At 43.2% G+C, this 66,252-nt stretch overlaps 1 protein-coding gene across 3 annotated transcripts; it reads right to left on the bottom strand.

Annotated features, from left to right (window-relative positions):
* Nucleotides 1–20,603: 20,603 nt before the first annotated feature.
* PDGFRA (platelet derived growth factor receptor alpha) lies at nucleotides 20,604–55,748 on the bottom strand. 3 transcript variants are annotated; one of them, XM_085577869.1, is made up of 23 exons: nucleotides 55,610–55,748; nucleotides 47,718–47,778; nucleotides 46,079–46,393; nucleotides 42,862–43,125; nucleotides 42,059–42,189; nucleotides 40,557–40,728; nucleotides 40,265–40,454; nucleotides 39,643–39,758; nucleotides 39,079–39,205; nucleotides 38,401–38,594; nucleotides 37,862–37,956; nucleotides 37,620–37,752; nucleotides 33,430–33,534; nucleotides 32,650–32,760; nucleotides 31,679–31,832; nucleotides 30,529–30,695; nucleotides 29,248–29,363; nucleotides 28,552–28,674; nucleotides 27,858–27,969; nucleotides 26,197–26,296; nucleotides 25,970–26,075; nucleotides 25,024–25,259; nucleotides 20,604–23,981 (listed from the first exon to the last, which is right to left on the bottom strand). In XM_085577869.1, exons 1-23 carry the CDS (start codon nucleotides 55,622–55,624, stop codon nucleotides 23,834–23,836), a joined length of 3,291 nt encoding a protein of 1,096 aa, XP_085433995.1. In that variant the 5' UTR covers nucleotides 55,625–55,748; the 3' UTR covers nucleotides 20,604–23,833. The 3 variants fall into 3 exon arrangements, with proteins under 3 accessions (XP_085433995.1, XP_021384783.1, XP_085433996.1); XM_021529108.4 differs by lacking the exon at nucleotides 55,610–55,748 and adding an exon at nucleotides 55,119–55,284; XM_085577870.1 differs by lacking the exon at nucleotides 55,610–55,748 and adding an exon at nucleotides 54,696–54,716.
* Nucleotides 55,749–66,252: the final 10,504 nt, after the last annotated feature.

Genomic DNA, 66,252 nt, shown 5'->3' with positions numbered 1-66,252 from the left:
TTTACAACATTCAAATTGCCATCACTACCTGTGGCAGTATTTTTTTTATCTGATCTTTCCCTCAGTGACCTTAGCATGAGTTTTAACCACATCACAGGAGAAGTGTCAGGCTTTATGTGATGGGGTTTTTTTGCAGTAGATACCAGTTTAAAACTCCAGCTCACATTTGGATGCTTCTATTTACAGTGTTTACTCCTCTTGGTGATAATTTGACCCAAGTCCACTACAAGCAAGAAACATTGGCACTGATGGGGTTTTTCTCACTTGTAATTCTTTGAAAGAAATGAGCCATGCTGTTTGGGCTGCCCTGATGTTAGCATCTGATTTGCTTTTGGGATTTTAAGCACTGAGGTATAATTTTCACAGCCAGTATTTATGACCTGGTGTGATTGATATAAATAACTATCAATCATCTGGTGGTACCCGCATATCAAGCACTGAAGGACCTAAATGGAATTAACCCCCTAACACTCAATTGTGGACCTAACATTTTTGCCTGCAACTTGTTTACCTGCAAATACTGTGCAGGAGATATATTCTAGGACTTGAAGATCTGGCCTTCAGGTTTTTGTCTTTTTCTTGTTGTTGTTATTTCTTTTCCTTCTCTCAGCTTTTATTTCTGCCTTTCTCTGTTCATGTTCAGGAGTGTTTTCATAAGAGCAAAACTAACTTTTCAATCTTTGCTCAAATTAGCAATTTCTATGCAGTGTCCCATTTATTTGAGTAAGTATTACTCACTGGTGGAAGACTTTGCTGGTTTGGATTCCTTTCCACAGAAGAGAAGGTACCAGACAGCAGTAATCTATTTTCCAGCACATGGAAAACACCAAACACTGTGAGGAAGAATGTGTTTACTTTGGAATATGAAAAACAACTAATTGAAATGAATAGGCATGAGGCATCCGTGAGACAACAGCAGGTGAATGTTGTTTTCTTCTCGCCTTTTTCAAAACAAAAGGATGATGTCCAGGAGAAACAAAATCATGATGCCAAATGTTGTCTGAGGAAGCTGTACTTGCCTGATGCTCTGGTCAGCACAAAGGATGACCTGCTACAGCAATGGCCTGTGTTTTCCCACTGATGTTTTATTATAAGCAGTTATATAAAAGAAAAAAATACCTGCAGCAATTTTTTTTATAAAATAAGGGTTTCCCTCACATTATTAAACATACTATATTTTTTCTAAGAAAGACACAGTAGCATGCTTTTTATTTTTGACATGTATAAAATGTAAATATTTTAACCAAATTGACACAGCTGCATGGCAGAGATATGCTTGGTATGGTTACCTTGCTTGTCAGTGGATTCACAGCTTCTTTTTAATTTGTTTTCTGCTGTGGCACCACGCACATCCTCTCTCATTTCCCTGGCAAGCAAAACAGAGCTCTTAGGGCTCTTAGGGAAGGTCCCAGTTCCATGGAACCTGGGTTGACTTTCCTGTCCACTGAAAGTTGTTCTGATAACATTGCTGTGGAGAGTTTCTGCCAGACAATGTCACCCTATCACTGCATTTGAAAGTAATTGGAGCTGCCAAGGGAAGCCTCTGCAACATGCAAGCTAAAGAACACTTTATTTAATGTATTTTATTTAATTACTCTTCATGGTCAAAACTGAGTTACAGATGCTGAAAAGTCTGTTTTCCTCCTGCAGTCCATCCATAAACAAAACTAACCATTCACTGGTGAGGAATTATCCGGTGCAAATAAATTTAGTGTGTGCAACAAATTCCAGCTTAAATAAATTAAGAGCTTGCAAACTGATTCCCAGCTATTCTTGAAGGCATTCTGGCACATAAGGATGTGCTGGGCACAGCATCTTGGCTGGCAGGCAGCTAAGCCACAGACCCCTTCCAACACCCACCAACTCTACCAGCACCTCAGCTCCTGGTGCCTGGAGTGTGAAAGTTGCAAATGGCAAACTGTAATCATAACCATGAACCTTCAGCACCTGCAAGTGCAAAGGACTCAGGGGCTATACCCGTGCCCCACACCCAAGGTCAAACTGAAAACTGGCCTAATTTTCACCTCTGCCCATGGAAAATAGTCACAAATTGGCTCATCTTCTACTTGACTAGCTGATCTGCTTTTCATGTGCATGTGTGGGAGGACAGGGAGGAAAGGAATGGCATCCAGATCACTGAGGAGGTGAAATTATTGAAAGCAAATTTGTCCCTGCAAGGCTCTGCACTTGCAGACCACAGCCATGTACTGCAGGCCACTGACCACCCCAGCACTAATCTGTCTTCTAGGTAATTAGAAACACTCACTATCACCTTTTGATTAAGTTCTCAGTCCTCAGTGTAACACTAAAAGCTGTAGTGTTCTATTATTTCAAGAAGAAAGTTTTTTCATCAATGAATAAGGAATCTCTGATTCATTCATATTTGCTTCTTAACCAGTAACTCATTCAAAGGTTAACTGGCTGCTCACTTTCCTTGGACTTCATGTTGTCAGTGATAATTCTGTATTGTATAGGATAATGGCTTCAGATTGACTGTGTTAGAGGCAGAAGTATTGCTGGGAGCACTGGTGCAGAATGAATATGTTTGTATTTTGTGTATGCTTGGAGAAATAGCTGAAAAATAAGTGATGAATAACAAACCACCTACTCAAGTCAGCCTCTCTAGATGTATCCAACTAAGTTTAAAAAGTGCAGTGTGGAAAAAAAAAGTTAAACACTAAATACACTTTCCAAGTGAGTTTCTCTGGTATATCTGGCTTTCTTTTTTTTTTTTTTTTTCTTTTTGCATACACTAAATCATTTGGGGTTTGTTAGGCAGTATTATTTTTACTAAAATGATACTTTGCATTCCACAGCTTCCCATTTCCTGTAAAGGAAAACAGTCTTAAAATACATGGCTAAGCCACAGGAAGACAGGAACAAGCTAATGCATAGATTGGCTTCACCTGTATAAGCCAGAATTAAGAAAAAAAAAAAAAAAAAACCACACAGCAAACAAATTAAAAGTTACAAAGGTGAATTAAATCAGATAGCCTACCTTCTTAAACTTTGCAATTGTATTCAATTTCAAGTATTGAGAAGCACAGGACAATACACTGTATAGGCTTTTGAACTCATGCCTTACTAGAGGCAGCCTTTTATTCCTTCCACAGGCTTCCTGTCTCTGAAATAAGTTCTCCCAGAAAAGCGGTGTCCCTCACAAGGGTGCAAGCCTGAGGGAAGCTGCTAATTGCAGGTTACCAGGCAGCTGCTCTAGGAAAGCAGCCTGCAGGGATATGGAACTGACCTGGTCTGGACAGCTGTGAGTAAACACTACAAGTGCCCTTGCTTCACCCCAGTGCTCACAACAAGGTTTTACCTCTTCCCCTGCTGACACATATTTGTCAGCTCCTCCATGCCTCACAGACTTTGTGTGGGCACAAGCAGATAAGAAGGCAGAGAAAAACTTTTTGCCAGAGTCTGCAGTTACAGGACAAGGGACAATAGTTTTAAACTAAAAGAAGGTAAGTTTTGATTTGCTATAAGGAAGAAAATTTGACAATGAGGGTGGTGAGACACTGGAGTAAATTGCCTGGAGAAATTCTGGATGCCCTATCCCTATAAGTGTTCAAGGCCAGACTGAATGGGGCTTGAGCAACCTAGTCTTGTGAAAGTGTTCCTGTCTACAGCAGGAATTTGGACTAGATGATTTAAGGTCCCTTCCAAACCAAACTATTCCATGATTCTATGTAGGATGAAGGACAAAGGCTACCCTGATCATGAAACCAGTGCAGATGGCTCTCAGTATTTTGGCTGTGCTTGGAGGCTCCTACTTCCCAGTTGGTTAGATACTCAGTGTAAAAATGTTAACAATCCTGCCTAAAATAAAAATACTGTTACTGCAGTAAAAAAAAAAACTATGGGCAAAGCCATACCAACCCATGGAGGAGCTAGGCTAGTGAAGTGGCAAAGCCTTCAAGCTCCCTCCTCACTGGGAGTCAAACTGTGGCTCCCAACACACTTGGCAGAATCGGGGGATGTGCAGCACGTGCTGGAGGCAGCTCCGAGCCTTTCCCTGCTGCGCTGGGAGCAGCGTTGTGCTTGGTGAGTCACACTTGTCACCAGCTGCTGCAGACATCCAGTTACACATCAGCAGCGTCTGAAAGATTGCTTCTGACTTCTGCTGGTGCTTGGGCTTATTAGTGTTGAATTGAAAGTCCTTCCATGTCGGGAAGGCTGCGCTCCAGGATGGCTTTGATGAATGGAGAGGACAGATCTCTGAAGGCTGCTCTTAGGATATCAGGTTTATTAGGGATGGAGAAAGGTCTTGCTTGGAGCTGCCAGATGCAGCATGTGACGAGGCCTGAGGGGATGGTGGAGGGGAGAGACAAGGGGTAGAGAGGATGCTCTAGGAGAGGGTGGAAGTTCCAAGAGAGCGGGGATTCCAAGAGAGGGGAATTCCAAGAGGGCGTCTGGCCCCTTGGAGACCCCTTATCATGGGGCTTCAAGGTGGGCTGGAACAAGACTTGGGCCAATGGGGTCACAGACACTTGACCCTCAGGGGAGGGTTACAGGTGTGGGGTGAACCATACATTTTGGGGGTGAGATAGAACAGTCCATTTGACTTTTGGACCTATCTGTAGGTAAGGGCATTGTCCAGCCAGCAGGGGGGATTGTTTTCATCCTGGCTGTACTATTGTAAATCTTTTACCAGGCAATTATATTTATCCATCCTTTCCAACACTTCCAAGGCTGGAACTAGAGTATGTCAGACACCTCCTCCCCTACTATGATAACTGACCTTGTCAATGGTAACTGAGCTCCACACTAGTCACCAGGAGAATGGTATTTTCAGTGTTAGACTGTAGGCAAGGAGAAGTCCTAGTAGAGAAACTGAGAAGCTAGAAGAAGAAAAAACAACTTTAGAACAGGCAAATCCCAGAGCATAGGAGTCTGGTTTTGTCTCATGCCTTTGACTTTGCCTTCAATGATTATGGAATCAGCCTCTTGATTTTTCTGACATTTAGTTGTTATTTTCCTTTTTTGAGTCTTCTTACACATGGTTTCCAATTCTGAACTTGTCAAGCAAAGCCTCTCAGAAATATTTTTTTCATGTCAGTTGCCATTTCTTCTTTGTTGACCATTCTTTTCCAGGTTTCCTTACTCACAGCTTTTGCCCATGCCCCAGGATGACAAAAATCTGCAGTGTTCTCATTTCCCTTCCCTCAGATACTCATTTATGAGGGATCTGTCTAGTTGGTAACATTTTTTCTCATAACAGCAACATAAAAATGTAGCATTATGTTTTCAGAAAGCTGTGAATGCCACAAAAAGGCTTCTATATTAATTGAACATGCAGACTAGTAGATTCCATGAGGTCTCCAAGCCTTTTATTGTGAGTACAGCTACCTCTGTAACTGCTGTGCTGAGACTGCAGCTTGCATGAGGGGTGGGAATGACTGGAATCCCTAGAAACATGTAAGACCCAGAAAGAAAGTAGCACTACAACTCTGTTTAATCCAGCATCCTCCAAAGTCAATGAGGCATATGAAAAATCAGCTGGCTTTGGGTCAGGCCCCTGGTACCTTCCTACTGGTTTCTAAGAAACAGCCAGGGCCAAGTGGTTACATGAAACTCATCGTCCTTGGTGGGGATCTCCACACAAGAAACAGAGCTGCACACGGATGTGTGTGGGGGGGGGGGGGGGGGGGGGGAAAGTACCGTTCTGCCATGGGAAATCAGCTTAAATTCTTGGGTTTTTCTAACAGAATTAAAACCAGAAGGTTTTTCAAACTTCAAATATTTATATGAACAGGAGTACTGTATTATATCAATCAAATATTTGTGGACTGAAGACACATTGAAACCTATGTACCTGCTCTCTCAGAGAGCTCTGTGAGCTGCTTGGAGCTAGTTTATGCTAAAAAAAGAAAAAAAATCCCTAGTCTAAATGACAATACCAGAGCTTCTTAGTTCTCTGTTTACACTGTGTGAACTTAAGTTACCAGCACGACAGAAGAGGATGTATATTTTAGATAACACAATCTGGTTTCTATCTTTTGTATTTTTAGGTTTTAATCCTATCAGTTTCTTAGTCAAGCAACTGAGTATCAGATTTAACTATTGTTGTATGGAGGGGAAAATCCCAGCTTATCTTAAAAAAACAATAGTTTTGAGTATATATATTTTTTAAAAAAGTTAAACCTAATAATTCCCCTTGGAAACTGAGTCAAATTGCTCAGACTCCTCTTTTAGTTCATGAACTTAGCAGTGATAAAACAAAAGGAAATGGATTTGCAGGATTTCTGATTCTGGTGCAGGCCTTTCATGAACAGAAATAGACTCTGAGAACTGCCTTCTGCAGGCATTATTTCTGAACAATTTACATAACATTTCAAGTAAAACATCCATTTTGCCTCTGCCTGCCTTGTAAACACCAATCTGAGAGTCAAGCCAGATACTCTGCTCTTTCCATGCAGTCACAGAGCCCAGCCCCACACCCAGAGCAGTTCCAGGAGCTAATGGACCTCCTGGGAACATCTGTGCTGCATGAACAGGCCACCTTTGTTTTCTACTCAGTTACTCAGCCTCAACTCACTCTCCTGCTCCCTGAAAGGACATTTCAAACTAATAAGTGTCTTTTTGCTCTAGTGAGAAACACTGGGGCCTTGGAAGATTTATTAGCATCAAACAAGGTAGCTGGACAATGGTGCTGGAGTTGAGGGGGAATATTTTGCAAAGACCTAACTGCTGTCCCAGAAGAATGAACTGGTCTTCATGATAACCTGTGCCTGAGGTTCAGGAAATGGCTGTGTCCAAGTGGTTTGTCCAAACCCTCCCTCCCTGTTATGTCCATATCTGTTGTGATAACCATATCTGCCTGCACAGGATGAGCAAGGATGCTTTGGTCAAAGAAGGTTAGTGTCAAACTATATGTGTAGGTCAGGGTATTATGCAAGGTGATTTCTACTAAAGCAAGCAAAGTCAGGACACAACAGGAGCCAAAGCCCTGGTTAAAATAAAGTTTTGCCTGAGTAAGGTTTGTAGCTCAGGACTTTAATACAAACCAAGTCAAGAAAAATATGTTTGACTCAGCACCAGGCTAGCTATTTTAAAAGCTTTGAACAACACCTCTGATCTGAGTGACCTTGAAGAAATTTTGAATTCCTACTGTGGCTTTGCAAGGTGGTTTCCTAGGAAATTTATAGCAGTGGTAGCAAAAGCAGCAAAAGCGATTCAGATAAGCAAATGAGTAGATACAGACTTGACTTTTTCAGGGGGAGTAAAATGTAAAGCCAGAGAAAGAACAGGAGAATTCTGTGTTACCTAAATTATAGTACTTATTAATAGATAAGGTATCATTAATACATTATTAATTCCTGAGGGACAATAGTGTGTAACTATTGTTATATATCATAACTATAATGTATAACAACCACAGCAGCTTTTACTGATGGTCTTCAGCTTGCCACGAGGCCAGACTAGGTATCCAGCTGCTGTGTATTCCCTCCCTCTGCAAGCACATTCTCATAGGCTTTCTGCACCTCCCACAGGAAGGCTGCTGCCCTCCCTCCTGGCCATTGCAGCCACCCACTCTCCTCCCCAGCCACACCACCCTGCCACCTCAAGGTTTGTGTTTCTCTGATCCTGCTGCTCACCCCTCACCTCACAGCTCTGTTATAAAAGTCCCCAATATATCACCTTGAAGTCACTTGATAACTTTTTCAAAATGGTGTCTTAAACATACCTTTGTATAAAGAAGAGCAAAAAAGTATTCAGGGTTGGTTGATTCCACCTCCAAAGCAATTTTGGAAAAAACTATCTGCAACCCCTGGCAGTGTCCACTTAATGGGTTTCTTTTTGGACTCATTGCCACCAAAGTTACTCTTCCAGTTACTCCTACATGAGTGTGGAGTCAAGTTTTGGTAATGGTTTAGAAACTGCAGGAATATTTCTGAAGGTTTGCTTTGCCCCTCTCTTCATCCCGTTCCTCCTGCGGCACCCCCGGTGCCCTGGGAGCAGCAGCGCCTGTGGCCCCAGTGCCAGCGGTGCCCGATGTCCAACAGGCAGTGCCCATCCCTCAGCCCTGGGCAGGGCTGAGCTCACACTGCTTCTGGGGCTTCTGCACAGTTGGATAACCTCACCACAATCTCGAGCTGACTTTTCTTTGTGGTGGTGGTGGTAGTGCTCAGCAGTCCCCATTGCTCAGCTGTTTTCAGGTCTGTTACTTGATTTGCAGGGTGATTTATGAACGCTGTTCTATTCAGCATGAGAAGCATGACTGATAAAAGGATAGGGTCAAGGATCTTTTAATGAGACAGATAATTACAGCCCTGAAGACTTTTGAAGACTGAGGTATCAAATGTCATCCTAGGAACACATTGACCTACTAATTTCAAGAGATGCTGTCAAAGAAAATTAACTACCTGATGCTTTTCCTTGTTCAGTGCTGTAAATATTTCATATTCATGTTTCATATTTTCCTGTGACCACATATAGTTATATCCCCTTAACTATGAACAGCACTTGTTGCATCCACAGCTACAGGGCCTCAAAGCTTTTTCAAAGAGTGACATTTTGGTTGATCTTCAAAATCCTCTAGATGCAGGTTCTGTCTGTGGCATCCTTTGGTTTAATACATCAAATGTGAGGTAAGAGGCAAAGGCACTGACTGGAAACTGGAAACACAAATATCTGGGTGCCCCAATTCCCTTTTTAAAGAGACTTAAACACCTCTTGGTTTTGGCAGAGGTTTAGGAACCACATCACCTCTCTTTGCAAAGCCTGAATGTGGCAGCATGCCTGCTATGGGATGGTGTACGGGCCTTGGAGAGAGCCACCTTCTGGGGAGGCTCAGCTCAAGCCCTACAGCAGGGGAGCAAAGGGGCTCCTTTTCAGTGACCTTTACATTCTAAGGCTGACTTTTGTGTGCTGTGGGAGCCATGGCCTCTCCCCTGGCTGCAACAGGACCCTGATGACCAGCACATTCCTGACACCATGCTCAGGGCAGTGACCAAAGACAAGCTGAACATCACTGAGTGCAGGATGTGCCCAAAACATGGGAAAGAGAAAGTCAGAAATGCCTGAGACACAAATTGATTGAAATTCAGATACAGAGGGGATCTAGAAGAGGAGGAAAGCAAGTCAGATGAATCATTAAATGAATAGCAGCACACAGCAGTCTTTCTTTCCATACCCCACTTACAAAACAATGTGATTTTCTAATGAGAGATCATGGGACAGACCAGAGGCGAGCCAAAAAGTGACTTACATAATAAGTTTACCTTAAAGGATGAGATGCCAAAACACCCTGTAAGAAGGATACTAGAGAACAGTTTTAATAACATATTCCAAACTTCCTGAGGTTGTTTATACCTTACTTCAGACTGATTAAGTACTTTTTCTTACGTGTGGACTGATGTGAAATACCTTTCAACTACTGCTAAAAGATCTGGGTATAGAACACATACTTTCTCAGCTAAGAAGATTGCTTAAGCACCTCAAGAAAAAAGCCAGTCACTAAATTACAAGATTCAGGGTATATTCCAAAGCATTTCCTTCTATAAAATAACATCTCAAACAGGAGATTAACTGTTACCTTTAGAATAACAGTTTGTTCTTCTTAGAGTATTTGTTCTTCTGCAACTTTTTCTTTCTCAGACATTAGAAGTGCTCTGGAGATCAATGAATACCTGTGAAACATCCCATGAAAATAATTAAGTCTGACCAGAAAGATGGACAGATTCAATTATGCACCCAGAGGTATGCTCAAGCAAACCCCACTGACAATGGGACAAAGTTCAGGAGTTACAACAAATAATCAGACCCAAAGTCATTAAAATTAAAATTAAAACTAGTTACTAATGAATGACTCGTTTGGTAAGCTATATGAAAAAGGATGGTGTTTTCAGTACAGATCCTAGAAGACAGATGTCCACATTTCAGAAATTACTTCCAAACTGGTGCTACTTGGCACTCTCAGGAGAGAGAAAAAAAAGATATAAAAGAACACACTTCGTCTAAAGACATATTTGTGTCTGAACTATATTTACCTACTATGGTCTGTGAAACTTTGAAGGGAAGAATCAGTTCTGCAGTTGTGTTGTTGATTGGGGCAGTTTTTAGACCTCAGAAATACTTGAATGCATTTCACCTGAACTGATAAAAGCCAAAAGGGAATGCAGCTAGTCTTAGTTTTAATTCTTCTACAGAGTGTTGCAGCCCTTTATCCCAGCATCTCTCCACTTGTTCCCAGCTCTTCTGATTAACTGAATTTCCCCAAAGTTGCCAGGTGAGGATGCTAGTACAAAGGATTGAAAATGTCCCCTGTAGACTCATGCTTCTTGAGCACTTTTCATGGTCCTTTGCACAGCTCACAGACTGGAGAAGTTTCCACACCCAAAGGGGAACTCTGCAGAACCTCAGGCTTGGCACATATTTAGAGTGAGGGAAAACCCAATTCTGCCCTGCTTTCCTCTGTACAAGGAGATTCATAACTGCATCCCTTCCCCAGGAGACTGTCTCATACTTGCAAACTGTTACACAGTGCTGAAAGTCTTTAGCCGCCTCTCCCCTTGGTGTGGTCTCATTTTGCATGTTACATTGAACACAGATTGCCCCAGAGGGAGCATTACAGTGCAGTGACTGGGGCACCCAAGTGGGAGCTGGGACACAGAGGACCATCAGCACTAATAAATATTTAATCTTTGCATGCAAAGTGTAACAGCTTCATTGAGATAGACTCTGCACCTGCCAGCTCTGCTCAGCCCAGAGCCCACTCAGCCAGGGCTGAAGGAAGACGAGGCTTGAAGCAGATGGCAGAGTTGAACTTGGATCACCCAAACCATAAGCATGTGCTTTAGTCAATCTGTACATTCAGCCCAATTAGTGAATAGTGCCAGATCTGCCAAAGCCACATTTTTCTCACGCTAAATGATTGATCAAAACAAAAGAAAACATCTCACCCAGGCTCACCAGTCAGTCTTGCTGCTGATCACGGCCCCACAGGCAGTGCCAGTGTTTCACAACAGTCACTTTCTTCAGCTGTCAGTGTGCATCCTTTAGACATCAGCAGGAAATAAAGCACAAAACTGGAGACAGGAAATTGTTTAATGATAGAAATTGGCAAAGACAGGTGTAATCCTCAAGCTACATTTAGCTCATTTTAGGAAATACGCAGGTATCATTTTGACAGCATACTTCTAACAAAGAGGTAGAGATTTACACAGTAAGATGTGCTCTTCTTAGAGGACCTAACCCTTATTCTGTTGGTAAATTGACTGCCAGTCATATCTGGAATGTGAGTTTTTGTGAAATCAGTCTAGAAAAGTACATTTTAAATTCAGCTTTCAGTGCTTTTTTATGCTGTAGTTGAATGAGAGCTATGGTGTAATACAGATTGAAGGAAGTCTATCAGTACCTGCCCTTGGTTCCACAGCCTCTGTATAAAACACCACCTTTGCCTCTGATATTGGCCTTTCCTCATCTACTGCTGCTCCTTTGCTGCAAACTTTGAGCCTGATTTAACTTTGGTTCATTTAATCTCTAGCACCTTCCCTAGCTGTGGACTTTTTCTGCTCTTTTCCTGCCTCTTCTCATTAACCCAAGACACTCAGCTTTTCTTCTCAGTTCCCCATTTCGCATTAATTTATTTTCCAAGAAGCAAAAAGGGAAAATAATTATACATCAAAAACCCCAGGAAGTACCAAATTAAAACCAGGGAGCCGATTTGTGTCCTGAGAAGGCTCCAAGGTCACAGTCCTCTACTGCTCCTCGTTGTGACCAAGAAGCTTCCTTGACAGCTTTGACACACACAGAGCAGCTGTAGGGAAAAAAAAAGGACAAACATCACCCCTCTCCAGCTGTGACTTCACATACACAGACAAATCCTGCTAGGAAATGACAAGGAGCAGCTAAGGGAAATGGACTTCAGAGATACAAACCACTCATCGCTGCCTCACTTGGAATGGATGGGATGAAAGAGGAAGTGTCAGATCCAAACCAGAGCGTGCACGTACATCTGTGACTGTGTACACACAGCCATCTCATGCTGCAGAAGATGAAAAGCAGATGAACAACTCAGTTTGATAAGGGAATATAGCTATCTATGTTATTACATGCTAATGGCTGCACATAGGAGAGAGTATAAACCTGACTTTTTTGGAAATAGGAGAGATAAATAGTGTTAATCATGGCTTTCTTACAGTTCTGCCTTATGGCTGTGAATGTCTGAGACTGAAGGCAGTGCTGGGCTATCCTATTCAGTATAGCTCCTGAACTTACTTTCAGTTTTATTCAAATTGCTGCTAGTTATTAAAGCTCAATGGGCAAATTCTAGAACTATTGAGCAACAGATTCTGGAATTCTCATTTTTTAAAAGTTACTTGCAAATTGAGAAAGACAAGAGAAAGAATTTTTTTTCCCTGACAAACCATGTAACCAAGTATAGAACTCAATCAGCTGAATGCTGGTGGTTTTCCAATCAAGTGAAGTTCTGGAGAAGCCCTGTAATCTGTGAGTTCCCGTGGACTTCTGGCAGGAGACTGGTGATGGGCTGTACCAGATTCCTTTGCCGTGTCTTTGTGATGGATAGTAAAGTCCCACCTACTGGAATCACAGATTTTTCACTTTTCATTTGTGCATTGCTAACTCTCATCATTAAAGATAAACAGCATCATGTGAAACAAACACAAACCTGAAATTCCATCAAGTGGAACTGAAAGAACCCAGCATGTTTTGTCTTGATTTTAAATCCTGCCTTGTAGGATAAGCTTATGACTCCTGTTATTTGGTATAGCAATGCTTCAGGTTTTTTCTTGAGCACGATAAGCATTTTACCTCCTAGGCATTGATCATGGTTAATAAGGTCAGCTAGAAAGGAGCAGATTGCCCACTATGTAATCAAGACAGACTTTGAATCAAAATCCTTTTATGCCAGTAGGAATATTTCCAGACTTGTACTAGAAGATTAATACAGATAAAACAGCATATAACTTTTTAAATAACCCTTTGATAATATTTTGGAAGCAGAGATGAACATGTGCCTTCATTTACAAAGGATTGAAGAGTCATGAATTGAGAAACTGGAGAGGATTTTGGGACACTGGTGCATATTGTCCATTTATCATTTTGATAATATGGTTTCTCTGCTTTGTCTTTTCTCCAATTGTCACCTCTTACATCAAAATACCTATTTTTAAAGATACAATCCCACTGAGTTCCTGCACAGTTACTCACATGTATGGCCCTTCAAAACCAGTAGGTTTTAAACCCAAGGCCAATATGTGATTCAAAATATTGCAGTGAGTGTGGATCAAAATACCTCAGTGAGCACTGAGCAGAGCATTTTTGTCCTCCAGAGCAATGCTCAGGCAAATGACTCACAGCGCCTGCAGGGAGGGAAGAAGGAGTCAAACTGATTTTCTAAAGTACTGACCATGGACAGATCATGGGGGTGATGTGGCCTTAAGGGAGAGGAAGAACATGAAAGGACAACAGTGTTGTTCATTTGTGACTTCCATAATTATGTTTACAGAATTAGAAGGGAGAGAGGGAGGGAAACAGGAAAGACAAGTATTTATCAGTTGCCACTTTCTGTTTGTTGCACGTTAAGGAATATTTCTGCCATTTTCTTTGCTAAAAGAGCTGAGTTGCTGAAACTGAAAGTGGGAGGATTATACTGGGACAGGACATGGGCAAGCCCAGCCACTGCCCAGGTAGCCCCTGCTCCTCCAGCTCTCCCAGAACCTTCTCATTACCTAACATCCTTTGCTTTCATTACTCTGTCCAAAACAATAACTGCATTTTCATGCAAAATGTTCTCTGCTGAGAAACTGTGGCCCTTTTGAGCATATATATATAGCTGTACATTCACATAGTTAGCAGAATTTATTATACAGAATTACTTACAAATAAGATCACATGCAAAGGTTGATGAGCTAAAATTGCATTTCAACAAGCCGTTTTTGATACAGTCATGACAATGTAATGAAAAGTTTGAAAGATGTACAATTTCTGTAATAAATGAATATTCACTTTTGTTCTGAAGTATTAGTACTTGTGTCTAGACTTTGAGTGCTTCCAATCACAGAGTTACTAAAGTCAGAAGAATTCAGATGGTTAGCAAAAATGGTATGTTTTCAAGATGTGCCTGCTGTACTAAAAAGATTTCATCTTAGCCTAGGCTGTGGGTAATGTGAGAGAGATAATAATTGATTTTCTTATTTATTTTATTTATTCCTACTTTTAAATGGTTTATATATTTTTAATTTTTTATTATCTTCTTTTTTCCAGATTCATTAAAAAATTAGGAACTTACAAACATTCCCAATATTTAGAATGCTTGTCTATTCAAAGAGAGAGAAGTTATAATTAAATACATATAAATATAGACAATCAAATCTCATGACATCATGTGAGGTTCAACAATATAATGACATAAAAATAATAATCAGTATTTTAGCTGCTGCATGGCTACTGGATGCAAAACTCTAGGTAAAATGGAGAATGGGTGATCTGGGGGGTTGACAGATGATCAGTTGTCAGCTGTTCAAATCTAGCCCAGGCTGCCAACAGCAGTAAGGGAGTAATGGAACTACCACTGCCATTTCCTTCTGGAAGCTGTTTGGCTGGAGTAAAATGAGATAGTGGCCTACTCCCCTTGTTTTAGGTTACCCATGCCTCTTTTCTCTAGACAGTGCCAAAAAAGCTCTCAGACTACTCCCTGGAAGAGAGGTGTCAATGCACAAAACTCAGTGAGGATATCTTGAGTGATGGTAAGCACATTTAGAAGTAACAAACTTCAATCCAGAATCACAACATTGTCTGAGCCCTAAAGGAGCCTCCTTCAATGCAGTAGCTTTTTAAAAGGTTTTGTGAAGGTATCCTGATGATAATCTCAAGGCTAAATCCTTAATTGCCCCTCTTGGTGATCCAGGAGTGTCATACTTCTGATTTACTGATCTTGACCAGAGTCTCGTCCAATGCTCCTGTGGGAGTGAGAACAGAAGTGCTTTGTCCTGGGCAAGGAACCCCTGCTAGCACTCTGGGGTGTGCCATATTATGGTGTTTATTCTGTCTAGTGCTTACATGGTGTGGCTCCCTCTCCTACCATCTACAACTGTGCAGGGGTCCTTCTACCTCCCTTGGCAGCAGCAGATCCTGTTATTGGAGAGGTCTCCTGGAACAGAGCTGCTGTTCCTCCCACCATAAGTGTGTCAGCAGTAGGGACAGCAGTATGTGCATGGCTGAGGGACCTCATCAGGAGCCTGGGGGAAGCATGATAGAAGAATGCTGGAATCAGATATATAGTATTGGAGAGAGGAGAAGACAGGGAGGCAGGTTTGCCATGAGCTCCATCACCACTGCTCAGAAGACACGTAAGAAAATTCTTCCTTTCTACTGACTCAGTACTCTCATGAGCCTCCTGCTCTCTCCATGCTGAGAGAAGAAGATAACCTGAGCAGTATTGTTACAAAATTGAGTGCTGGCACAGCAGAGCTCCCTGGATGAGATGGTCTCAGGATTAATATGTTGGCAGGTTGGCATGTCTTCTATGAGCCCCATCCACACAGATGGAAAAACCCAGGCAACACCGGTGGGATCTCTGACTGGTATGAAGTTTAAGGCTGTGGTGGGGCTCAAAGACCTCTTTCACATTACTCCTGAGCCTGTAGGCAGGGAGCAGTGGAAAAATTGCATCTTTCATGCCTGGGTATCCCTTATCCACAGTCTGAGCAGCAACCCAGCAGATACAGCTCTCATGCCCCTATCCTCTCCCAGCATTTATTTGGAATCTCAGGAGGGAGGAGGTAAAAGTAGATTTCAACCGGGTCAAAAAAAACTAATAGCTTGCTTTCTAGTCCATAGCAAAAATGGAATTTTCAGGAAAAAAATATGAATACCAAAATATTCAAGTCAAAAAATAAAGTTTTTAATTTTTGGCAACTCAGGACAGGTTTGGGCTGCTCAGTTTTTGACAGTAAAGCAACATATATTCACACCATTTTTTTTGTCTTCTTTTACAGTATGCTGACATTTTCAAATGCATTTTCTCTTGAAATGCAGTTTCTCTTGAACATTTTCAACAACGCTTTTTCACGGTATTTAATTCTCAGGGTTTCTCACTGCCAGAGGAACAGCCGAGGATCCAGGGAGGAGCCGTGGAAATGCATTAGCAATGCCAGCTCTCAAGAGCAGCTTGAAGTGGCACTGGACCCTTCAGTTCTGGCCCTTGGCAGCAGCTGGTGTTGTCCAAGTTGGAAGTAGGGCAGAGATGCAGCAGATCTCCCAGCTCTCCTCGGGGGGAAGCTGGAAAGGGTAGGCATAGGAGAAAAGAGCCAAGTCAAATGCACCTTTTATCAAATGGTGCAGTCTTAGCAAGACAGCAGAAAAAACAGACTGTCATGCCCCAGCATTGCCTCACTACTTGTGCCAAGCCTTGCAGTCAAGAGAGAGCATCTCCTGACCAGCCCACAGCTGTATGAGAAGCATGGACAGTCCCCTGTACTTACAACCAAAGGCAGTATCAAAGCCTCCATGTTGCTACATTACACAGTAGTTGGAAATGCTGTGGAGGGTCCTCTATACATTCCTGCTTTTGCTTTTGCATTCATAAAAACCAAGTGCAAGCAGCTCTGACCCAACCCAGGAGGAGCTGGCAATGGCTCCCCTCCTGCTCTTCACAGAGCAAGCTTTCTGAGCCAGCCAACAGGGAGACACAGCTCAGAGATGCAAGGGAAGGTCTTGTGACAGAGTGGGGAAAACACATTTAACTAAATTTACCTGCATATTTTTACTGAATAGAAGTGTTATTCTATTTTATTTTCCTACAGGCATCTTTTCTCCTTCAGGCCAGTCCACCTCCACTAACTTCTAGCCAAAGGGGTTCCCATTTCATACACAGAGCATCAGTGTTGCACACACATAACCAGAACTGCTGCAGGCAGACACCAGAAACTACATTAAAAACAAAAAAAAATATGCTGATGAAATCCCAATTCCCTACTCATCCAGCCCATCAAACTAGAAATTATAGGGTTTCTGAGCTTCTCTGAGCAAACAGTGTGAAAATATAAATCTTGGTTTGGTGCATGCCCAGAGTGTTGAACTATGTACACTTGTCTCATATGTAAGCAGCTGCAAAACCTGATATTTACACAAGGATTCACAGAGATGAGAAAAGCCTGCAGGGTTTTTTGTTTTGGTTTGGTTTTGTTTTGTTTTGGTTTTGTTTTGTTTTGGGTTTTTTTTTTTTTGGGGGGGGGGGTTGGTGTGTTTTTGGTTTTGGGGTTTTTTGTGGGGTTTTTTTTTGTTGTTTGTTTGGGGTTATTTTGGATGGCAGGCTCTTATTCAAATGGGAATTAATTTGGGAAAACCCTCTGGTTTGTATCATACAGCACACCAGGTTAAATGACTAGAGTATACTTTATTTTTTGTATAATTGAAGATTAGCTTTAGAGCATTGACATTGTTCCCACATCAATATAGTAGCATTTTTACCTACCAAAGCACCCATCATTTTGCATATCAAAGAGAATTCTACATTTAAAAGCACTCAATCAACGAGATCACAAATGCATTTGGTATAAATACAATTACACCTATATAAGCCTGATGGTGGGAGTCACTTTTTTGCAGAGCTGGGAATACACACATGCTTGGCTTACCTTAGACAAGGGGGCTGCAATTTCAAAGCTTAGAACTGCCTTTAAATGGTGTTTCTTAGACTTGGGTATCAGCTGGCACATGCTTCTGCTGGCAACACAAGGGCTGTTGTCTCAGCCACCCAGAATATGCAAAAGGAGGCTTTTTTGAGGCCAGCTAGTAGAGCTGGAAAACACAACTGCAGTTTAACTACCCAAGCCCTTCCTCAAGGGCTCAAGTGATTTTCACTTTTTTCAGATTTATCAGGTGGTCTAATAGATTACATCCCCCATCTTACAAAGCTTGCATCACTTTTATAGAGAAATGCTGAGGCAGGAAATGCTCCTGCTGGCAGAGGCCAGGGTGGATACAGCAAAGTTGGATACATCAGATTGCTGCAGGGAACAGCTTGCAAACTCAAGCCAACCTCCAACCCCAATGCTTTCTGGGGGTTACATTTTGGGGGTCTTGGTACATACATTAGGCTGGTCCCAACTATTTTTTTGAGTCTCATGAAAGCACATGAACCTGGCCCTCAGCTCAGCAGTGCCTTTAGCTCCCCCTCTAGCACCAGCACAGCACTAAAGCAACAAAAGAATGAATGCACAGAAAAAGACAATCTCAGGTGATGTTAGGATATCTAAGGTATCCCTTCTTGCTTCATTTTAAATCACATTTTATTTTAAATCCCTCCCTCTCTCTCCACAGAGGTAAGTTTTGTGAGGCAAAAGGCAGAGGGCCCTTCAGCGCTAATTGCCAGTCTCATCCTGTAAAAATCTACAGTTATCACAATAGGTTCAAAGTTTTTAAAAAAAAAACAGCTGGAGCTGATGGACACTGTGTCTTCCTTCTATTGCTTTAAGAGCTCTAGCTGCTCTGCCTCTGCAGTGGCAGTACATCTGTGTTGCTGTGCAAGCAAAAACAGAGAAAGGATGAGGAAAAGAACAATTTCACATATTTTTGTCTGTTGCTTCCATCTTGTGGCCAACTTGGAAAAGAAAAAAAATGGGTCTTTATTTCAGTAAAGTTATTATTAACAAATGAAGGCAACATTGAAATTTTAGAGGTGGTGGTTCTAATCCTTACCTCCAGTTGTTTGGATGGGAATAAATTAGGGTTGGAAGTTAGGTTTTCCCTTTGAAAAGCACTGAACATCACTGCCAGCAGAGGAAGGGGCTGGTGCCTCCTCTGCCACACACTCTGTTTTGGTTTCATATGAGCTGCATTGCCAAGGGGTGCAGGAGAAGGATGGGGTCAGGAGGACAAGCCATGTGCCCCACCCCTCACCTTGCTGTAGGCAGCAGTGATGGGACTCTGGCAGAGTAGGGACTTCTGCTTCATGAGCTAGCCCAGATCCATGCGGTGACTTTCTCCTTTGTTTTTGAGCCTACATCATCTTTGTTTTCCTTTCATTTTTCCTGGGGGTCATGCCAGTACACAGCTCCCATACCACACAGCCTCTGACAGTGGGGATAAGTCGATGGGACACAGCGATCTTGCTGAGGCAGGTGCAAAGGCACCACGCCTCAGGTTTCCACAGCCATGGGGAGCACCTCAAGGTGGCTGGATAGCTTCTTTCTGGCTCGTGAACCTGCTACTTTTTCCACTCATAGCAATACAACTTAGCCAAAAATCTTTTTACCTGCATAACCTAAAGTAATTCTCTTCCTATCGCCCTGGCTAGAAGCCTGCCCTTCTTGGATCCTGCTACCGTGCTGCTCTCCCACAGCTCCTGTTTCCTGGGCAGACTGCCTCTGCCTTGTGCCACTCCATGCCCTCAGCACATTTCCAGCCAAATACTTGCTGAGGCCTTGAGACAGAGAGCGAGAGGATGTATGGAACTCATCAGACCCCCAGTCTGGGGGAGCGAGGAGATAGAATTTTGCCCCAAATGGGTCTACTTCAGAAAGAAGGTGAGAACTTCACTATCCATGCTCCCCAGCATGGACAAATATTCTCACAGGCATACACAGCCATGCCCTGTGCTTGGGAGGATGCTCTGTAGCCAGGCTCTTGCACAGAGAGAGATTTCAGGGCCCCAGCCTTTTCCCCACACAGCAGAAATGTGTCCTCGGTCCTTATGTCTCACACAGCTGCTGAGCTGCCAGAGGAGCAGGTGCACAGCCCAGCAGGATGTAAGGACACAAGCACGTCCAGGACTCTTTCCCGTCCCCCTGTGGTGACAGGAAGTGCTGTGTGTCTGTGCGGGGTTACAGGATAAAGACTCCTTTCAGCCAGGACACACAAAGGAGAGACAACCTACAGTGACTCTTACCTAAGGCGAGGGCCCAGGATGCTGCGCCCCATTTGAATGAGGAGGGGGATGTGGTCGATGGAGAGTTCATCTCCCAGCACGTTCCCAGCAAGAACAGGGACCACGCCAAGGACAGAAGGTTGATAACCTACCCATTCACAGGGTATTCCCACAGCCAGCCTTGCCTGGCTCCCACTGGAAAACCAAGACAGGCTTTCATGCAGGAAGTGCAGCTGCCAAGTTTAACTCTGATTTTAGGCTGAAGTCTTGCAAATCTCCTCAAATTCACATTCAGTTACATACGCTGTGTAAAACTGATTACTGTGGGAGCACAAAACCATCATAAAAATTTGGTGAGACTCACAATGGTGGCAAGTTCAGCACAAATTCAAAAAAACCCTGTAGCCAGGGGCCTTTCCTGGGTGTGTGCAGACCAGCAGGCATCAACCCCCCAGCACACATGGTGCCAAGGTTTCATCTTGTACAGAGAGCCCAGTGCCCACCCACTCACCCACCCACCCAGTGCTGGAGCACCATACCTGCTGTATTTTGGGAGCTAATATGACTCCCCACAGATGCCACTTGGTATCCTGGCCATTTGCTGCCCGCACTCCCTCACTATGCCCACAGGAAGGGCTCGGAGACATGGCTGTCATTACTGATCAATGGCTTCGCAGAGAGCTCAAAGACCTCTTGAGGGAAAAAATCCCTGAGCAAGACAGATTCTTTATAACCATCTTCAATAAGTGAGTATAGACCTCTCACATATCCTTAAATTATATATCATTTATTGAAATATAGAGATCTTAATTTACAAGAATTTTTCAAAGACAAAATATCAACAGGGGCATTTTTGAAATACATTTTGTGCCTACCATCACTCAGGCCAGTTTGCCCTTCTTCAAACATTTCACAACAGCCATCATTTTGGAAACACTTCTTTTTTTATTATTCTAAAATATAACTTTTGGACATTCAAAGTGCAACAGTTAACGTGCCTGTGGAATATATCACAGTAAAAAAAATATAAACAAAGGCAGTGATATAGCTGTCATAAATGTTTTGGCAGTATTCTAGAAGTCTATATAAAAATACTTATATACATATTGATGTATAACATCATCATATCTCACGTCCTTCATCATGTAATAGGACCATTTTGTACAAGTTGCAGACCACGCTGTAAGGAATTGGTTGGCCATTCCAAATCAAAAGCTGCATTTCATAGGATAACACTGATTGTCATTATACAATTACTGTAGCAAAAGGTTTGGGAATATGTCTTCCAGTGGCTTCTCGAAAAGTAAGCCATAAAAAAAAAAAAAATCTGAAATACTGATAATATTGTGAAACTAAACAATTCATCCTTTCACACTTCTCCCTCTCTAGCAAAGCCTTTCCTCTCCTTCTCATTCCAGTTTCCAGGCCAGCTTGTCTGATTCCAAGCCTGTAGTGAGCTGGGTTTGGCTAGACCCCTGCCACATATTCAATTCATCTACACAGTACTCATGACAAGACGGAGAATTAACATTACCATATATCAGAAAGTGAGCCAGCTCTGGTCCACCAGTTGAGTCTAGCCTGAGATGCACTGTGAGATACAGAACGAAGTTGGTGAGAAGAAAGCAAATCTGCATGAAAATGTCCTTAGATTCCAGTAACTGATATAATAAAACATGCTGGGGCTGATTTTCAAACCCTGAAGAAAACTAGGCCATGTGCAAAAATGCAGGTGAAATTGCTTGCCTAATTTGAATGTGTAGTTGTAAAGACTACACATGCAAATTAAAGCACATGTCATCTCAAGCGGCCATTCAGATATCTGGGATATCCATAGATAATTTGTGTTTCCTCAATTCATAGTTCGTAACTGGAGGGAGATTTCACACCATCTCATCTGTCCTGGCTATATCAAGAGTCTGTGTTTCACAGTTGTCCCCATACAGAACTCAGTGACAAGTTTGGCAAAAGCATGGTCCCAGGAAGACACTTGTTTTTGATCTGTCGAATGCAAGAAGTAGAGAATGCACCATCATTCACCTTTCCTTCTGATTGTCAGCTTCCATTGGGGTTGAAAATGTGTGGGCTCACTTCAGGTCCTGTTTTCACATTTGCTGAGATCTTGTGTGTGGCCTCAGCCAGGTGACAGCTTGAAACCCAGACCCAGAATTATTTGCCTGTGCAGTGTTGCACACTGTAACACTGCCAATATTGCATTTGCTTTTATTTGATCTGTAGCTGTCCAGAAGTGAAGTCAAGGGGACTTAGAAGCTTTTTGTAGGGCCATTGAAGGTAAGCTGTAGTTTAACATGGCAGCATGTTCTGTCAGTCACTCTTTCACACTTCCTAGGAAAATACTGCAACACAGGAATGAGTTTGCACCATATTTGCATTGGTTGTATCATAACAGAGGCTGGGCATATCCTACAAGGTGCTCATTGCACTGAATTAAGGCAAAGTTTGAAAGTTGAGTACCAGAAAGGATGGAGCCCTTGGCAGTGATGTAAATTTTTTCACATGTAAGTCTTCCAAAGCATCATATCTCAATAATGCATTGTACAGTGATAGCAGTAATCATAATACTTTGTTCATATAAGTGGTGTCAAAAACCAACAATTGCAGGCTGAGAGCAGGTTCATTTTCATGCACCTTCTTCCAAAAAACACTCCTAGAAGCATTTACTTTTTGTAGTTACAATCTGCAAATATAGCAGAGATGTCTGCTCCTGTTTAAATTTGAAAACCAAGAAAAGAATATTTTTGCATATTTATTTCTGCTTATCTGAACTTGTGCTTCAGGCTAGGAGAAATGTCTTTGTTCCTTGAACAGTTCAAATATCAAATCAATTCTTCACAGTTAACCTCAGGATAAGCTTTCTTTTGAGTACCCATGAAACACTAATAATGGGGTATTGCTGGTGGTTTATCATAATCTTCCATTTTCCAGCATCTTGGAAATCTGGTATAATTTTTTCTTTTAATTTTTAGAACCTCACTTAATCAGAGAAAAATTAGTTGCTTCTAGTATATCTGATTAGAAAAGCTACTCAGCTCATGAAAGAAAAAAATCTTAATTTTTTTTTTCTCAATGTTAAAGTAGTTTTAGCTAACCAGGACAATTACGATTCTGTGTAGATCAAAAAAAAAAACTTTTTCATAAATTTTTTTGTGCTGGAAATTTCTCCCCTGCACTTAAAAAAGTATTTTGATATTGTGCTTTTACTGAAGGACAATGGATTGTAAAATATACATTTAGTGTTACTGAAAACAGTAGTAGTATTATCTTGAAAACAGCTACCTTCTATAGTTAATAGAGACTTACTAGGTTTCTAACACCTATTATAGACTGAATTTTAATTATCATTATTATTATCATTATTATTCCCCTTTACTTGCATTAATGGTAGAAAGTAACATGTGTTATAGTACCGGTCAGTCCCTTGTGTTTTTAGACCTTTTTGGTCCAAGAGTGGTTTTTGCATGTTCTTCAATTCACATGATAGTTCAACAGCAGCTGACATTAAGATTGAGGGAGGAAGTACACAGAATTCATGAATGACCTCTTCTAAAATCCATGGCATATGTTCAATATGCACCTCAAAAGATCCTTGAGTAGACAGTTATTTACATAATTACAATGGTGAAGTATTGCTGCAGTGGAAAATTGATCCATCAAAGTTGTATGAATGCCCTTGAAACACAAAACTGGTCTGTTTGTGGCCTTTCCCTTCATCCTCCTACCAGTTGGAATGGCAAACAACACTGAGATGCTACTGAAGTACTGCAAGAAGCAACACTAAAAAAATCCATCTTCAACATGTCTCTTTCATTTATACTCAGGCTGAGTCCTCTGCCCATTTCTGGGAGTTCTTTTCTACAAATCCACCTCCTCTTCACATCCTTGACATTGCAATAAAGTGGTTTTCTCTGTGGAGCAGAAGTCTGTAGACAACACGAGAAGCTTCCCTGTGTGCAGAGCTGGCAGGTGCACATGGGGTTACAGGAAGCTGTCCTCCACCAGGTCTGAGGAGTCGATCCCAATGTCGTCCATCATGTCAATGTCCTCAATGGTCTCGTCCTCTCTCTTGATGAAGGTAGAGCTACTGGAACCAGTTTCAATGGCACTTTCTTCAGATGTCTGTGAACTGGAAGAGACAAATATCTCAGAGATAAGGTACGTGGGGACTGTGGCTAGGTAAATACTCCAGTCTCTAGCAGAACTGAACACTACCTCCCCTGATGCTTTCTGACCCACAGTGCAATCTTAGGTGACTATGACCACCAGTTTCTTAGGACATGACATATCTTGTATATCAAAAGGAGTATGCTTTTCTTATGTTCCTCCAAGCGCTCTCAGCCAGATAGTTGTTGGAGAAATAGTCTTATGACACTACTGTGACAATATGTCACTTAGGTAAATCTGGGGAGGTCAATAACAATAAGATAGCAGTAACAGACAGTAAGGTAAGAGTAACAGAGAAAGATAATGTCTTAATTTTGATAGTACTTTTAGGAACTTCTTTCTTCCCCTACTTGAATAAAGCACAAAAATATACCAACAGAAAAAAAAAGAAAAAAGGTATTTCTAGGTTTCTGAATCTATACACTATGAATTAAGGACTGAATTAAACCTGCACTATTCACAATTAGGGTCAGACTGCGTTGTGTTGTAGTGGCATTGGTCACGCAAATTGACAAGAAAGAAGTAAAAAGTTCTGGACACCCTACTTTCATAGAAAACAAGAAGATATATGCACATAGAGCATAGAAGATTTTATCAACAACTTCTCCCAGAGTTTAGAATTTGTCTCATATAAACAAATCAATCATTTGAGATCTCATATGAAGCACCAAGCAGCCAAGATGTGTTGCAAAATCTGCCCACAGATCCACCAAACAACCACTGTGACTTGACCAAGCTATTAAAGGAGTCCCAAAAACACATGGAAGTACCCTACTAGCAGTCGCCTTACTCTGGCAATGACAAAACAGGCAAAATTAACTTTTTCCCATTGAAAACACTGTGGCCAGTCATACTACCATATTTATATGCATCTTCCCCAATTATTATTTTCAACAGAGCTAAGGAAACCATTTGCAGAGTACCATGCTGTAAAGCATTTGTACATTGCCAAATATGACCCCAAATGGTGACTATGGGCTAAGGGATCTGTAAACTGCACCTACCTGTGTCTGTTTCTTTTGCCAAGTTCATCTTCTGAAACAGGGTCAATGTCAGGCAGGGGAATGATGTATCCACTGTCAGCACTCAGCCTCTGCTCATCAAATCCACTCTCCCTGTCCTTTAGCTTGTCTTCATTCTTGTAAGTTACACCAATGTAGGCATTGTCACAGTCCCCTCTCATGCGTGTGACAGCTGGGTGGTCACTTTTCAGGAAGTCCAGATGAATCTTCTCATAGCTCTGGAAATATTCATTTCAACCCCCTCATTAGATGCTATTCACTAAGGCTGCCTTTCTTCAGATGGGCAGCTGTGATTCATTAGCATAGCAAATATTCTGCCCTATGAGCCAGCAACGCTGGATAGAAAAGTCCAGAATCTTCAATTGCTTTGTAGGGAGAGGTGACACATAAGTTTTAGATGATGCAGGAGCAAAGATTTGTGGCAGCTCAAAGCAGACAAATAGATGTGAAATAAGGGTAGGGAGAAGGGAGTTAAGGTAGGTGGGAAAAATGAAACACTGAATGACGGGGAAGGCACAACTTGTTCAGAGCTATCAGAAGTGTGAGGGGAAAACTTGCTGGTGTCAGGGTCCAAAGAAGGAGACAGGGAGATTATACACCCAGGCCAAGAACTCCCTTTTATATAATTATTTCACAGCCCACAAAATCCCATGAAAATATATAGAACTAGTTCTCCAGTAGAAAAATTGAGTTGTTAGGATTTAATTAAGCATAAAGGGTTTGGCTTCCCAGTTAATACTGCAGAACTGCTTGTCTCAGCAGGTTTGACTGAAGAAACTGAACATGCAATGTTCCCATGCTAATCACATAATTTACATAGGTTAGAATGTGTCAATTCAGTGCTCGTGGCTCTCATGGCTGAGACAATGCTTATAATTCCCTCTGAAGCAGTATACATGAAACATAGAGAAAATTATACACAGCAAACCTTTTTGTACTCTCCAGGCAACAAGCTCTCCACAATTTCACTCAAATGATAGAAAGAAGGTCTTTTCTCTGGTTCACTGTTCCAGCACTTCACCATAATCTCATACCTGCAGATAAAAAGGAAACCAGTTTAACCAGCTGGTAGAGGTACATAACTGATCAAACAGAACCTAAAGCCAAAATTCTCTGGCGACTGGACAGGTGTGGAAGAGCCAAATGCACACATACACTTCATTGGTAGCATGATCAGGTTTGGCCATTCGATATCCACTCTTGATCTTATTGTAGAAAGTAGAATCGACCATCATGCCAGGATACGGTGTGCCACCTGCAGGTAAAAGAGAAGCAAAACTACTACTCTATACTTAACTATGCATGCAGAGTTCCCAAATACCATCTTCTTGTTGATGTCATGAAGTGTTAATGCTATAATTTAGCATGACATCAGAATGATTCTTTCCTAGCCAGTGTTTCACATCAGAGCTATTGTCTAGATGACATTAAGCCCTAATGTGAAACACTGGGTAGGAAAGATGGAAGTAGTTACTAGTTAGAAAAAAAATGCCTTTACAATGTTTATAGAATGTATTGGGGAGAGAGACTGGATGACACGTGGATCAGGTCATCAGTCTGCATTTGGCATGGGTTGTCAAAAAAGTTTGGACTTGCCCCAAGATAACACAGTTAACTGATAATTTGGGGCTACAGCACAAAAACATAATTGCACCCATGCTGACGTGTAAAAGAGTAATTGAAGCTGAAGTCAACATCGTGGCAAGATGTAATAATTGACCTTCTCAACAAACACTGCTGAGGATATGTTTTACTTTACAAAAAGGAGCAATTTTCTCAGATGGATGAGGCATACTATAATATTACTTCAGAAACCTCTGCCCTTTCAAAAGCAGAATTTTCACCTAAAATTGAGTTTCAAAACCTTCTTTACAGGTAGTAAAGAAGTGAAGTGTAGTGCTTCAGTTCCTGAGCTGTCCAATGCCTCCCAGGGATATTAGGGAATGGCTATTTACAGGATCCTGTGATGCCCAGAGATTACAGGAATCAATACCATAAATAGTGGTGCAACTGTTGTTTTCTGAGAAGCAGTTATGGGACAATTCTAGCAAATAACGTTAGGCTTGGGGTTGCCGTGGGGAAGCAGCAGATACGAGACAGGCATGAGTAATTCTGCTGGCAGTAAATCTGGGCAATGCAGGCTCACTGAAGCGGCCATCCACCCGTCCAGGAGGCTAATTAATGAGGCTGAGGAGGGAGCCAGGCTGCTCCCAGCTGGGAACTGTACATTGTCTGTAACTGCTATATATTGTCATAACCACTTTACACTGCCATAAACCAACTGTGTGAACAGTGTTGACCTGGAAATGAGAAATCAGTGTCCCAGAAGATTGACATTTATTTCCACTCTGTAATGGGACTAAGACAGGCTCTTTTGAAACGTGTATGAAGAGACTGTTCCAAAGCAGCTGCTGAACTGGGCTGCAGCCCCAGGCATCCCATTGCAAGGGAGAAACATGTTCCTTCTCATATTGGACAGAAAATCAATCCTGTTGTGGCACACCAATACTTTCCACAAAAGATTTTCACACAGTTCTTTTAGTTTTACAGGAAAAAAGGTATATTGCAAAAACAAACAAAAAAAACCCAACAAAACTCCCAAACAAACAAACAAAAAATCCATGCCAAAACTAAAGAAAACTTTGGGAGAGTACGGACATTTCACTTAACACCAAACACTGGAATCTGAAATCCCATACAGAAGAACAGCTAACAGTGGATTTCATGCATATATTTTTATATGCAGAATTTATGTAGACCAGTATGAATTGAAAAAACTTAATCACTACACATAGGAAAATATTTACAGTACATACCAAGAGAAAATATTTCCCACAGCAGAATGCCATAAGACCAGACATCACTTAATGTTGTGTACAGGTTGTCAAAAATACTTTCAGGTGCCATCCATTTTACTGGGAGGAAAGTCTGTAATAAAAAGAAAGAAAGTCCAAAAACACAGATTAGTCATTAAATAAATCATTATTATTGCAATTGTTGTTTGATAGCCAGGAAAAACATCTCTCTATAAGAAAAGATGTGTTAACCTTGCTAGTGTTTATTTTTAATTTAATTAAATGCAGAGGTACCAGGATTATAAGCAATGCTACTTGTTGCTCCCCACAAAACCTAGCTAAACCATAGCTGTATTCATTTCATTACTGGCAAATGACCAGGTAACAAATGATTGAAGGTATGATGCAAAATCTGGCACTGCTGACCTAGGTCAGAATATGTCATTGATTGACAGTTCCTTAATGACTTATCCAGTCACAAAACCTGCCAGTTAAAAATGCCAGACTGTGAAGTGCTAAATGTGTACTTTTTAGCTTTAAAACAGAGTTATAAAAGTTACAGGAATTAATGATGTGAAGATAAATTGTTCTGAGGAGCATTCATGCCAATGGTCAGTTACTGTAACCAACACTGAATGGCAAGAACATGAAATAGCATTTAAAACTGACAATTTTCATTTCAGTTAAAGCAGAGCTCCAGAGATTAGGTACATACACTGCCCTTGGAGACATAGTTGGAATCATGCATGATGTCTCTAGCCAGCCCAAAGTCACAGATCTTCACAATTTTTCCTTGAGCCAGGAGGACATTCCGAGCGGCCAAGTCACGGTGCACACACTGTGTGGAGAAAAATGAAGTTGTTCAAGGACATGCTTTTTCCATGAGGGCCACTGCCCTTGCAAAAGGGTTGGCTTTCTAGGTACAGTCCTAACAAGACTCTCTACTGCACAAGCACCTTCTAGCAGGAGCAAGGAGACACCAGGCCTCAGAACCAACAAGGTCTCACATGGATGCATTTTAGGGGAGCAGAGACAAAAGTGAGGCCACCCTTTCCCACTCTACCCATCATGTGCTAATGATATGCCTGTGCTTCTGACCATGCTGGCTTGTGACTGCAGGGACTCTTCACCCAGACCCTGCTTTGATCCTCCACCATCTCCAGCACCCTGACTCCAACAATGTCATAGGATGAAGCAGGAATGAAGCAATGTCACAGGATGAAAACAAGTGACTGCTGCTTCGATTTTTTCCCACCATAGTGATCTCCATTTCCAGCAAAGTAAGAAAGCCATCTATATCTCCAAAAAGAATACTATATTGTGTCATATGTTCAAATCTAAATTTAAAACCATAGCTGCAGAAGACATTTTTACACCTTATTCCATTTTGCTTACTTTTTTATTTACTTACATTCTTAGAAGCCAAGAATTCCATTCCCCGTGCAACCTGGTAGGTGAAGCTCAGCAAATCCAGTAGGCTGAGGCCCTCTGAACTATCATCTGAAAGAAGGTTTTTGACTTCTGATTCTATTGAAAAAAGAAGAAAAATGTGGTTTTGCTGTGGAGTGTGAAAGCAGCATCAATCTTCCTCTACCTATCATGATTCTGAGCTGGTCATTTTAGCAGAGTACCATGACCACAACTGTCTTTTCATAGTAACTATTGCCACTTTTAATGTCTGCATCACTCACTGACACAACCTGCATTTTTAAAAACAGCCAGTATTAAGTAACAGATTTGGGTTTTCTCCTGTCTGTAATTTTTTTCCCCTGGGAAAAGTAGGAAAAAGTAAAGTGAGAAAGAACAGTTACTGGACATTACTGGACTGTTACACACATTGTTTATTTGGTGTGTGGTACAAAAATATTTGTTTAGAGGTGATACCTTCATTAGGGTTTTGTGCATGCATGTACATTCTTATCCATTTACTTTTGCTGAACACTGCTGTTTCCCAGGAAGTATTCACTGGGACTAATCCAACACCAGCAAAAAGGGTCAGGAATTCTATGGCAACAGTTCTTATTTATTTTATGAAAAATGCCAGAAAAAAAAAACAGTCAAAATTCAGTGATTCATTTTCCCTGACTGTCCTAGAACATGAGTACATAAGTCTGCCATGTAAATCTGGGACTGGATATGGTTCAGTTTCAGAGGCCTGGAGGCAGAAGTGGCGGTGTCTGTTTTTAAACAAAAGCATATTTTGTTTCTGAGAACAGGGACAGGGAATAGGATGCATTTATTATCTTCATTACATAATCCAGGAAAGTATTTGGGAGTGTTCTGCATTTGGTAAGTGTCAGTTAATGCGATATGTAAGTGGAAACAGTACAATATAAACTACTATTATTATTGGTCATTGCTATTGCTCAAAATCCTTCAAACTAAAAGACTGATAAAATCACTGCCTCCAAAGAATGCCTACAGCCCAATTGCAGAGCACAACTACCCAGTGCTTCAGCACAGAAACAAATATACAATAGGACCCCTTCTGCTCCAGCAACTCCTCCCTCTCCTAGTCCCGGAGCAGAATGGAAGAACACAACCACAAGCTCTGAGCTTACAGCTTATGCTCACACTCTTGCTGAACAGAGCTAAGCAGTTAGTGTCCATTTAGAGGACAAAAATTAGATATGTGTTTACACAAGAGTCATTTGTATTAATGATATATGCAAAAGGGACTGTTCTACATTACCTGACATGGATTTCTTCTTATACGAAGCAGGCCGATCATACACAGATCTCTGAATATCAGAGTATTTAGAGCCCTCCTTCCTTTCCAGCATTGGCACATACTGAGTGGTATCAGCTTGTTTCATGTCCATGTATTCTCCAGTGTTTTCAAACGATAGTATCACATAGCTGGAATTGGGAAAAAATACAAGTGTATCAGGCAGTGTCTTCCCTGTCAGACCATTCATTTAAGGTGTACCATTGTACTGAGGTAAAATTCAACAGCTGGCTTCTTGTTAGGGTATATATAAAGATCATTACCATACATCATATATATAACATAACCACCACTTATTAATACATATTACTGTGTATGACTGTAGTTAAACACAAGCACTTCAAACTTAGGCTTTTGCCAACAATCAGGTATGTAACCATGCCTTATTTCCCAAAATCCCACTTAACTCAAGTATCACTGCCTAAGTCTTTTAGCTCAAGGTTTCCAAAACATAGGTGTAATTTATTCACCCAGACAGTTTGCATCAAATCCAGTCCTGCTGAACAAACCCATGCCCAGATAATAGTACTGGCTTTACACAGCTACCAAGGTAGTTGATCTATTTCTCTGAGTGTTTTTTTGAATGAATCTCTGTTCACCTTTTAAATCCTGGCTCATTTTATGGCATTACATTATTGCTGAGTATACGATGACAAACTTCCTGAACCATCATCTGGAAAAAGTTCTGGGATGAACATGAACCACTAGGACACTATTGAGACTGGCTAAGCCATTGATAGATAAATAAGAGAACTTGAGTTTGGAGAACAAGCTCTGCCAGGTTATTGAAGGGAAGGAGTTTTAGACACTGGAAATTCCCCAAGCATGGGAACAAGGAGACAGGTAGATGCACTTGGATCTCTATGGAGAAACCACTGGCGTCCTCAGACTTCATGTCTACATGAAGGAAATCCAAATCTAAGACACATGTCAGGGAGATTGAATAAAAACTGTCAAAACCTTCCCAGATCTATGAAATGCGACAAATAATAGTTTAACGAGAAATATTAGGAAGGAGATTGAACTAATGAATGAGAGTAATGCAATAAGGGTTTATAATGTCTTAAGTCCTTAAGTCTCAGGTCACTGATTTATTTTTTTCATTTTTTCCCACCTTCTTGTGCTTTCATCAGCAGGGTTCATCCCAAAGATATCCAAATCTTTTTTAGGCTTTTCTGGGTGTCGGTTCAGGAAATTGTCCCTATTCTTATGCAGGTAGTTCACCAAATCGCCATAAAAACAATATTCAGTAATGATGTAAATAGGACCTGTTAAAAGAAAGCAAAAATATACATTGGTGAGTGGGGTTTTTGAAAAACAGAAACAAATACAAAAAGACTCCAAAATTATTAGAAGATAGAGTTGTGAGTTAATGCAGGTCTATCTACTAAGTTATTGCAATTAAGTTATCTACATATATCAATATCGTTATCTACTATATAACAATATAGTTATCTACTATAGTTATCTTCTAAGTTATATGCAATTGTTACCAAATATCAAGAAACTTTCTGAAAATTTGTATTTGTTTGTATTTATTAGTAAGTCCCTTACTTGAAACCTATGTTGATGCCTGGAAATAGAGCACAAACTTTTCCAAACAACATTAGAATAATAATATAAAAGCCTTCAGGTACACAATATGGGAAAAAAAAAAAGTGCTCCAAATTAAATTTGTACAGTTTTATAAAATAAGGTAATTAGAATATCTAGCCAATATTGTCCAATTAGAGGAGCAGTTGGTTAGGTAACCTCCACCCTGAGTTCTGCCCCATTGGAGCTCTCCCCCTGATCTCCTACTCTATCTTTATTGTGTCTGTGATTATATGGTGCAAAATAAAAGGTCCTCAGTAAACTAACAGGCAAGACTAGGTAAAATTTAAGGAACACATCAATACACATTTTTTCATGGTGGGAAAGAAAGCTGGAAAAGTACTAGAAGTTATACCTAGGCATTCAACAGTCTACAAAGCCACAAATGCATGGAGATTACATAAAAAGCTAAAAATCTTTAGGCATCAATGTTCTTGTTAACTACTGAATGATGACTCCCCAGCAAACCTCTATTTTTTCAGCCAAACCCACCTGATTTTGTACAAGCTCCAAGCAGATTCACAATATTCAAGTGGGGGCCAAGATGTGTCATTATTTTCAGTTCAGACATGAGTGCCTGTTTTTCACTGGATCTAGCTGTAGCTGTAGAAAGAAAAAACACATAAGCCACCTAGTGAGAGCAGTCACCTTTTTCATATTAACAAAAAATTTCTCCTTGCTTGCCTCACTGGAGCATTGCTGCCATCATATGCTTTTTACTTGATACATATCTTTCTTGAGACTTGGAGGGGAGTCGCAAATGATTAATAAGGGACTCGCTTGATGCAGCTCAGTAGCTGAGCCTGTCCCTCTCCAGAGGTGTAGTGGACTGCCCACATGGCAGAGAAGCACTCTACAAGCTGCTTATTCAACACAAGCAAGCTCCCATGGTTCCTACAGAATCACGGTATCAGGTTCTCAATTCTCATGAACCAGGAAATCTTCAGTGAACTTATACAAGACCTGCCTATTTCCTGTTGTTGTATAACCCTTATTTGTTCACAGGCATTCATGGCTGCTTTATCTTTCTCAATATTTGTTGAGTTATTGTAGCTGTTCAGCTAAACCTAAACTTTGGGTGTTTTCAAAAGCCTGGGTACCTTCAGACTTGAAATGCCATCAAGCAATCTAACACATAATTTTAAAATCCCATCATTTCACCATTCCTTTTCAACTTCAGATGTGAGGAATTAATTTAAAACAAGCAGTGTTTGAATAACCCTGTGGGAACCTGCCCTACCTGGCTTGGGAAATGGATCCATGACAACTTACGTTTCAGCATTTTCACAGCTACTTTCATCACCGGTTGAGAGCGACTCAATCCATATGCAGTCCCTTCAACTACTTTTCCAAATGCTCCCGAACCAAGGATCCGACCTGAACACAAGAGAGAGCATTATTTATTTCAGAAAGTAACAGTAATTCAGCTCCTTTCCTATCTCCATTCCTGTACAATTTAATTCTTGTGTGGAAAGGGCACACTCCCTAAGCCAGACCACCAGGATTATTGCTATTATTGTTGTTTTTAAGCAGAAAAAGCAGATATGAAATGCTATCATTAAATACCATTCTTAAAAAGATAAAAGCAAACATCAAGAGCACACCTGCACCTGGGAACTCATCTCATTCAAATTCATCCCTTCCTATGCTCTGCCATCTTCACTTTATCCTCTCACAGCATGGACTGTCCTAGGCTTAAGCTGACCTCTCTGCCTCAGTCAGCTCCTGATTAAAATACAGGCATATTCCTGACTTACAAATCTGCATTGGATCTCTCAGCTGTAGTTTTGGTCTATTATGTAATGCTGGATGCATCCAGCAGTAAAATGGACTAAAGCACATCAATAGCACATTCAGAAACAGACAGGCGGCATCATTTCAGATCTGCAAGAAGCTGAAATACATGTTGATCACATATGAGGGGAAACTTCTCTGAAGTTTAATGTACAAGTGTGTTTCATCTGCTGGAATAAATTGTATTGCAAATTTCCAAGTGCTTTAATGAAACAGCTAATGTTTATAGACCCTTTACTCTTCCCACAAATCAATTTAGACAAAAATTTCGGATTAATATATCCTGTCTTCTAATATGGATACAGTCTCCAGAAGAAATTAGTACAGATTGAGATTTTAGAGAAATATGAACTGCACAAACATACTCCAAAATGCTGTATTTCATATCTTCTGCATTGAAAACCAAATTCATCAAGGGAACACTGAGTGAACAAACCTGTATATGAGGTCCAGATGCCAGAATATAATCACATGCCTGACAAGCTGTTGCTTTGGTTTTATGCTACTTTTTAACTTTAAGCACAGAAAGAATGAGTTGTAACTTTTACTGTGGAGATACACAGCATTTTGTCTTTGACATTCGTTTGCAGTTTGAACTTGTCACCTTTTACACTTTTGAAGGTGTTATCTGGCATGCAATGCCATATGTTTCTGTTATCCTCTAGCTACTGCTCCCACTTTTATTGTGCACATGCTTTTGAAAGAAAATTTCTGACCAAACAATATCTACATCATTAACAGGCACAAGAAATGGTTAAAGAATGCTTAGCTGAGTTAACACTGGTGAACCTCTCCAAGATTGTGACAGCATAGTTTGTCATGCACACAGAAGCTATGTGATTTCTTTTCAAGATTCCTGTGCTCCAAAGGTTATCCTTCCCAATCAGGATGTGAGAAAGCTTCACACTAAATTTTAGACTAATTCAAACAACCTGAGTTTGAAATTTGGCCTCTGAAACTTTTCAGACTGAAGGTCTGGGAACCATATGGCAGGATGCAGCCCTTCAGAATGTGATGGCATTTGCTGATGCTCCTTGATCTTCTTGTCTTCACAAGCCAATTCTTCCCCAAAACCATATTGTCAGCTGAGCACAAGGCACACATCTCCCTCTCCATCACCTCTACAGGGCTGGGGTGCATGTGGAGACAGTGAGAGCACTTCCGGAATGGCAGGGAGCCATCACTGCTATTTCCCCTTTTCAACCTTCTCTGCAGCTGTAGCCCAAGCCCATGTCTTTTGCATTTGAAATCTGGAGCAAGGTGGGAGCTAACTGCCCAAGAACTGGAAGCATCTGTAATGCCATCATATTCTTGGTGAATGCTTCATTGAAGCTCAAATTAGAGTGCAAGCTTACTTTTCAGTATAAAGGCACTGCTGTGATCTGCTCGCTGAAGGAGCAGTGCTGCTTCCCTTCACAGAGGGACTGTGCAGACACAGCAGCAGCTCAAGATTCCTCAAACTAGTGAAGGAACAGCAGCTAATCCAGCCTCTCTACCCATTCACAGAGTTTATCTGCTGTGCCTGCCAGAGAGGTGTTGCTTTTCAACTTAGAGGACACAAGGGTGGGATGTGTGAATTTGTTCCAGATGCAGCCATCTCAGCTGGATTCTTCTTTTTCTAAAATTGGCCTGGGCTAATCAACCCACCCCGAATTAAACCATAAGTCTCTTGGTCTATATTAAAAGACAAACAAGTGTCAAGCTTTATAATCTACATTCAGTTTCTAGACTCATGAAATTAGATACCACATCTCTGACTGTTGTGTGACCTGAATCTTAACTTGGCTTTTTCAAATAGGCACAGGTCAGATTCTGTGTCAGACCAGCATTTCATTTTATTAAGGTCACCAGAACAAATAAGTGGCTTGCTAGGAAGTGATGAGAGCAATTCTGCTCTCTGTGTAGAGCAAATGAGAGCAATTCTCTCTGTGTAGCCACCCTGGTATCCTGAGCAGCAGCACTTGGACCCCAAGCCTCAAAAAGTGCTGCTCTCAGCTCTGCCAGCCAGATGAGGAGGTCCAGGTCCTGTTGGGACCTCGTTAATTCTCAGCAGAGCCAGGAGAAGGCAGTGGTGTTCAAACAGCTCATGCTATTACTGCGTAGTCCCTTCTGGTATGCATCTCCTGGATTGCACTGGTTCGTGAGCCCTTTAAAGAGCAGTGCACTGCATTTACTGTGGGTCAGTGATTGCAAAGGGACCTTGGTAGGGTAACCCAAATTTATCAATTGAAGCTCCATCCAGCCAATGTTCAGTGTTGGCGTTTAAAACAGCACTGCACTCCAGGCAGTACTGGCTAGAAAAAAACAAAAAAATGCCAGCTGGCTTACACAACTAGGATCGGAAATACTCATCTGGCAGAACCAAAATGGGTTTGTAACCTGCTTCAGAGCCTCCTTGAACTAAAGGTGTAATTGCTTTGCTGTCATCTCCCACTTAGATAAGAGAAAATCCACACAAATCAGAATTGTCACCCCCAGAAACAAAAGAGTCCCCCCTCATCAGCAAGAATTTAATATGGCAAAAGGGCTGGTGGGTGAGCGTGTCAAGTAGAAATGTTGTGCAATACATATTGACAGAAGAATATGGAGCACTGGGTTTTAAACTGATTATTCTGAATACACTTGTAAACAAGAAGGCATTGAAGCAGGCTTATGCTCATGAGTCTGAGGGAGACAAAGTCACAGTGGTGGTCTTTAACAACTCAGATCTGACAAATCCTATTTAGGCATATAATTAAAGTCTGGATTGTAATAAAATAATTCCATAAAACCTTCACCCTCCTCTAGTCTTCAATTAGCAACATGAATTTAATTAAAGGCTATTATTCCTGAACTGGAAAATTTTCTCTTGCTTCTTTCAAGAATTAACTCTTTCTCTGTGATGGTGAAGAACTACACCAGGGGAGTATGTTTCTTGAAATACGTCAAACAAAAGACACATTTCATCATTTTCTCCTGTGTTTTGCAATACAGTTTGGTTCACTGATATCTCCAAAAGAGGAAAGGCTTGTATGTTTAAATCTCTTTCTTGATAGAGCATTAAAATTATCTATAGTCATTACACTTTCAATTGATATAAATGAGAGGTTGGCCCAGCCTTGAGGAAATAATTACAACTGAATTCTGTACTAATTACAATGAGGAATAGCAAAGGAAGAAAGCAGAAGGAGAAGGAAGAAAAAAGAAGGACAGTAGCCACAAAAATATGCAGTTATTTGGCACTGATATGTGTATGGCATGGATTAATAATTTTTAAAATATTTTTAATAAAACTACATAACTAGTTGCAGATTTTCTTGGTCTCTGCACATATGTGTATAAATGTCTTGCAGACAAAAAAAATTATGTACTTCTTGTGGATGCCTTAGCAGAAATGAGGGTTGAAAAGGGTGTTTAACACTGAGAGACTCCCCTAAGCTACATAGGGGTAGACACTGCACACAGGAGGACAACTGGAATGCAGGCACAGGAGACACTAACACAAGGACCTCAGGGCTAATGCCACTGTAGAAGAGGATCAGGAAGGAGAAATTATGAGAACAGACAGACAGAGACTCTGGACTTTGTGGCCATAACATCCATTACAAATCCTGCAGAGACCTCAGAATGGTCATTGAATGTGTTTCTCCCCAAAGAAGGGTGGGGCTAGTCCCTTACAGAAAACTTACCAAGCACTAACCCATCTCGAGGAAACTCCCATCTGGAGTCATAAGGCAGTTGCATTGGGTCCACATAAATGTACTCGTGGCCATCAGGGCTGATAGACTCAATGACTCTCCATCTGATCTCATACCTTGGCTTCTGCAGAGCACATTGAATGCAAAACCAAGCATTAGTCCTGGACTTGACTTTAGAGCAGAGCAAAACACAGCAGGGCTCAGCACCCAAACTGAAATACTTCTCTACATACCTGTTTCCATATGATAACCAGGACAATCAGGGAAATTATCACGATCACTAACAGCACTAAGACAGCAGCAGCCACTGTTAGCTCTGACCTCAAGGCTGTGGAGTAAAAAGATAGACCATATTTTCTTCATGAGCCATGAGGAACACCACACACAAAAGACGCCCACCTCCCCCATCATTGCAGTGCCTGTGTCCTGCAGAAGTGGCAGGAGCAGTTCCTGAGGCTAGTGACTATGAAGTCTTTCCAAGCCCAGAGCTGCTTTGTCATCATGTTTCAAAACCATATGCAGATTGTCTAGAAGAATGTCCCATAGCCAGTACTAATAAAATGAATTATGGAACTACATAATAAGCAAAAAGCAGATGCCCCATAAAGACCTGTAAAATGCCTCATCCTCAAAAAGACCGGGGTGAAAAAAATCCACTTTAATTTATTACCTACAACAATTCATATTTTTATCCATTAGGACTGAACTGGGGTAAGTTAGAGCAGGGTCAAACTGGCTGTTGTAATTGCACAGAAATACAAAGCAAACTCACTGGGAGCCACAAGCTTCAGTTCTCGAGTAACAGCACCGAGGTCATTCCTTGCCACACATCGCACAGCCAGGGTTTCCTCTACCTTCTGGAAGGTCACCTGGCTTTCCACCATATTTTTCTCATCCAAGTGGGCTTCCATATGTATATCAGAGATATTGTTAGTCAAAAGGGTCCAAGAGGTGTCATTGTTGCACCTGCAGAGAAGAATAATGGCGGAATTTATATGGATAATTAAGAGTGAACAGAACAAAAATTACCTTTCCCTGCAAATTTCTTCTGACAACAACACATTTAAGGGCCAGAAAGGCCTTTAGATTGCATCTCTGAAAAACCTGCACTTTTCTTCCTTCAAAATAAAAATAGTCCCTGAATGGAGAGACAGCTACATCTCAAACTCCCTACTCAAACCTGGACTGTGAAATCCTTGGAGTCAGCTTACTGAACAGAGAGATTTTATGAGAGAAAGCTGAATTGATGCATCATTTTGTGTCCTATAGGATGCAAAAATAAGGGCACTGACAACCTCTCTTGAAATATAAACAACATGCCTCTAAAAAGAAAGAATTATCTGAAATTTACTGGCTCTTGATGAAGAAAACATGGTACAGTAACTAATTATGTTAAGATAATTGAGGTTACAGATCATATTTCAGTTAAGAAAACACCTACTCCTCTTACTTTTTAATGTCCTTGCAAACCAGCCATTCCACATCGGGAAGTGGGGTTCCTTCTGCCAAGCATCTCACTGTCTGCCCACCTGCAGAGCCATGGTGATCATCCACGAGGGCTGAGATCAGAGCTGGAACTGGGAAGGAGTCAGGAGTTTGTTAAAATATTTGTCAGTGCCTACAGAAAAAACCAGTTTGTAATTTCAAAGCAGGACAGGTGGTGTTTGGCCAACACCTTGGCAAGAGCTACAGACACAGACTCAATATCTCCTGTAGCACAGAGTAAACTCCAGGCTAGAGCAATGAGAAGGAAGTGCTGCAGTTGTGCCACGTCTGCATGTCATGTTAAATGAGCTATCATCCTACTGTCAGCTGGAATAACTTAGCTGGGTGGATAAAGTTTCTTTTTGGCTCAAGGCCAGTGCAGAAGTGAAAGCCAGGATCAGGCTAGAAAAGCTCCAGAGACTAACACGCACTCCTCCGCTCAGCCTGGTTCGTGCCTTTCATGTATCCATACTCCAGGCAAGGCAGTGTGCAAGTGAGCTCTGGTGGGCAAGGCTCTGGGGCTGCTTACCTTGTATGAGCAATGAGAAGGTGTATCTTTTAATCTCATCTTCATTTTCAGCAACCAAAGTGTAGTATCCACTGTCTTCCTCCTTGGCCCGTATCAATTTTAAAATACTCTGAAACCTGCAAAAATACAAGTTTTTGTTTGTATTTTTAAAGTAGGCATAAATATAAATAAAAATAGTTTTGGGGCAACACTTAATCTGGGTATGTTGTGATTATAACATTGTGACATTTAGCATTTCTAGCATGCCTTTAACTAAGTAATTACTCAAGTGGTAAATAACTATCAACATACAATTGAGAAAGAAGTGGCCTTAGTTACTTCCTGCAGGAGCCTGACAAAGCCCTGATTTTACTGGAAATAACTGGAAATTATCAGTGTGGAGAAATGTGAAAGGGAGCAAAGAGGTTTCTTGCTCAGGAACCTTGAAGAGGTTGATGTTATAAAGGTAGTAAGAAGTAAATTAGGCATTGCCCTTTAGAACAGAAAACAAATAAACTATCTTTAAATGCCACTGAGGAAGAAGCAACAAACTGAGGAGTAAAGAGTGAGCAGGAGTAGTGCCCAGTTTCCTGGGGAGGAACTCAAGTCAGCATGGCAAAGTAAGGGTCAGAAGGATTTTTACCTCGTTTCCTGGACTCTTCCTGATGTAGTAACAATCTCTGTAAGATTTTCAATCAGAGTTACATTATCCTTCAACCAGTACATTTTTGGTGCTGGGTAAGCCTGCACATCAACAACAAAGTTTTTGACTTCATGCAGGTTGACAGCTTCCAGAGGGCTGAACTGAGGCTCCAGGTGAACAAAGCCTTTGTCTGTAAACAAAAAAGCCATGTGTAAACAACACTATGCAACATTTTTCAAGAATGGTGTTTTCCAATGTGTTAACAATTTTAGACATGAAAATCAGACTATACCATGAACTGTAATGGCTACTTTCTTATTTTCCTTAACCTCCTTGGTTGCATGCCGAGCGGTACATTCATAATCGCCTGTGTCTTTCACTGATGCCTCAGGAATGGTCAGGGTGTAAACCAGCTTCTGCGATGGCACTTTGATATCATCAAGTTTTATCAGACCTTTTTCTTTCTGTAGTTTGGAGAAGGAGAAAAAACCTTGCTTAAGTAACTGAGTTGAAAGCACATCACTGAGGATCTTTGATACCCCTGAAGTGAGAGCAAACATCTAAATTCTGTATGGCAGAAGACTTGTTTACTCAGATAAGGATGCCTTTTTCAGCCACAACAAAAAAGCAGTGCCAATAAAAATGCACCCTTTTGGGGGTAGACATAGAAGGTTGAGGTTGAGAACTCATATTTTGTTCACAGTAAACAAAATACCTTTGAAAATTTGGGTAAGCAACTTGACAGAGAAATTTACTCTTTATGCACTATCTTTTCCTCAGATGGAAAAGCCACTTGAGTCCCCTTTGTTCAATGTCTGTGAAGTAAGATGAATTTTTATCCCTTTCACCAGACAAAAAGTAACCCGTTAATAGATGCTATGTTCTGCCTACTCTCAAAACAAGAATAATTTATTGACAAGGAGAAAACTCCTGAGAGTAAAGGGATGGTGAAAATGACAGACCATGTTATCATGAGGGACTGGTACAAAAACATGCTGGGGCTATTTTTCAAAGGTGGCATATAACAAAGACTATACTGATGTGTAAGATGGAAAACAAGACAAAACTTGCTCAAATAATTTTCCTCTTGGACTCTTAACTTACTTAAATAAAAGGTGGGATTTGGAGTAACACCTAGGTACATTTCAATTACATCATTCCTTCAGCAACCAGACTTTTTACATGGGATACTCTGAAATTGCCTGGGACTGGCTCTAGCCAAGTTTAACTGAATAAAAGTTTTCACTGCAAAAGGATGTTAAACCAGATTGCAAAATTTCAGGGTTCTACAAAAGTTCTAAGATCTTCTTATTAGATGTTTCTCATTATTCAGTGACTGCAAGAATAATTTCAGTTTACATCTGTATAATGAAAAACACTTAAGATTATAGACTTAATTCTTCATTGTCCTTTTTTATCCCCAAGAACCAGGATTTAGAGAGCTGTTTTAGAGGTTCAGACCTTCAGCAGCAGAGCTCTACTCAGACACCCAGCAGACCTAGATCTTTCAATTTTCACATTTCTTTTTTTCCAGCAGCACAAGACCTGAGAAAGAATAGTACTTCCTCAACCATACCTTACCTTCTTCTCATGCTTTACTGTGTTACTAACAGCAAATTTACCTTTTGGGACTGACTTTGTTTTATGGTAACCTAAAATTAAAAGAACTTACTTGGTTTTCTCTCCTGAGCAGTCCTCATTCAGATAAAAAAAGAATATTTTACAACCTCACTTGCTTACCTAATAAATAACTACAAACATTGTAGGGAAAAAAAAAGAAAGAGAGATATTTACCACTTTCCCAGGATAATTCCACTGTAAATTAACCACCTCATTGTCAAAGACCACACAAGTTACTACGATGGTCTCGCCTGTTTTGTAGACAGTTTTAAGAGCTTCAATTTCAACAGGCAGCTGTGAAGTAGCTAGGAGAAGAGAGAGAGAGATCTCATTACAATTTTCACATTATGCAGTTTCAGAGGAAGATTTCAATTTCAATTCCTTTACCGAGGAATCACCTTGAAAATTCATTAAAAATACTGCTGATCTATACTAACATAAACAATTTGTATTTGAAGCATGAACTGCACAAGCAGTTCAATCCCACAAAGAAATGATCCACAAATAAAATTTCAATTAGAGGTTCCTATCTCAAATCCCCCTGTAAAAAGGCATTGGGTATAAAAGCAATTTCCCATTTTGCTAATCAGTGACTGTCTTTGAGAATTCCTTGATGGGCAGGAAAAATGTTTTCAAAACAATTAAATCGTGTTTTTCAGGCTACCCAGAATTCTATGGTTGAAAACCACTGGGAAACACCAGCCTTTTAAGTTGTGTTTCAGCAAATAGATTGAAAATACATGGACTACAGACATTTTTCATGCAATAATTTTGGAGGGAAGATAAAATTAGGGACACCTTATTCTCATCAAAATTGTAAGTAAACTTGCAACAAGTAACTGGCAGTACTGCCAGAGGAGCAAGGAGCTCATAATTGGAGAAATATCTGATATAACCCAGTGATGCTGGTGCTCTTACAGTGTGAAGAAAGAACATAAGCATTTTTTATTTTTTAAAAAATGAATAGAAATAAATACCTCTTATGATATAGATGAGGAACTCATCAGACTTGAACTCCACGCCTTTAACCATTGTTTTGCACATGTATGAGCCCGCAGGAAAATTCCCTATGAAGCCTTGTTTGGTGTCATATAAAGCATGCACAGGCTTGTCTAAATTGTTAACTAAAGTCACTTGAGCATCTGGGTCACTTATCCGACAAGGGATAACTGCAGGATCACCTTCTTCTACTAGGATGAACTGGTCTTCTGGTATAGAAGGAACAAAAGGCATGTCTGGGTCTGTAAAAAAACAAGAAGCAATCTTACACTGTCTTGTTTGCAGCAAGTCCATGCACAAGAATTGCATATCAGTGACCACTTATAGGTCATAAGTGAAACTTGCACACTTCATTCTCCCAGTGTTTCAGATATTGCAGGTAAAGTTTGCTAATGTCATGTGGTATCTCATTTTAGCTACTTGATGTGACATGTAATGAAACATTTCTCTTAAGGAAAAACAAGAAACAATCTTACACTGTCTTGTTTGCAGCAAGTCCATGCACAAGAATTGCATATCAGTGACCACTTATAGGTCATAAGTGAAACTTGCACACTTCATTCTCCCAGTGTTTCAGATATTGCAGGTAAAGTTTGCTAATGTCATGTGGTATCTCATTTTAGCTACTTGATGTGACATGTAATGAAACATTTCTCTTAAGGACAAAACAGGAAAGGGCTTAGGTTCCTTTGTGACAATTCAGGATGCAAAATGAAAAAGATAAAAGATCCTCCCCCCAAAATGTTAAGTGTTGTTATTCACAACTCACATGATTTTAAGTTAGATGTTTTTCGCCTTTTTTATTAGTAGCTATCTCCTAACCAGTATATAAGAAGGCAGTAAAATAAAAAAAAAAAATTAAAACTCCACTTTCCAAGTAGGAAAAAAAAAAAAAGATTAGAAGTCAGTCTCATGTTGTTTGTGTTGAACACCACTAAAGCCACATTTCATCAAAAATAGCTCAAGGTACTTATCTTCATGTATTTCTAACATGTCCAACATTACAGTTATGAGACATAGTTAATTATGGTCACAGAATGTGGTTTTCAAAATACAGTATTCAACTAGGAAAAAAAGCAAACAAGGTCCTGGTAGTTTTATTTCTTTTAAAGTCAACAAAATACATGCCAACTTCCCTATCCAGCCAATCCAAAGTCTGAGTTTAAAATATAATTGCATAACATTATGCATAAAAAGCATAGCCCTCAAATCGTCTCTGTTTGGCCATTCAGAATAAACAAATAATCCCTGCTAGCCTGAAGCTTCTGTGCACAGCTTTATAATGAAATTTAATAGATAGCAATCCAAATCCCTCCAACAATAGACTTTCTGCTGCACTGGCAGGCTCTTTGTAGCAATATTCCAAGCACAGCACTCCATCTCAAAAATGCTGCCAACTCCATGTATTCATTTTCCCACTGTAATTTAAAACAGAAACAAGATTCACCTAGTTTGGTTTTCTATGTGCTGTTAGTGAAAATAGGATATTGTGTGAAGTCCCAGCGTAATCCTCTCTGGCTAAAGTGGGTTGCTGCCACCCATTGCCCTCCTAATTCATTGCAGGAAAAACAACTGTAAAGACAAAGTTTATAGTGGAAACAGAAACATTCTCTATAATTTGGAGAAAAGGATATGTTTCTGCATTTATGACATCTTGATGGTTAGCAAGTGGAAAAAATTACAGGGAGTCTCTGCCCTGCAAATCTGGTAGGCTGATGTCTAGAGGCTTTTGAAAACCAACCAAAGAGTCCTCTTGAGGAAATCTTCCAACTTTTGCCTTTATACTCCTCCACTGGGTGAGTTGCAAAACTGATTAACATAAACAACATCTTCTGGTAATTTGGTTAGAGTTGCTTGGATATTGAGATATATGTGCCAAAGCTGGCAGTATCCAGCTCTGCTGAAACATCTTGCTTCAAGAACGAATGCAAACACTTTACATTTGTTGTGGCAAATGGAGAGAAAGTCTTGGAAGAATCACTGTCCTTGAATTACACACTGTCAACAGCAAAAACTTAATGCCAGAGCAAAGTAGCCTGTAAAACAAGTCCTGTTGCTCCCTCCTGGCTTTTTGCCCTTCCAGAATCTTCCTTGCCATTGCAGATATCACTCCTTCAGAACATGCTGCAATTCTGGAGGATGATTTGCAATCTCTTCTCTTCTCTTTTGTTCCCTGTTCAATATGTTTACTGCAAATCCAGTGGCTTGATCTCTTCTGGCCCTGCAGTTAGTTGTGACCCTCACCCCCTGAAGCCCAGCCAATGCTGAGAAAACATCCAGACAGGGCTTTACAAAAGCAGTCAGTCATGGCTCAGCCTTTCGTGCCTATCTCGACTATGACAATAAAGATTTTCATCCAATAGAGATTGTGGAAAGCCTTTAAGCAGGTTTCTAGTCAGAACAAAGGGGTGGGAGGGCAAAGCTGGAAATAGGCACTTCCAAAAAGAAGGGATGCCATTTCTTCTGAGTCCGGTAGTTTTCCACCACTAAAGAGAAATGCAACACAGGACCTGGGAAGTCTGTGTTTGCCTTGAAAATTACAGGGCACTGCACAGTAGCACCATGTATTTAATCTTGTGTCAGACTGACCAGCAAGAACACTTCTTTCCCCTCCTTGTGACAGTCACCTCCAAGACATCTCCATTGCTTGACACTTCCCAAGCCCTCTCCTCACACAGGTTTTTTCCAATTCCCAGTTAAAGCCTAATTCAGGTTAAAAACAGGATATGGCCTTCTTCATCTGACAGCAGCTTTAGTATCTTGCACAGCATTGGTTTTGTCAGTACACATCCCAAGATATCCACCCAAGTGCCCCCTGAAAAGTCTGGAATTTCTGTTAATCTCCACCTGGGAACCAGGCAAACCTGAAGGCTTGACATACTCCCAGCGATGAGCTGACCTGGCCACCAAGGTCTGCTCTGCAGCCCCCTGCTAGTCACAAGACCTCAGCTCTAAAGCTCTGTGTTCATCACTCTTCTTGAGAACTCAAACTCTTATCAAAAAGTGAAAACCAATAGAAAGAAAGAATAACATATCCATAGATTTACAGGGGCTGGTCTTGATTTACACATGATTTAACCCTGGGGTTATTGTAAATGACAGTAAATTGCCATCAGCAACACACCTCTTCTGAACATCCATGGTTCTCCTCTCCCACCCAAAGCTCCAGGTACAGCTGTGGCATCCCCAACTTACCAGGCACATAGATGTAGATGTCCTTCCCTTCCACCTCCCCATCCTCCACTTGTGTGTGGTTATAGTAGCAAACATACAAGCCCGTATGGGCAGCCGAGGCATTTCCTACTTCGAGCACTGTCACAAAGAAGCCACTGTTGTTCTCTTCGTGTCTAATGTCTATCCTGTGGTTTCCCTCGGTCACTGGGTACTGCCAGCTCACTTCGCTGTCTCCAGAGCATTTGAGTGTGAAATTGGAATACAGCTGTACCACCATTTCATTCCTATTGGGAACAATAGTTGGCAGAGGAAGCTGGCAAAATGTTAGGAATGGTCCTGCAAAAAGACACAAATAAATAGCATGTCAATACACAAAACAGCCTCAGCACAGGGGTGTGAAAGGAAGCAGAAAGGGTCCAGAGCAGCTTTCTTTTCTGACTATTTCAGACCTGTGGATGTCCCAGGAAATTTGCCCTTGTTAAAAACCAAAGCTTTGCCTGAGGAATAACAAATGGATTTCCTTTGAAATGTTAAGTGTTTGCCTGCTGACTTGTATTTGTCAAATCAAGAGGTGAAAGACAGACAGAGGTGAAGTTAGAGATAACTTCCAATCCACACCACAGCTTTCCAGCCCCAAATTTGTACACATTTCTACTCCAGACCAGTGAATTCCACACCCTGGCTGCTGGGTCACAGGTACACCTTACAGCTATGGTCAGGAAACCAGCAGTCCTGTCAGCTTTCAAGCAAGCTCACAGCTGAAATTTGGAAACCGCTTCCCAAGACTAAAACCTGCACTTTACATCTGACTTTGGCTTCTGCAAAGGGCCAAAGCAGGAGCTTTTACATCACATCTACCTCTAGCCAAAATGTACAGAAGGCTTGTAGCCAAATAAAACTGCAATTCACTGAACTACATGTTGTAGACTGAATGCTTTGCAGATGCAATCTCCAGTTACAGGCTCAGATTTGCAAGTCTAGGTAATTTGCAGGTGGGTTGGTGCAGGTCCAACTCTCAGAAGGAAAATTAGAGGATCCAAACTCTACAAAATGAGGAACTCACCAAGGAAACATGTTTGTGGTTTCAGTCTACTAAATGACCTGTACCATAAACAAGCACCTAGGCCCACCGAGTGAAATTGGCACTCTCTGCAATAAACCGGCACCAGGAATCCAGACTCTTTGAAACCCTTTTCCACTCCTGCCCAGCGTTACCTTGCTCTAGAGGCCCTTTCTATATTTGGCACCCTGTGGCAAAGCCTGCCCTGCCCTCCCATGACCATTAGTCCAGCAAGGCTGGGCGGCTGGGCGGCAGCCCCGGGAGTGCGGTGCAGTGGGAGGACGCGGGGAGCCCACACAGGCAGCCTGGCCGGAGAATGCCCGGCGGGCAGGTGGGCAGCTCACCCTCCCTGCACACTCTGACAAGTGGTGGGAGGCTATAGCAGCACAGGAGAGACAAAGTGGCCACTACGGGCCAGTGAAAGTACTGCCTTCTCAGGAGGTCTTTCATGGCCTACCAGGGGGAAAAGCAGAAAAACCAGGTCTGTGACCAGCAGGCAACCATGTGGCATTTGTTATTGTGGGCAGAATGAAAGCGAGTTTAAATACCTACTTATAAAGAATTTGGGGTGGGGAAGCTTAGAGGGTTGAGGAACATTACCTGTGAGGAAACATCCCAGGATCAGGAATGTCTGTGGGTAAGTACCCATAGCTGCCAACAACTGAAACAGAAAGGAGAAGGCAAGAGAGAGAGTTAATGGCCTGACAGCTGTATAAGACTCAGCAGAACCCCTCTTCTGTAGCACCTGAGTGCAGCTTCCCATCACTACACACAGTGCTGCAAAGAGAAGTGGTCCAGGGACCCCAGTTCACAGCCACAGCCCAGTGAGACTCATGCCACCTACTGCCACAAGGTGCGTGTGGCCACAGACTGAGCACAGGCAGATGAGACACCGTGACCCTCCTCTCCACTGGCAGAGTAAGGAGCCAAGTCCTGCTGTAAGGAACCAAGTCCTGGTGCATCCCCTTTCCAAGAGCCTGCAGGCAGCTCAGTTCCCACTGTAGCCTCTGGGACCGAGCCCGCAGAAACAGGCAGCACACTCACAAGCATCAATGAAGATGTAACATCTTCATGCAGTAAGTTCTGACCTTTCAGCTCCAAGAAGTTTTTATGGGAGAAAAAGTACATTTTAAAGCCGCTCTTATTACAAATAGTACAACCCTGAGTGATATTTTTGTTTTGCCATTGTACAGATGTGTATATATAGCTTACAGAATACAATGTAATACAATAGTTCTTATTGCTTATTTAGCAAGAATTCCCTTGATCGAGAGACACGCTATTTAAAACACATGCTGAAATTTTCTAATTAAATAAATCCATTGCAGACTGTAGGCCAGCAGTGCCATTCATAGAGAATCTATTCTTCCCAACAGTGCAGAGAGTCATAGATCACATGCAATTATTTCAGCTTTCAAACATATAATCCTAAAGCATCTGTCTTATAGAGACAACAATAGCAATCAACATCTATGTAATTTTTGTGCCATATAATGACATTTCTACATAAAACCCTCAAGCAGCATGCTAGGTAATTTCTAAAGGAGAAGATCCTGCAATCCCTGCTCCCATTGAAACCAACAGATGTTTTGTTGGTGACTTCTAATAACAACTGAATTTGGCCCAAATCCAATATAGATTAAAAAATTAAAAAAAAAAAAAACAACACTGCACAGAAGAGCCCCTAATTTGAAACACCAACCAAAGAGTAAAATAAAGGATTATGTGCCAAGACAGGGACTATTTTACAAAGGTTCTGGAGAGTTTCTATTCATCCTCTGGTATTCAGTTCCTGATGCTGAGATATGAAAGCACATAGGTGCATCTAGTTATTACAACTGTGGCAGTGCCATATGGAAACTTAATGCTTACAACATGCCAAGGAGTGTTTCTGATCTTGTCCTGCTTTTCCCCTGCAATGGGTGGAGCAGACAGCACCCCTTTGCAGAGCAAAAGAATTTTATATTCAAACATAAAGGTCTCAGAAGAAGGATTAAAAGACTACTTGCCTCAAAAATATGTACAAACACCTTCAGAAATTCAGCTAACAATGTTCCAGCAGAGACAAGACATCTTGCCTGCTTCTTCCATTAGCAATAATTGCCATGTGTTTATGTATCTGTCTCCCATCAATAACAGACTCTTGGATATCAAATAGTTCCCTCACTTTCAGCCTCTTTACTTATTTTTATCACATTTATACTCTGCATTTTTTTCTATTAAAGTAACCCTTTGTAACTCTTTAAAGATTTACCATGGCCTGCTTTATTGATCTGACTCCTAATCTGCCAAGATCCACAAAACAACGTTACCCCACTTCTGCCATGTTCCCTCCCTTTTCTGACTGAAAAGGCAACTCTCTCCCCATCTTGTGTTGTTTTGCCAGACTATTCAGTGCAAGTGATGCAGCAGAGGAGGACAGAAAACAAAGCTAGTTCATCTCTCGCACAGCAGAACCTCTGCTGAAGTGGACTTGTTGCAGAGCTGTGTGTGTTAAGTGAGGACTGAAGCCCAGTGATGTAAATGCAGGTGATGGCATTTCCAAAGTGCTACTTTGAACTTGCTGTCTTGGTTGACACTGAAATCAACAATAAACGGGTGTCTCAATGCAGCACTGCAGTTTAAAAACAGAAGGACTTAACTAAATTTGCTTTCTCCATCTGGCTCTTCTTTCGCAACCCAGAGCTTTGATCTTTCCTCAATGACCCGTTAATCTCATCAAGACCCAGAGCAACACTTCTTCACCATGAAAGACAGAATAATGTACTAAGGATTCACCACCACTCCTATTCAAAACCTATTTGAATTCACTTACATCACGCATCTGATTTAAGGATGCTGGTGCCATCCCCAGCATATCCTCACACATCCATGCTGGACTCAAGGTTTAACACAGGCACTATTTCACACTTATGGGCAGGAGACTTTACTCATTCCCACAACATCAAGCAGCTACACCCATCCTGGTTTTCTTTATTTACAATCACATACACCTTTGTATGCACCTTTTTAGCTCCTTTACCTTCCTTATGGCAAACCAGTTGTCTTTGTCCCCAGCTAGCCAAATCTCAACCCTGGATTAATACATCTGGTTCAGTTCCTAACACTGGTCTATCAATCCATAACTTGGTGTAGCCTTGCTGAAGTCCAGTATTTTATTATTTATTTTATTATTTATTCCAGTTTATACTGAAACCCAGTATTAACATTATACATACAATGTGAGTTTAAGCAAACTTTGTTTTCTTGCTTACATAGGACATTGCTAGCCAAAACATAAACATGACTGCGTCTAGTAAAAGAAAGGTAATGCACTGGCAGATTTGCCAAATTCTTTGCAAGGGTTTGCCCCGGATTGGACAGCCATTGAATTTACATACGTTTTGAAACGTTCTGACTGAAATCCTGGTATCTCTCTTGTGGACTTCTGTGGTTAATTTCTTTTTTTTAATCAAAAAACTAATTCTGAAGAACTATTATCAGTCAGGAGTCAATTTTCCAAACACTAACTGCCAAGCACTGTCTTCCTATAAAGAAAGGTTTCATTGACTGTGCCACAAAAGACAAGGTAAAATCAATGTTCAGAACCTCAACAGAAATACACTTTTAGAAAATTACGATATTCCTAGGTGAGTGCTCTACATGACCTAAAGAGAAAGCGCGGAGGGGGACCGAGAAGAGCCAAGGGTGCATGCTATTTTTATACTGCTATGAATCAACCGAAGACCTCTTTCAAGACAGAAAACCAGCCCGTCTCCCGAACGCTGGAGACCGCTGGGCTGGTTTCCTGCCACCGCGCCGTCACTGACGTTCGCACCGGCGGCCACAGGATGGCAATGTTGATCCGCATTAGCGAGACGCGTTTCTGGTCCGGCCAAAGGCAGCGCTAGTCTCCAACGCAGCAACCTCAACTGGGTCTGCCGGATCAACTTAAAATTCAAAATTCCTACATTTTTTATTCCGTGTGATTAAAACCAAAACAAAATAAAAACAACAAAACAAAAACCCAACAACAACAACCAAAAACAAACAAACAAAAAACCAAAAGCCCAAACAAACAAGCAAACAAAAAAAGCCCAAACCCCAACAACACACCAACCCTAGTCCCATTTTCTCTGTATTTACATAAGTGATAGGGGAGTATTTGGATTGTAAATCTTGGCACGTAATGATATGATTATCCTTGTTATGAGAGGGCTGGGTAATTTCAGTCGTGATTTTGTCAGAGTGGCAGTCTGTCCTTCTGGGAAAGCTGATCTTTTCCAGGAAGAGCCATGGCCAGCCCAAGAAAAGACATTTCTTTCTTGTGGTATATGTCACCAGCTGAATGTAAATGTTCAGACAGGACATCCTGCAACGTTTCTTGGTCCTCAGTTCCCAAACTGCAAACTCAACTCTCCACAAGAGCAGCGCTGCCCTGCAGCGCTAACATGTGGGTCTGATGGTTTTGCTGGGGAAAGGTTCAAAGCTTTCCATGAAAAAGACTGGCATAAATATTCTCCCAAAATGAGGCTTGTTCCATGACCCTTCACAAATATTTTAATCCAGCATAGCCTGTACATAGAAAAAAAACCCAAGGCATAGCCATGCATCAAGGGTAGCCCAGTGTTGATCTCCTACTTTGTGCTCTGCAGGATACTGAGGCTTCTTCCCAGCAAGCCTTCTAGTCAGTCCCAATTCTTCAGCCTAACCCTCCAGGACAAAGTCCCTCAGTCTAGGAGCTAAAGGTGGTGGGGGAGTTGGAAAGCCCAAATTTTCCCACTTGATCCAAGGAGGGTTTTACAGATTGTCCCAAAAAACAGGGAAGGGAAAAAAACCAACCAACCAAACAAACAAACAAACAAAGAGGAAAAAAAAAAAACAAAACAAAAAAACCGAGGCCAGCTGACACTTCCAAGTAATACATCTTCCTTAGGTTCTCAGAATCAAATCAAAGAACACCTCAGATCCAAACTCAAGTGCTGAGAAGCATTGTGCAGAAAAAATATCCATCTCTGTTGACCACAAGAACTAGGAAGCCTAGCTATTGCAAACTTTTCCCTTGGGTACCCATGCGAAGCTTTATAGGCTCGAAAGAGATGAGTCAAGCAGGAGAGCAAGGCATAAGGGAGAGAAAGGATCATTTGCTTTCTTGTCTGTGTTTTTTTTTTTAAATTGTCAGCAATTTTTACCAGCACTAGGAAAAAACACCTCTCAGAAGTCATTCCTTTGTCTTTAAGTCTTCAAAAGTAAAAAAGAAAATATCTTCTGCTAAAAAAATTTTAGAGTTCACATACAAAAGTAGGTACCATTGTAGTCATGATGAAATACAGAAGCAAGCAGGGCAAGGATTACATAAAGTTATTCATTTCAGCCTCATTTTTAGCTGGAAATAATCTGTGAGGTCTGGGCTATGCAAGACTTTCTGTCTATGTATACTTTACTTCAATCCTAGCCCAATGTTGTAGTAGAGAAGAGAGGTATTTTATTAAAATATTTATTACTTCCTGCTTTCTTGAAACCTAATACCTATATATTACCCTCAGAGCCACATGAAGATTTCCCATACATCAACAAACTAGTAACAGCAAAGATGGCCCAGTACCCGATGGCAGCTGGACTGGCACACCTCCTGCTCTTCAGTGCCTGAAGAGGAGTACCAGAACAAGGGATCTCATTTAAAAGCAGCAGGAGAGTGCCTGCAGGCTGGGAAAGCTGGTTTGCTTCTGGACTCCTAAATCCCAGTGTTTTGTGAGGTCTCATTTTTCTGCAAACTTTTTTTTCCCCAAGCTTTGAGGTTGGTTAAACCGCTGTTTAGCTGAGGGCCTTTCTAAAATACTCATTGTTAACTAGAAGCAAAACCCGAAGTCTCTTGCTGGGAGAGCTTTCCCTAGTGTTTCTACATGCAGAGTTAAAAGTCGAATCTCCACAGTTCCGATTTTGATGAGACGACGACAGAGAAATCTTTGATGCCCGTCTCCTTGCTTTGATCCTGTGTCTTGTCCCATCTAAGGACACAGAGCTTAGTCAGCTGAGCTGGGGCTCCAGCTGGGCTCTACATCGGCCCTGGGAGATGCCGAGAGCCTAACAAGCCATCCCGCTTCCCCCGGTGCGTCCCGTCTGGGAACCAGGGGCCGCCTGCAGCCAGTCGGGACTGGGGTGTGGATGGTGGAGGGAAGTTCCGTTCACACCCTGCAGCCACCATCAGGCTGTAGCCGCTCGACAGACCCTGCCGGCCCGCGGGGAGCCCGGGCGGCAGCCCCCGGGGAGCGGGACAGCGGCGCTGTCGCGGCTCCCCCTCGGTCCGCCCACCCTCGGCGCAGCCCGACGGCTGGAGCCGCTGCAGATCAAAGGCTGCCCGGGACACCGAGCAAACCTAGCAGAGATGGCAGCTCCCAGCCACTTCACTGTTTGTCTGGGAAACAATAGGAAAGCCTTTGCCAAGCTGGAGAGACGAAGTTTGTTTTTTTTTCTTCCTAATGCGGGGTAGCCGGGAAAAAGAAAAAGCGGGATAGGGGAAACGGGGGTGAGCAGAGCACAGACGTGTTTCCCTACGGAGCTGGCGCTACGACCCGACGCTTCTTCTTCAGCCCTCTCCGTCAGGCGAAGCACGAAGCCCCAGGGCGAGGGGTCTGGAGAGGGGCGGGAGTCTCGGCGGGGGACAGAAGTTGTGCCCCGCCTGGGAGCTGTGGGACCAGGAGGGAGCGATGCGCCCGCAGCCGCGGGAACGGGTTCGTAGGTTCCCATAAGGGCCGAGGCGATGCGCTGCCCTCTCCGGGAGTGCAGACTTAGGCCCCGCAGGAGCGCTAGGGAGCTCGAACATCGGCAAGGGACGCGCCGAAAATACCGTCGAGGGGCGCTGGGAGCGTGCCCCCGGCACTGATGGGGGCCAGGGCATCGCTCCCGCCTCTGGTCCGCAGCCGCCTTCCCGACGGGGTGCGGACGAGCCCCGGGGGCTGGCGGCCGTGCCCTGGGACTGCTGCTGCCTTGCTAGATTTGTCGCTGCTGCTGCAGAAAAAGCCGTCCAAGTCCTGTTCTCTGGAACGGTTCCTGAGCTATGGGATCCGCGTCCAAAAATGTTGAGCAATGCCGTGGACAGCCAAAAAGCCATTTCCTACTTGCTCCTAGGACTTTTCCAGGGGACTCCAGCTTGGCAGAGGCTGGCAAGTTTGCAGCTCTGCGCTTGACAAAATCCAGAAGGTGGCCGCGAAGACTTTGCCCTTCCCGGGGTAGGAGGCAGTGGGGTCCAGCAGTCCGGCAGGGCATACGGCAGGGCTGGCACTCCCGTTGAGAGAGAAGCTGCAGGCTGGAAAGGCTCCAGGTACCAGCCCTGTCTAAATTCAGCATCCTCCCTTTCACCAAGACACTTTTTAAAAAAAAGACGGGGCGCGCAGGGATGGAGATCGGGTCGCCTTTCGGGGGTTGTATGCGTGCCTCCGCTCGGGATCTCGGGCATTTTAGGCTACCGGGCCAGGGGGAGCGAGGTGAGAAAGGGGATCTAAAGGAGGGAAGGTGATGAAAAACAAAGGGTGGGGGAAGGGACGGGAGAGCAGCGGGGTGAAGGAAGCGAGGGATGCGAGAAGAGAGGGAACCGCTTACTTGGTCGGTGCGCGTCCCCGCTTTCCCCCCTGGGGCGGGCACCGCCGCTGCCCGCGGAGCCCCGGCGGGTCGCTCCCGCCCCCGTGGCAGGAATGCGGCGCGGTGGCTGCCGCCGTCCCAATGTGTTTGTCATTAGCGCTGCCCGCGCTGCTCGCCGCCGCACCCCGACGGCCGGCGCGGCGCAGCGCTGCACCCCACTCCCCTCCGCGGGGTCGCCAGCGCCCACCGCCTGCGCCCCGCGGAAAGAAGACCTCCGCTCGGCTCGGAGCATCGGGGGAAAAAAAAAAAAAAATTTAAAAAAAACACGAAGAAAACCCCCAATAAATAAATAAAGAAAAACGGGAAAAAATAAACGAGGAGAAAACCGCGGGAGAAAAGGTGTAAAAAACGAAAAAGGTGGGGAAAATGCCCCGCACCTCTTACCTTCTCCTTTACAATCCGCAGCCCCAATCCTGCAGATTGTAAAACATCCAAAATATGTCCACGTCTTTTGTGACTTTCCCTGCTCAGCCGCGCTCTTTCCCTCCCGCTCGCCCTCCCTCCCGATCCGACTGTAATGGTCTCACAAACCGCGTCCCGTAATTGATTCAATGTTATAGACCATCCTTCCAAAACTAATCATTTGCTTTAAGTAAATAGCTGTCAGGAAATGAAGCCCCCCTCAGGCCCCTTCAGAATAAGAGCGTGCTGGCTCGCCCGGCGCCCCCAGCCCCGCGGCCGGAGGCGGGCGCGCCGGAGGGAGGCTCTTACGCAGGCAGGGGGGCCGTCCCTGCCTCCAGATTTCAGCAGCCTTGCAGGGGAGGGGGAGGTTGGCCATATGGCAGGGGCGAGGGGGAGGAAAGGGGGAAGCGGGGAGTTTTGCACTGCAGGGGGAGAAAATGAAAAAAAAAAAAAAAAAGAAGAAAAAAAATTACCCAAAAAACTTTCATGAAAACTCAAGAGTGCTCCCAAATTTCATGAATGAGTCTTCCCTCCTCAGACCCTCCAGGACGGTGGCTCGGGCGCCGCGCTCGATGTCCACGCTTACCGTGTGAGTTTATGGATGGGGAGTTTGATTTGGAAACGAATTCGCGGCTTCCTCGTGTCCTTTGTACACCGCTGCGCTCGGGTTTGGGCTAGAAAGCTGCACGGACGGCCGTGAGCCAGCCAGGACCAGAAGGCGCAAAGAGACAGGGGGAGAGACGAATCGCTAACATTTATGAATGAAAGACACAACGAAAGGTAACCTTCGCCAAGAGCCAGCCTCCCCAAAGCCCGCAGCTCCGACGGGACCGAGAACACTCTTCTCTTCGTCTCTGCCTTCGCTTTGCCCAGCTCAAACAGACCCCAGTAATAACCAAACCAGGGACACGACAAGAGCCGGAGGTGCCGGCAGAGGCGCGGGCAGCGCACGTCCGAGCCCGTCCTGTTTGAACACGCTCCAGACGGAGCTTTGATCCCCGCCGGGGAACCAGCACTGGGTATCTCTGCTCTGCTGGCCGTCGCTATCACTGGCGATAAGGGGTGGCCGAGGGAGCTGCCGGGGAGCTGCCCTCGCCGCCCTTTTGCTGCAGGCTTCGTGCGGAGCGAGGCGAGCGGGGCCGGCGGGGCGCGGCGATGCGGCGGCCGCGGGAGAGGGGGCAGTGCAGCCCCAGGAACGGAACGGCGAGGATGGAGCCGGTCCCTGCTTGCCGCCTGCCTTCTGGGGAGGGCACCGGCCCCACAGCTGTGTGCCGCGGCTTCTCCCCTTTCCTTCCTTCCCCAGTCCAGCACAACCACCACCCACACCTCTTTCTCCCATTTAGTATTAAACAAAAATTTCGTCTCGAAGTCAAGAGCCAGGACCCCGTGGTTTTTTTCTTTCCTAAGCGAGGGAGAGTTCAGCCTCTGAAACGAAGATGCCCTAAAGAGAATAGAGGCAGAAACGAGAACCAACTCCCAAGGATGCGCGCTCAGGGCTGAGGTACCCCTGTCTGGGCTCTCAAGGTTCCCGGCGGCGCTCCCGGCCTTTTGCACGCCCTCCACTAGTGCATCCTCGGCTCGGGTGAGTGCACAACCCCGCTATTGCTTCCACATGTTCCTCCAGGAAATCATCGGAGTCAGATCTATGAGCAGACCCTGGTCGGAATGCTAACAGGATACCGTAAAGCTTGTGAATAAACAACAGGCTCGCAGTGAGTCAAAAAGGCATGGAGGAAAGGAAAAAAAAAAAAAAAAAAAAAAAAAAAGGCCAAACCAAACAAACAAACAACACAGGAGAAAAAAAACCCACACCGTACCCTGGAATTCTCCATCTGAGAGTGCGAGAGCACCCAGCATCCTGAACCCCTTAATTTGTAGGGGGAAATGCTTTATCATTACTTGGATCAGAGCTGCGGGCTCTCGCAAATTTAAACCCCTCAAAGATGAGCATCAACTGCCTATGCGCCGGGGCGATCCTGCAGGGCTCGGGCCGCGATGTTACCGGCGTGAGTGTATCTGGTTCAACACGCGGGGTGATTCCTGGCGAAATACTATCAGGATGGGATGTAATGCGAGAATTACTCTTTCGAAAAGAAAGGAGCAAAATGGAAGGGGAGGAGGCGCCTTCTGGTTGCAATTACCTGCCTCATTTGAATAATGCCTTTGTCACGATCATTATCGAGAGGTCGTTAACGGCTTCCACGTGGGATCTCACAAGACCCAGCCAAAAATAAAAATTTTAAACTAGGCGACTGGCAAGGCTGCCTGCTAGGCCAGTCTGGCCCTTCGGGCGGGGGCCCGACGGCTCTGCGGAAACAGTGGCGGAGGTGTACCGTCGCTCAGGCACCCTTCCGGGGAAAGCTTTCCCCGACGTAGCTTTCCCTTCCCCACGCCCGCCACCCCAGGAGCACCGAGCCGGCGGGAGCTGGGCTCTGCCCGCTCCTCCCTCAGGGAGAGGGATCCGGCGGTGCCTATGGATTGGTCCCGCGCTGGGGAGGTGGTAGTTAAAATAAACCCTCCAGGACGGCTGCTGAGCTCTGCCTCCCGCCCCGTGTGGTGCAGGGGGGTCCCGTCCACGGAGGCGAGGGGGACATGGGGTTAGCGAGAGGACAGGCTGGGGGTGGGGGATTTTTTACATCTCCCCTGCCCTCCCGCCTTCCCCTCCCCTGAAGGGCTGGAGCATAAAGCATCCCGTTAACGTGTGTTTATGTGGTACCAGATGGAAGCTGCACGTCTCAGACGAAGTGCGGCGCCCGTGCTAGAGCCGCTCTCGCCTGTTTATGCTGCCAACCTGCCCCCCGGGGTGGGCGGGTGTGTGTGTCCCCCTCCCCGGGCCCGCGGCGCCGTCAGAGTCCGGGCAGCGGGAGCACCGACGGCTCGGGTTATTGCGGGGCGGGTCTCTCCACTCTCAGACGCTTCCAGTGGGGCTGGGAGCCTTCGAGGCCCCTTTCCCCTCTCCCTCGCTCAGCATCCCCCTCCCTGGAGAAATCACAATTTGTTTCAAGTAATAAAGCGTTTCCTGCGGCTCTCTCCCAAGGGTGAGCCGGCCGCGGTTAACTGGTTAAGCCTATTGAACAACCTAATAGGTGGCTTGTGTGGCCACCAGCGGGACTGGGCAGGGGAGCGGGGGTGCCCCGGCCCGGGCTCCGCGGGAACACCCGCTGAGGGGCCGCAGCCTTTTGACTGGATGGGAAGGCTTGTCTGGGTTTAATTATCGTTACCCACGTTCAGCGGTGCACGGAGCAGTAGTCATCCTTTTTTCCCTTTTAGAGCAGGAAGCCCCTGCGTGAAGAGCAGCTACAACCTGAAGCAGAGACCCCTCAACCCCTGAGAGAGGGAGAAAGCAGAGCAGCCTCACATCTGTGTTCACATCTATCGCCTAGGAAAGAGTACAGCGGTGAAGGCTGCCTCGCCTAGGAAGGCGAGCTAAGCTCGGAAACTCCAGGGGCCCGAGCCCCTTCGGGAAAAGTGTTCTGGCGGTGGGAGGGTCTTGTGTACATTTACAGTCCTGCCAGATTTTTAGATTTTTATTTATTTCCATCTTTCCACGAGTACAGATTCCCTCATTTTGTTTGTTCAACAAAATTTGGCTCTGAATAGCAGGGATCCCGTGTCACTGGGAGGACAGGCAGCCAGACAAAAAGAAATTAACTTTGCCCAGCCTGCCCTCCCTAGCCTTTATTTTTATTTGCCACATGGCTGTTCGAGGTAGTTCTCCGTACTATCGTTTTCCTTCCCCATGCCCGCCGTTTCCCCACCGAGGCCGCTGCTGCCACGACGTCGAGCTGTTTTGCTTTCATTGTTGCGTTTGGCTCTCGACATTAAAAGACGCCAAAAGAGCCGTGGACGCCTTATTCTTTAAAAAACAGACTGTTTTCCCTTTTGCTCCCGCCCTGACTTTTTTGACTGCGACAGAATAAACAGCCCGCTGTGGTCCAGAAGCAGGCTGGACGCAGTTCGGGGGCGAGGCCAAGCAGGGGGGAAAGGGGCTGGTACCCGCCTGGCCCTTCGCCGCGCCTGGCTCCGCGCCCCGCCCCGACCCCCGGGCGGGGAGCGCGGCCCCGGCCGAGCCGCCGCCCCGACGGGAGGGGAGGCAGCGCCGCCGGGGTGCCTGCAGCGCCGGCCGAGGGCGCGGGGCAGTGCCAGCGCCCCCGCGACACTAGAGGGCACCGGAGCCCGCGGGAGCGGCGGCCGAGCCCGGCGCGGCACCGCGCCCCGCCAGCCGCCGCTGCCTCTGCGCTTCATCACCGACCGGGCGGCTCGGAGAACATGGCGAGAGGCGCCGTCCCGGGAGCCTGATGGCTCCAGCCCTGTAGGGCCGGCCCGGACCCGCCTCAGCCGCTCGGGGGATGTGGCGTGTTGCAAGCAAAGCAGAGAGATAAATTCCTCCCGTGCCACAAATGATAAGTTTTCCCTCTGAAATCAAAGGGTCGTCTGCTGATTCAGCCCAGGTTTGACTTCGGTTCGTAACTCCCGAGACCATTATCTCTGCCTTTGTTCTTTCGAGCTGCAGCAATTAATGGATTACAGCAGGACAAAACCACAGCCAGAGCAAGCTGCTTTCGTTCTGCAGCTATTTACTATTAGTACCAGCTTTGCTCCCCTCGGGCTACTGTGCTTGGGAACCCAGCCCTGAGTTCTGCACGGGGGAGCCGCATTAGGTATGGAGGCCACCCTGGATGTCGCCGTGGTCACTGCGACACAGTGGGCATGTGCCAGCGTCCGCGTCTGTGTCGGTCCCCGCGTATGCCTGGGCTGCTCCCGTCCACCATACATTCCTACTGTGGGCACTGAAGAGCCAAGACAGGCTGAGCATCATAAAGTGTCAGACTGAGGAGAGAAACACATCTGTTACTGAGTACCCGGAACCCCCTTGTTCCAGGCAAGGGATGTCATTTTTCTGCTTCATCCAACAACAGGTTTTCTTCTGATACTTAGTGATAAATACACACCTTTGGGGTGATTTGCTGTGGAAATACTGGAGCTACAGCCAAGGTTTATGAATTGTAATTAGGTTTCTAAAAGGATCCCTCTCTTCACCCGATCTTTCATGCTCCAAAATACCCCTGCAAACAAAACCTTGTCCCTCTATTTCTGTGGCATGGAGTGTTTCTGAACATAGATCTTCCCCATCCCAAGGACTGAGATGATGGAAAGGCATTAATGCTTCCTAAGAGCTTGCTGAATTTGGGTTTGTGTGGAGCCACCACTAAGAGTTGCAAGAGACAGCATCCATGTTGTTGAGTCAGCAAAAGGTTCCAGACCTGGAAGTAAATGTAGGCATTCCTCTTAGTCACTGAATTTGTTCAGTCATTTTACTCAAATTTACCAAGATTATGCTGGAGGTATGTCAGCAGGAGACATGAATCACAAGTTCATTCTTCTTGCAGCACTGTTTGTCCTCTGTACTCAAGGTTCTGTGGCCCTAATCAGTGATGGAAGGAATCAAGCAGGCACCAATCACACCTCAAGCCATTCAAAGAAGTAGCCAATGCCCATATTCTCATTTTTCTTTCTTTAGTTCAGACACAGGAGAGACTGAAATATTGAAATGTCAAGGGAAACAGTTCCTCTCTTTTTTTTTGTCTTCTCCAAAAGACTATTTGGCCTTTTTCTCCAAGATCAACTTGTTTTAGTCTGTACCTCATGTAATTTGCAGAGAGCATTTTCTGCCTCAGTTACATAATAATTTGCCTGTTTGTTGTTGACAATCCTTTAGAGAACTCAGTTATATGCACTCCTCTTGAGCAAGGTGGTCTTGGAGAGAGAAGTGAGAGTGTGAAATGAGAGGAAAATGCAGGTAAAGGTTCCTGTGGCCATACATGTGAAGCTACAGTTCAGGCTTTGACAGGAAAGCTCTGATGTGGCTCAAGAGCAGAGGATACAGCAGCATTTAGTTACATTATCATCCTTATACTGATGGCTTTTTTTAGCCAGATATTTTGCTTTTTAATCTAATTATCTTTTGAGAATGAGTCTAATGTAGAAACTGGGCCAGATCCTGCTTTGTGTAAACCTGGTGTAACTAACTTCAAGGGAAATATTCCAGATTGAATCTGGTATAATTAAGATTAAAAACTGGCTCTGGAAGTCTTTTCTTTGGCAATAAAGTTAGAGAAGTTCTGCAAAGAAAAATAATTAAAACCAGGACTTTATTTCAGTGTTCTTTTAAATAACGTATGCTATAGACGCTTTGAAGGCATTTGTTCTCTATGACAGCAGTATTTTAAAACTTTCACTTAGGTTCCACTGACCAAGTTAACCCTTGACAAGCAACTGTGCTTAAAATGTTACGTACAGAAACTTTTAATTTTGCAGGACCCTGCCCAAACTAAAAACAAATTATATTAAAAAGATACGAGTGCTGCTGTGGCAGTTGCAGACTTCTGCTTGCTGTTGAAGTAATGAATTTCACTGTTCTAGCCACAACACAAGCACTGAAATAATTCTGAATTTACACCTTATTCAACATGGGTTTTTTTTATGGTGCACACCTTGTTACCTGTCTGCTAAGCTCAACACATTGAGAAGGAGCAATTGTCAAGTTCCTTAGTATCCCTGGAAAGCAACCTCTGCAAGGAGTTCCTAGAGGATTGCTGAAATACTATAAATTGCTACACAATTTTCTGTAAGAAAACCAGATTACATTTAACACTTTCTACGTCCACTGTCACTGCATTTGTTAGGCCCATGCCCGTCAGAGAAAATATGTCACCATAATTTGATTGCAGGTGATGAGAAGATGCTGATCAATTTTTGTTAGGTCTGGCTTTAAGCCCCAGTGAAATCACAAGGACATTTGTCATTCTCTTGGCTGGTCCCAGGTTTTCATCATGGATTAATCAGATGTCTCTTTAGGGCGTAGAGGAAAAGAAGGTGTGAAGGGGAAAGAGTAATTTCTCTTTGATTCCTTGTGGGATACAAAAAATATGTATTTGGAAAATGTATTTTACTCCTTTTAAGTGGGGTTAGCATGTAGGAGGAGTCAAATCTATTTTGTTATTTCAAAAGTACATGAATGTGAAGCATTGTCAGCCTTCTTTTTTTGGTAGAGGACTGCTTGCTGAATCAGTGAACAAAGACACCATGGTGCAGCTGACTCTTTCATGGAGCAATCTTTTAATCTATCTGTTGAGCAGGTTTGTAGAATTAAGAAGCACCCTAACACATCACATCACACAACATTCTGTTGAAATGAGTTTATCCACCATTCTTTCTCAGCCCTGCATGTGTGCCTTGGGAGATTGCAGGAAGCAAACACAGGAGGTGAACCCAGATTGCAGCTTTGAAAGAACATGTACTGCAAAAGCCAGAAAGATGAAGCCCATTCTGATTTTACACATCTAAGATTTCTTTCAGAGAAAGGGAATTGTTGGGTAATCCCTCACCAACCTGGCCCATATTCTCATCCATATTTTTCTTCCTTTGTCCCTTGTTAACAGGCTAAGTGCTGAAGGAATAGCAGTAAGGATACAAATAAATGCCCAATTAGAACCATTCACTTTGTCCATCAGTCATAGACACCACAAAAAAGGAATAGGCACAGGTCACTTCATCTCTGTTTTTTGTTTCATAGTCAAAGGAAATATAAGCATGCTCTTTTTATTGCCAAGAGAGTACAGAATATTCTCTCCCTGTCTTTACAATGGGAGAAAACATTTGTAAAGCCAACATAAATCCAAATAAATTCTTGTAATTCCTTTCCATAATTTCCATCACCAAACTTATATTTTTATTTTCTTAGTTATTTTTCTCCCAATGCATTATATGCTACAGTAGGAAAAAAGTATTGTTGAAATCCACACTATCCACACTAATCTATGGAATTTGGTTGGGACTCTCTTGCTAAGCAAGCTGCAAGCAGAGTCTCTGGTAGTCTGAAAGAATCTGTGAAGCCTGTTCAGGTTATCCTTTTCCAAAATATTGTAGGATTTAGTCAATTTGACAAGATGAAGGGTTGAGGCAATGCTTTACTCCAGAAACATTAGCAGCTGTACAGCTAGGGGCTGATGAAAACAGTGTTCAAAAGTATAACCATAGCCTCTGCCATTAACAGGGATGCTGGAGGCACACAACTCTGTTTAGGGAAGGTTAAAATATATAGGTAGTTGGACAGTTTGAGTGGACAGAAGCCATCGTAAATATCTGAGGAGTCTAGTGCTTTTTTTTGTGGGAGACAAATGGTCCCCCAGCCCACTTAGCACCTGCCAGTGTCTCTCTGCTGCCCTTTGCCCTGTGAGGCTGCTTGCTCTGACGGCTTCTGCAGCTCTCCTGGCTTCAAATTCTTTCTCCGTGTGTTGGCCTTTTTCATTGCTGCTTATCCTAATATTGACTTAGGGAAGGAGAGTTAAAAATAGCTGCCTCCCCTACTGTCTACAGACCTTCTGCCTAGCTTTGCTTTAGGTCTGTGAATCACAAACATTGGTTTAAACCATCATTAGCATCTGAATGAAGATAAAGGAGCAAGAGGAGCTAGGGTAGGCAGTCACCTTGTGTAAGTATCACTCCTCAATTATTTTGAAGAGCAGGAGAGGAGCAGGATCACAGTGGAGAATGCTTGCTTCCCAGCTCAGCAGTGAGGATTATTTGGAATTAAGGATGTAACAAACCGTCTTTCAAAAATCCATGTTGGATCCCTCAAAGCATCCACTGGAGCCTGAGTAAAACCTGCTGTCATTCTTGGGTAGCTTTGTTTCCTCCCTTCTCTCTGCCATCATTGTTTCTAAACTGCTCTGCCTGCCCAAACCCAGGAGAAGCAAGGGTGAAGCCCCAGGTCACAGGGGTGTGCAGTGTGAAGGGGAATGTGTGTGACAGGGGGGAGGTGGTCGTACAGCAGTGGGTGGCACCGTTTTATGAAGGTCAGTGAACCTCAGCTCCATCAGACCACCAGAGAGAGTGGGTTTCCCAGCTGGAATCACTCAGACATGTGGCCCTGCACTGAAAAACACCCTTGCTCCAGTCTCCAGGAATGCATCTCTGCCATGGTTAGTAAAAGTGTCCCAGAATATCTCAGCGTCACAGTGTTACACAAGAAGAGAGCCAGACTCTGAGAAAGACACATTCAAATTGGGATTGAAACCAACTGCTGACTTCCCACCCAGAAGCAAAAATAAAATTAGCATAGTCTGTAAGCACAGGCACCATAGCTCCCTCCACCCAGCTCCGTGGCTTTGCCAGCTCTGCAACTCCTGCAGCATCTCCAGAAACCACAAGAGAAGGGAGACACCACAAAAGTCAAACCCAAAGTAGTCTGTGGTGAAGTATCTTCAGGGACAAAACCTTTCAGATCTCTACAGAGGTTAAAAAGTGCCAGGGGTGATGGTTTTAACCTGTTCAAGTAAAAAAATAACCCTTTCATTATGAGAGCAGGTAATGAATCCAAAATACAGCAGCACTGTGACTTTGGTAGGGAGTCAGTGCTGAGAAATATGATGTCATCCTGATGTCAGTTTGGATGCGTCTCATGGCAACGTAATGATTAACTCCTGTGGACTTGTGTCTCTGCCATTTGCTGAGGAGGCCCAAGGATCAGCCCCACCACATCTGAGCCCATAGATGTGGCCAGAGGGACAGCAGAGTAACACACTGGAGGACAGGCTTTCTGTTGGAAAAGACCTGGATGCAGCCTGTGGTCTGCTAAGGCCTGGCTTAGACCTGGAATCAGAACAGGACCACAGTGCAAGAAACGCCACATGCAGAGGGTACAGGCAGGGTACCTCCTAGTCTATAAGGTGGTGGTCTCCAGGCATACTGAAATGCAGAGGTGCCAGTCCTCAAATCCTCCATTTGGATGGAGAGTGGTTTTGTTGATGATTAGATTATTAGGTCCACTTTAGTGGCTCGAGTGTGTCTTCAGCAGGGAAAATCCAGGGTAGACAGAGCAGCTAAGCCTGTGGAGAAAGAATAGGCAGAGGCCTGTGCCCTCATGCTGGCATTTATGTTAATTATGCACTTAGCATTCATTAAAGCAGCTACAAGTCTACAAAGGTGAAAGTTCAGACCACCTACCATTTCTGTTCATATTAGATTAGAAAACTTTGGGCCCATGCATACCAACACATGAGATATCCTTTGGAGTTATGGTCCATAAGACTGGGTTTAACCAAGTGAATTAAATTGATCAGCTCATGTTAGTGCTAGTTATACAGGGAGGAAGACCAATCACTTCACAATGATTACAGTAACTTGACTAATGTAAAAGAGGGATAATGGTTGAAATTAGCAAAGTTACAGTGAGAAAAGAACGGGACCAAGAGGATATCTTTTTTCTTTGAACTCATAGTGATCATCCATGATGTTTTTCACTTTTTGAAAACTGCAACGGTAAATCAGAAAATCTGTACGGACAACACTTTATGTAACAGGCTGTACCTACAGAGATCTGTTAGATGTCTCTCAGAAAAATCAGTATATTGGAGGTAGGGTTCTAAGAAAAGTTTCTAGTGTTTCTGTCAGGAATATCACCGAAAGAACTTTGTTTTGGAAACAATAAAAACCAGAGCCAACTTTCCACTTCCAGCATCCTCCATTCAGAAGGAATGTGCAGAAGACCTTGATATGATATGAATTAAAAGGATTCTGCCTTTGCCAGCCCTAAATTCCAGGAAGTGAGACACAGCATCCTCATCTGCTCTTGCAGGCAACATTTGTTTTTACTCTAGCCTAAATACCAGACTGTTTCCTAAATCTGAAGAAGTTGACCGTTCACTTAGATTCCTCAGCCTCTCACAACAGCGAGACAGGCTGTACACAGGCATTTCAAGCACTCTTGCATGCCATCCAAAATTGACTCCTGCCCCTGGAGATTTAGAGGCGCCTCTGGAAGAAATTCAGCGGGATTCCAGTGTGTGCAGAGCTGGTGGGACACAGCTGCACCAAGGCCTCTTGGTGGCAGTGCACAGAGCGATGGGGCCAGGAGATCTTTTCCTACCTGGAACCAGACTAACAGGACAGCTCACAGCCCTGCAGGGGAGTAGATTTCATAATGTAAATTTAAAGCTTTATGAAATCATTCCATAGTCCTGTAAGGGCTGCTTTCAGATTTTGCTCCTTTCCTTCCTCTTCATAGTGTCTTTCTTTATTCTGCTTTCTGTTCACAGGCAGCAGGCATCCTACT

This window comes from Lonchura striata, chromosome 4 (assembly GCF_050655825.1).
Source record: "Lonchura striata isolate lonStrDom1 chromosome 4, ASM5065582v1, whole genome shotgun sequence".
In the NCBI taxonomy this organism is placed as follows: Eukaryota; Metazoa; Chordata; class Aves; order Passeriformes; family Estrildidae; genus Lonchura; species Lonchura striata.
The sequence above is the reverse complement of the archived record's forward strand: the minus strand, read 5'-3'. Positions and strand labels throughout refer to the sequence as shown.

Bases quoted from the DNA above. Each gene is read 5' to 3' on its own strand.
- PDGFRA (XM_085577869.1), bottom strand. The intron at 42,190-42,861 runs GTATTTATTTCT...CTCTTCTCCTAG, and splicing joins CCTCATCTATATCATAAGAG to CTACTTCACAGCTGCCTGTT. The intron at 26,076-26,196 runs GTATGTGTGCAT...TTTTATCTGCAG, and splicing joins GATCATGCTACCAATGAAGT to GTATGAGATTATGGTGAAGT.